General features: G+C 41.8%; 1 protein-coding gene across 16 annotated transcripts; it reads left to right on the plus strand.

Moving 5' to 3' along the window:
- The first annotated feature begins 438 nt into the window (after window positions 1-438).
- C2CD5 (C2 calcium dependent domain containing 5) lies at window positions 439-57,575 on the plus strand. 16 transcript variants are annotated; one of them, XM_038153537.1, is made up of 28 exons: window positions 439-617; window positions 3,868-3,954; window positions 5,360-5,531; window positions 7,550-7,645; window positions 8,149-8,304; window positions 11,504-11,702; window positions 14,197-14,348; window positions 17,209-17,403; window positions 20,376-20,461; window positions 23,026-23,134; window positions 25,370-25,435; window positions 35,741-35,855; window positions 37,556-37,744; window positions 39,345-39,536; window positions 40,216-40,402; window positions 41,384-41,548; window positions 41,873-42,013; window positions 43,711-43,774; window positions 46,125-46,186; window positions 46,643-46,741; window positions 47,175-47,264; window positions 47,487-47,574; window positions 48,651-48,737; window positions 50,369-50,419; window positions 51,426-51,527; window positions 52,334-52,524; window positions 55,322-55,468; window positions 56,146-57,575. In XM_038153537.1, exons 1-28 carry the CDS (start codon window positions 528-530, stop codon window positions 56,275-56,277), a joined length of 3,510 nt encoding a protein of 1,169 aa, XP_038009465.1. In that variant the 5' UTR covers window positions 439-527; the 3' UTR covers window positions 56,278-57,575. The 16 variants fall into 16 exon arrangements, with proteins under 16 accessions (XP_038009465.1, XP_038009466.1, XP_038009474.1 ...); XM_038153538.1 differs by having other exon boundaries at window positions 440-617; window positions 37,556-37,684; XM_038153541.1 differs by having other exon boundaries at window positions 441-617; window positions 37,556-37,651.
- Window positions 57,576-70,882: the final 13,307 nt, after the last annotated feature.

Here is a 70,882-nt window from a genome sequence, read left to right on the forward strand (position 1 = left end):
AGGAGCTCAGCAGTGGCCATGGAGTGAAGCCCAAGGAGCTCAGCAATGGCCATGAAGCGAGTGAAGCCCAAGGAGCTCAGCAATGGCCATGAAGCGAGTGAAGCCCAAGGAGCTCAGCAATGGCCATGAAGCGAGTGAAGCACAAGGAGCTCAGCAGTGGCCATGAGGTGAAGCACAAGGAGCTCAGCAATGGCCATGAAGCGAGTGAAGCACAAGGAGCTCAGCAGTGGCCATGAGGTGAAGCACAAGGAGCTCAGCAATGGCCATCAAGTGAAGCCCAAGGAGCTCAGCAGTGGCCATGAGGTGAATGAAGCACAAGGAGCTCAGCAATGGCCATAAAGTCTTGCAGCCCGGCAATCCTCTCTCTCTCTCTCCCGCTCCCTCAGGCGGGGCGGCGCGGCCGCGGTGCCCGCGCATGCGCAGCTGGCGGCGGCGCTGCATGGCACAGGCGCGGTCGCGCTGCCGCTGCGGCCGCGGGAGGAGGAGGAGGAGGAGGAGGAGGAGAGGGGGGGCACGGGAGGAGGAAGATGCCGGGGAAGCTGAAGGTCAAGATCGTGGCGGGGCGCCATTTGCCGGTGATGGACCGCGCCAGCGACCTGACCGACGCCTTCGTGGAGGTTGGTGGCGGGGCAGCGGGCCGGGCCCGCGCGGGGAGGCACCTGCCGGGCCCCGGCGCTCCGGGCAGCGGCCGCGGGGCTGCGGGGGCGCTGGGACAGCGGCGGGGGCTGCTCCGGGAACGGGGGGCCACGCACCGGGGCAGCGGCTGCTCGGGGAGCAGGGAGCCGGGTCCGGCCATCGGCGCGGGCTGCCCGGGGAAAGGGGAGCCGCCGTCCCCGGAGGTGCTCGGCACTCAGTGCCGTGGTGGTGGTGGTCGGTCACAGCTGGGGCTCGGTGGTCTCAGAGGGCATTTCCAGCCCAGCCGAGTCTCTGGTCCGACAGACGTGTTGCAAGGAGGATGGCGAAGTAATAAAACCCTCTTTGAATCAGTTGTATTGCTGAATGTATGAGTGTTTGTACAGGCTTGGCTTTTAAGGCCAATGTTCATCTTTCCTCTTAAAACATTGGAAATACTAAAATGTTTTCAAAGGGGGCCTTTAGTCAACAAATTCTTAATATTATTTGCGTGTTTAAATGGCTTTATTGCACCCAGAGTATCTAGCTTCAACCTTCTTTGCAGTCCCGTAGTTTGCAGGCAATTTGTAGGGTCTTTCTCAGGAAGGCATTGTAAAATAAGTTGGAGTGCACAATAAGTGGAATTATTTAAGGCCCAGGCTGGATGGGGCTCTGAGCAGTGTGATCCAATGGGTGACATCCCTGCCTGTGGCAGGGGGTTTGAACGGGATGGACTTCAGGGTCCCTTCCAATCCAAGCCTTTTTATGATTTCTGTTACGTGATCCTTATTTTTTTTGATTCATTTTTTCCGATATGAGTGACTTAGAACATTTCAGAAGCATTCCATAGGTTTGGGACTCATACTCTGGGAAAAACCAGAGCTGTTTAAAAATGATGTGCTCTGGAAATGCGTGTCTGGTACCACAAATACTGATTGAGGTGTACCACAAAGGAGTGGTTGAAGTTGGCACAATACTAGAATTAAGGTAGGAAGACAGAATGTCTTTCTAGACCTGTATGCACTGGAAAAGATGATGATATTAACATAAAAATAAATTTGGGGTATATAAGTTCTGATTTAATTTGGTGCTTAAAAATTTGGTAGATGTTAGACTCTAAGGACGTTGCTTAATGGGAGGGTAAGCTGTGGTAAGGTCAGCATGTGTTTCAGCCTTTCAGTGGAGCAGAAATAGTACATAATTTGATTTTATTACATGAAACTTAGCATTTCACTGTTTTGTCAGCTGTTTCACCGGTCAGGTTTTCATTTTTAAAAGCTCCTCTTGCAGGCTGCCTGTTAATCCAGTCTAAAATTACAACAACTCTGGTGCTTGCTACCAGGAGACAGGGACAGCAGGACTAGGAAATGCAGTTCACCAAATTACATTTGGCCTGGTTTTACTCTGCGTTGGGAAAAACAGCTCTCCTGTTCTGTGGGTCACTTGTCCCCAGCCCTACTGTTGGTGTAACAAAGTAGATTGTTGAAATTATGCAGTAAAATACTATCCTAGTAAAAAAGGCAAATAAACATTTTCATCAGTATCAGTTTGCTTAGCTGGGTTGGCATGCAGCTCCACGCATGTCTTGGCACAGATAAGGGTATGGAAATACACAGATGGGGGCTTTGCTTTGTTAATTAGGATTGTTAATTAGGAACAGTGTGAAGTAACTTCCCTTTCCATGTATGGAGTGGGCAATACAGCAGGTGAGATCTATTTCAAAATAAGTTGAGATTGAAACTATTGTTTCATTTCTCTGTGTGAGATTGCTGAAAAACTGCAAAGTGTTTTTCCTGAAATAAAAATGAAAAGCAGATGTTAAGGTTCTAGTTGTTTACTAACCTTAAATTTCCTTGTTAAATATTGCAATATAAACTTAGAACTAGAAAAGAGAATGACAAGAGACTTCAGAGGGCTTACTTGGCTCAGGTTGTGCAAAACTTGGGCTCCACTAGCGTGGGCACAATGATCCTTGTCCCAGCTCAGAATATTCTGTTACAATTTCTTCCATAACTGTGCTTCTAACTTGGCACAGGGGACACAGGTGTGGTGTTTTATGATCTCCACCAGCCTCAGTGACCTAGCTGGAGTACTGGGGAAATTCAGTTATGACTGCCTGCGGCTCTAAGGGAGCTGATTTACTCCCAAGATAAGGCCTTAAAATAGGCTGGGTGGAGCTCGGGACTGATGGATCCTGGCAGCTCCTGGAGCCAGAACTGGTATTTATTTAATTGGTAGCTCCCTTGCAGCCAGTGCTAACATCACCTTATTGTGCTTAAGTGAGTGCAAAATCCCTTCAGAGCTGGGACATGCACCTGTGCAAAATGATCTCTGTGGCACTGAAATGTACGAGGTGGTCACTGAACACTTGAGCAAAATTACTACAGTGTTCAAATCCGGGCCTGAACTTAGTTTCCAAAATGTGTTTAGCCTTTTAAAAGATAAAAGCTGTCAAAATCTACACACCTCTAACTCCAGCATTTCTTTTCTATCTGCCTGGTCATTATTTTCCTTAAGAATCTTGAATAAATTTTAAAATGTAACTTTGAGTATTTGTAAGTTCAGCGCTCAGAGAACTGTGTTTGGAAATGGTTTGAAATGGAAGCTGCAGTGAAATAAAGGCTCTTCCATGGTGCTGTGTGGCTTCCTGATGGATGGAGCATCACAGAAATTCTGTTTCACTTTAAAAATTGAGCAAGTAGCCCCCACAAAACCCAAATGGGCTTAGCCTGAAATAGATGCCTGTGGAGACCATATGGGTACTGCTGAAGTGGGTTATTATGTGGTTGAAGCTGCAGTAAGCAATAGAAGTTTGGAAAATATTAAATTTTTTTATAGTCCTCTCTGTATATCTCAAATCCAGTTTGTTTTTATATTTGTTTCATCAATTTTCTGTGAAGCTGGTTGAGAAATCCTAGAGAGAAGAGTAACAAACTATCAATGTTTAGAATAGTTTTCCTTATAGAAGGCAAGGAGAGTATGTAAAGTGACTTTGAATTGCCAATATAAGTGATATTTTTTGCCTCTCAAATGATTGAGGAGGAAAAGAAACAATTTCAGTAGTATGACAGGGATTGGAAATGTCACTGCCACATGGATACTGATATGTATGTAAATTGAATTTAAAAGCCACTCAGTGAAAAGAAAATTGTTTGTTGAAATATGTATTTGAAATTATTTGCATGTCACTTAAATGAGTTTCAAAGTCTCTTTATTAATATTTGTAATTGCTAATTGAATGTTTGTGGTTTTTAGGTGAAATTTGGAAATACAACATTTAAGACAGACGTGTATCCCAAATCGCTTAATCCGCAGTGGAATTCTGAGTGGTTCAAATTTGAAGTAAGTATGTTTTAAGAGCTGGCCTGTAACTGTGCAGACGCTCTGGTTCAGCTGCCTGAATAACTAACTGCATTTCCAGCAGAGTCTGAGCACTGAAGTGTGTTAGTGTTCACGTGCACAAAGCCCTTCCTGCAGACCCGGCTCCAGCCAGACCTTGTTTGCTGAGGGCGTCTCTTGGGCTTTTTAGGAGTGTTAGTGGAGATAAAACCTTGCCAGCTTGGGTCCAGCTTGAGCGCTGTTCTGTTAGAAAAGAGACTCCTGCAGTGAAGGTGGGCAAGGGCAGCAGGGTTGGGCTCTTTCAGTGCAAATATGTGTAAATAAATACATAAATATGAAAGTACAGGTGTTCTTGTGGGCTTATTTCAATTTTGAGCAAGGGGAGCTAATTGGTATTTGAAGTCTTAAACGTTTGGTTGCAAGGATAATGCAGAGGAGAAAACAGAACATTCCTGAGTGAAGATTACAGAATAAAGAGCTTGGACAGCAGTTGTTGGACACTTTCTCCTCTCGTTTCCCTATGCAATAATGAGGGCACGCTGCATTTTCCTCTAATTGCTTGTTGCTTTCCAGGATCTAATTTGTTGGTGTCCTTTGACATTATGCCCTGAACAAGTGTCTACATGTTTCTTTCATTTTTTTTTTACTACTTTAAAAACGAGGATTATGTTTAGAATGAATAATTATTGAAACACTTGAATGTGTAGTTCTGGTTCATTTACCATGCTCTAAGGCAATATCACAATTCTGCAAACACTTAGATGAGTCATCCCTTTGCACTTAGCAAACTTAGTTCTTGGTTTGTGATATTGAACACAAAAATTTGTTAAATGGCTGTCGTTGTCCTGAAAGAAAATAGTTGTTATCTGTAGATGGGTTATTGCATTTGTTTAGGAAGTTGCATGTGTAGAATTACTGAACTTTTACTGCAGGCTGTGTAAAATACCTGCTTTAAAGCCACTCACCAGTGATGAGAACACCATAAACTTCAGAGCATAATAGTCCTCTGAGGTATTTTATTTTAAATTTTCTTTCTCTCTTTTTTCCCTTTCTTCCTTATTTTATTTATTTCTTTATCTATCAGTATGGTTTGTGGAAATACATGGAGAGTCTATAGGTGGGCAGTATTTTAAGTGTGACTTAAAGTATTGTGGAATTTTAGAATGAATAATCTCTGTAATGGAGCTTTGCTGCTCCTCTCGCAGCGATACTCTGTTTGCAGGATCTCACCAGGCTCTGAAGGATAAACCAAAGTGAGTGAAGTGTTGTTTAGCTTCAGGAAGCTGACATTCCAGATCTATCTGTGTCAGGTCTCTCTTCAGTACTGACTCTCCTCTGCATTTGTTTTCCAGCAGTGTTTCCCTGCACATTTTGAATGCTCAGGTTTTTGTTGCTGTTTGCTCTCCAGGTGGATGATGAGGAGCTGCAGGATGAGCCTCTCCAGATCACAGTTCTGGATCACGATACGTACAGTGCCAACGATGCCATTGGCAAGGTGTACATAGACATCGATCCCCTGCTCTACAGCGAGGCAGCCACGGTTATTTCAGGGTGGTTTCCAATTTATGACACCATTCATGGTAAGCTTTGCTGATTTAAAACAGACTTGTGTGAAATCTAATCTGCTTCGTACAGTCTTGTAAGCTGTCCTCAGAAATTTGTAAAAACTTTAGCTTTGGAGCTGGAAAACTACTTTCCTGGCTTTTTTCCCCCCTTATTTTCTGACATGAGAAAATTTCTGGCAGGGGAGTAAAGACTGGTGCTTGGCAGAATGCCTTCCACAGGACTTGTGACAAGTGGGGAAAAATCTTCACTTGTTACTGCAAATTTCAGATTAAAAGAGACTCAGACATATTTGTCCAATTACCACGTGTTTGCTAAACAAATGGAATTTTGCTGGGGTTACTTGAAGTGTTCCTTCCTGGGATTTGGGATGAACTTCACTTGAGATGAAGGGACAAGGATCTGAGATACCTTCAACAGGATGAAATTCCCTTTCCCTGCAATAAGTGCTCTCAGTGCTAGGTGGATTTCATCAGAATATCTTGAAGGTATGTGAAAATAAAAGCAATTGTATTTTTGCTTTTGATTTTAATGGAACAGCTCTTGTCTCAGAGAGCCAATGTCAGTTTAGAGCAATTAGCTTGCTGCTGGATACCTTCATGTAGGACGTCTCTGTGGCTGCCATTGTCCCCCTCGTTCGTTATTCAGGGTGAATTAATTGACCTAATCATGTTCAAAGCTATATATAAATATTTATATATTTATTATAAATCATTGTTGGGAAATAATTAATGGTGTTCACCAACCAGATGCTCATCATAACTGATGCACAGTATTTTTTGCATTTAAACCAGTTATAGCGAGTGGAGAAATTAAGAAATATTGCAAAAATATTGGTTTTTTAATTAGCTTTTTATCCTATGCACATTTTCCTATCACACATTTTCTTCTGGAGCTAAATTATGCAAACACTTCTTTCAGGATGCGTACAGCTGGTAGGTTAGAGAGAGTTAGATTTCTCTATATTTTTCCAGATAAGTGGTATTTCATAGCTTTTTCTATGTAAGTAGAATTGGGATTCTTATATTTTCATGCTCATAGCACTAGATTCCCATTATCTTGATTCTTGGCAAACAGTAATTGATGCTTCCTTAAAAAAGAATAAATATAATGTTCGTAAGTTTGTATTAAATTTTTCTTTTCTTTTACCTCAACGTGATTGTTTGTGAAAATGTATAAACCTGAGGCATTTTCTGTTACAATAACTGAAGGCCTTTCCTGTTGGCATTTTGGCTGGGAGATGCAGCTGGTTTTAATGCAGTAATGTCTGAGTTTAACAACAAATCCACTGCTGCTGTTTCAGTGTCATGTGCTGATGTGATAAAGGCTTCTGAAGGCACTAGAGATCAGACTCATCAAGAAGTTTAGTCCTCAATATGTCAGAACCTATAATAAGTGAAATGATTTTGTTACTGGGTGGAGAAAAAGAAGAAAAAGCTCAGAACAGGAAAGTAGAGAAGTCAAAAAGGAATAGCTCTGTGTTAGAAAATATGGGATTTCTAGTAAGGTTTAATCATAATTGAAAATTAACCTTTGTCTAAAAGGACTATAATGCCTTATTTTTATGTATTTCTTGTCACAGTTGAAGTATTTCGCAAACACTTCCTGTGCTACTTTGTGGTTCTAGAAGGAGCCATGAATCTTTCTCATTGGGTTGAACTTCAGAGGGGAGCTTTACTGCAGTTTTGAGTCAGGGAGGAAACTGAGCAGAGAGAGCACCCTGCAGCAGAGGCCACTGCAGCATCAAGAGGCTGAGGGCTTCTCTTTCCCCAGTCCCACCTCTTTTACAAAGTTCTGTTTGGTGCAGATAGGCATTTGAGGAGTGTTGCTTTCATTCCTTCGGCCTCACAGGCTTGGCAGAACTAGAAACAACTTCTGAGCCAGTGTCCCTGCAGCAGACCTGAGAGGGAAGGCTGTGGCTTCCTGCTCCTCTGGCATTAATTACTAATAATAGGAAATAATTTATAGGTCTAGTTTTGTATTGATGCAGTTGTATTGTTATAACTTCTGGTATTTCATGTTTTTTTATTGATAGGTATACGTGGGGAGATCAACGTGGTGGTGAAAGTAGATCTCTTCAATGATTTAAACAGATTTAGGCAGTCATCCTGTGGAGTCAAGTTTTTTTGCAGTAAGTAGAGGAAAAAGGTTTATTTGGACAAAAACTTTTTCCCTCCTTTTCTTTCTTTGCCTCTTCTGACTCCCTTCTCTGACCAGCTCATTGCATGAACCTAGTGGAGATAACATTGACACAAATTGCTTTTCTTTTTCTCTTTTTTAACACATTTTTACTGTTCCCATTTCAAAACAATGTGAATAACTGATGGGATTTTTTAATGTCCAGAAGTTGCATTTCAGTGCCTGTGCACGCACATGTGGTGTTATTTTGGGTCGATATCCTATTAAAAAGGCCCAAAGTGAGAAGGTTTCATAATGGCACGTGCTGTAACTGGTACACTGGACAGTTATCTTTCCAGGGTTCCAGATTTCACGGGCAAACCTTCCTGGGTGTGTCCACGTTTTCACAGAAAGCGGTCTGGATGGAATCATTTCTTTGTGCAATTTGAGGTTTTTCTGGCTGTGCTTGGCTCGGAGGCCTGTCTCTCACCCCTTTGCTGTGTGTGTCTGTACCAGCCACGTCCATCCCCAAGTGCTACCGGGCTGTGGTGATCCACGGCTTCGTGGAGGAGCTGGTGGTGAACGAGGACCCCGAGTACCAGTGGATCGACCGCATCCGCACGCCCCGTGCCTCCAACGAGGCTCGCCAGCGGCTCATCTCGCTCATGTCAGGTACAGAACACCCGCACGCCTCAAAGGCCCTCATTGTGCTCATGTCAGGTACAGAACACCCGCACACCTCCAGCGAGGCCCTCATTGTGCTCATGTCAGGTACAGAACACCCGCACGCCTCAAAGGCCCTCATCTCGCTCATGTCAGGTACAGAACACCCGCACACCTCCAGCGAGGCCCTCATCCCCCTCATGTCAGGTACAGAACACCTGCACGCCTCAAAGGCCCTCATCTCGCTCATGTCAGGTACAGAACACCCGCACACCTCCAGCGAGGCCCTCATCCCCCTCATGTCAGGTACAGAACACCTGCACGCCTCAAAGGCCCTCATCTCGCTCATGTCAGGTACAGAACACCCGCACGCCTCAAAGGCCCTCATCTCGCTCATGTCAGGTACAGAACACCCGCACGCCTCAAAGGCCCTCATCTCGCTCATGTCAGGTACAGAACACCTGCACGCCTCCAGCAAGGCCCTCATCTCGCTCATGTCAGGTACAGAACACCCGCACGCCTCCAGCGAGGCCCTCATCTTGCTCATGTCAGGTACAGAGCACCCACACGCCTCAAAGGCCCTCATTGTGCTCATGTCAGGTACAGAACACCCGCACGCCTCAAAGGCCCTCATTGTGCTCATGTCAGGTACAGAACACCCGCACGCCTCAAAGGCCCTCATCTCGCTCATGTCAGGTACAGAACACCCGCATGCCTCAAAGGCCCTCATCTCGCTCATGTCAGGTACAGAACACCCGCACGCCTCAAAGGCCCTCATCCCCCTCATGTCAGGTACAGAACACCCGCACGCCTCAAAGGCCCTCATCCCCCTCATGTCAGGTACAGAACACCCGCACGCCTCAAAGGCCCTCATCCCCCTCATGTCAGGTACAGAACACCCGCACGCCTCAAAGGCCCTCATCCCCCTCATGTCAGGTACAGAACACCCGCACGCCTCAAAGGCCCTCATCCCCCTCATGTCAGGTACACAGCGCCCCTCAGCTGCTGCCTCTGCTGGCCTGGGCAGGCCTGCAGCCCTGCCTCGCTCCAGGCTGCACGGGAGCCTTGCTGGTAGTGCTGCTGTTCTGGTTCAGCTCACAGTCTCTTCTGTTTCTGACGATTCTGTATTTCACACTGATGGACAGTGTCACTGGTTTTTTGGGGTTTTTCCTCACTTCTTGGTGAGGCCATGCTGCTGCCTAATTTTTTGGTTGCTTTTAGCAAGGTCAGAGAAACCTGTGAAACTCTTTTGAAGATGTTCTTAATGCATATGAGGAGCCTCACTAGAATTTTGACTCAAACAATCAAAGTAATGAACTTCACCCTGTTTGAGCTTTTTGAAGTGTGTGAACAAACACGCGCTGTTTCAGATGCAGTGTGTATCAGTGCTTATGTCACTCATCCCATCTCTTGGCAGTCAGGCTTGGTTCATTGTTTGTCAGACATCTCCTGTGAGGAAAGAATTGGAGGACTGGGATTATTCAGCCTAGAGAAGAGAACTTTGGGGTCACCTTGGTGGCCCTGCAGAGCCTACAAGAAGGGAACCTACAGGAAAGGTGGGAGGGACTATTTGCAAGGGCCTGGAGAGACAGGACAAGGGGAATGGCTTCACACTGCTAGAGAGTGGGTTTGGATGGGATACTGGGATTAAATTCCTCCCTGTGAGGGTGGGCAGGCCCTGGCACAGGTGCCAGAGCAGCTGTGGCTGCCCCTGGACCCCTGGCAGTGCCTCAGGCCAGGCTGGATGGGCTCTGAGCAGCCTGGGGCAGTGAAGTGTCCTTGAGATCTTCAGTAAGTGGGCACCATAAAAGACAGTGGAGATGTACCTTCATTGGGAAGGCCAGCATGCTGTGAGGGGAAAAAAGTGAAGTAAACTGCTGTCATAAGTAACATGAGGACATTTTGGTTAATACAGCCCCCATATTAGTTTACAGAATCCATACTTGCATAATTCTTACCATGCATAAATAGTGCAGGTGGATAAAGTATTTTGCTAGATTTTATTTGTGGCATAGATAAGAGGATAAAAACCCAAAGAACCTCACAGGAATACTGTTTCATCTCATGTAATAAAATGTGTGCTATTGCAATATTGCTATTGGTGGTCACACAAAGAATCTTGAAGAAATCTGTAACTTCTGAGAGTGAAGTCTGTTTCACAGATCTTTGTCATTATGTGTTAAGTTAAAAAGAAACTTTCACACTTTTTCTCAACCTTAGAGTTTTTTCAAGACTGGTACAGGCATGGTTTCAGTTAAGAAGTTTACAAGAGTAACCTGTGCTGGTAATTTTAGAATCAAACTTCAAGAAAGCAGTAGAAACCAGAGCTGGGAGTTGGACTTAGATGGTCCCCGTGGGTCCCTTCCAGCTCAGGAAATTCTCTGATTCCCTGACCAATTCATTCCACTTGATTTCTCAGCAGCAGTGACATCAGGACTGTTGGGCCATCCTTTGTGACAGTGAGGTTTTTTCAGTTTGTTAACAGAGGATTTTGGAAGTCTTTCATTTTTGTAAGAAGAGAGATGATATTTTCTACCTTAGTTATTACCAAGGCAATCCAGCTACACAGAACCTTTAATTTTTTTATTATGTCCTCCTAAAAAAGCATCAATGACAGACCAGTTTCTCATAGTCACAGCCTTTCTGTCCTTGTGTGCAGTTAATAGGAGTGGCAGTGTTTGGTTTGCAGTAGAGAGGCAAAAAGTAGGAAATGAGTTGAAATATGCTTAAATAAATTGGTAAATGAAGAAATTATAGATCCTTGTTGATATAGATTTTAAAGATGTTGCATTGTTTTGAAGTATTATGTATGTATCATTATTACACTGAAGTATTAAATATGAAGTATTTAGAAACTTAGGTGAGTTCCACAACACATCTTGACCTCTCTCTCTCTGAATAAGTAGAAAAAAAGAAAAAAAAAACCTACTGAAAATAAAGTCTAGTGGGAAAAACCTCTGAAATGACATGTTGTTTTGGCAGTCAGAATGGGTTTGGAGGAAAAATAAAAAGCTGTGGAAGTGATTGGTGTCACACAGTGTTGTAGGAGACAGAAGTTGTGGCTGGCTCCTTGGCCCAGCTGTGCAGGATTGGATTGATGGATTACCTGCTCTGCTGACTTGGCTGGCACTCCAAAAGCAGAGTCAACGACCTCAAAAGAGGATGGAAGTTCACTGCAACTCTGAGCTCTTTACCTTTTGTTTTGTAGGTGAATTGCAAAGGAAGATTGGCTTGAAGGTGCTTGAAATGAGAGGAAATGCTGTTGTTGGTTATTTGCAGTGTTTTGATTTGGAGGGAGAGTCTGGACTCGTGGTGAGAGCCATAGGAACAGCCTGCACGTTGGATAAATTAAGTAACACATCAGCATTTTTACCTGCATGTAACTCCCCATCCAAAGAAATGAAGGAGTAAGTATGAATTAGTAGCTTGTAGGGAAACAAGTTTCACCTCTCTTCCTTTCATACTCATTCAGTTTTTCATAACCAGTGTGATTTCTTTTTTTCCCCAGAATTTTTCTTTTGTAGTTTTATCTGTCTGCAATAAGTTTCTATTCCACAATTCCGAAGTGTTTTAGGTTGGATGAGTTGTTAATTCAGTAGAAGCTGGAGTGGTAGCTCTTACTTAAGATGACTTTCTTTGTATTTATGTAGCAATAGTACTACATATCCCTGGCTTGTGAGGACCTCTCACAAATATACTTTTGTTTCAAGTTTAAATGTTTATAAGTGTATAACAGAAGATAAATTTTTAATTCTGGTCATTCTGTCAGTGATTTGGACAATGACTCCAAAGAGGTCTCATCTTTTATTGTGTGCTTTGCTTCTTACTGTTGTAAAGCAAGAAGGACTGTGGCAAAACAGGTAGACTGTGAACTTGCAGAGAAAAATCTTTTTATGATTGGAATTAGAATTTTGTGATTTTTGTCATATGTACTGAAGCACCAAACAGTTTGAATGCAATATTTTGATATGCATACCAATTAAGAGAAATATATTTGCAGTCTTCTTTCAACTGTTGCTACTTTTTTGCATGGATAAATTAGTTATTTTCTGTTTGGTAGAGCAATACAGGAAGCACTGTAAAAAAAACTGCACCAAGAAGTGTATTACATATCCTGTATTTCTAGATGTATTAATTGAAGTAGCCATTTTCATGAACTTGAGCTGTTCTGTCACTGCAAGAGAGATGAGGCATTTTTGTTGTGCAGGCATCAATTGCTCTGCAAAATGTTGCAAAATACGAGCTGACTTTTGAAATTACTGGTTTCTATTTCACGGCATAGCTTGTTTGACTTGTCTTGATTTTTAAAAATTGCCTTTAAAAGAACTTCAGGATACAGTGCAGCGTAGAACAACAGCACGGTGTTTAAAAACAAAAAAGGTAGACCTGGTAATTATCAACTTAAAAAGCACCCATAAGTAAACCAGTGACTTTCACCCTGCAGCAAAATGTGGAAATTCCACCTCCCAAATTATCCACATTCAACTCGGTGATGGATATTGTCTCAGTTCAAAAAATGGGAATGTTTCTCTAAGGCAGCAAAATCAACTAATTTGATTCTTCTTATTCTTGGCTTTACTAACTTGGTGGCCTGTTGCCAGAAATCAATGATGCAGTCACAAGCAAGTGCTTAAGCTGTTCCTTTCCCTCCTTTTATTTCATCTGGACTCTTGCATGCTAGGAATTGAAATTCTTAGAGTCTGCTTAGAGTAAGAGATCTCCTCTAGCTAAACTTCCCTGAAATCATTGGTAACATAACTTTGCAACCTGTTTGTATGTATTGTTTTCTTTTCTTCCACCTTGGCTGCAAACTGTCTCAGGTCTCCGCTGGTTCACGCGCCGAGCCATGGATGCCGCTCGACCCACAACAGCCCAATTCACACTGCTACTGGCTCACGGCTCACTCAGAACTTCTCTGTGTCTGTTCCCACTCTCATCTACACTGGTACGAGACTGCTCACACTCCACAGCTGGGGAGAGGCAGCCACAGGCACAGTGCTCCCAAAGGGCAGGCAGGCAGGCAGGGTAGGCAGGTACCGCCCGTCTTCCTTCCCTCTTTTCCTCATGGACACACCTGCTGCTGTCAGGGAAGATGCACCCAGGGTGCTGCAGCTCAAGCAAATGCAGGAGAGTTTCTTGGAGATGCCTCGGAGTCTCTTCCACAAAGCCACACTCTTCACCTTAACATGCTCTTGCTTCCTGTGAAATTAACTAAAAGAATAAGGTGATGTAACTGGGAAACACTGATTTGAGCTCACAATTGCTTTCAAACATAATTCACGTACTGTAGGTGTTAAAATGGTTCTAGGAAGGGTCTGTGCCATTTGTGGAAGAGATGGTTTTAGGGAGCAGGTAAGTCAAGCTGTACATAAATAAACTGTTTGTCGATAGAGTTGTTTCCATAAAGATTCTCCTCTTTGCTCTGTTTTTAGCTGTGGCATGCTGCTGATGCTATAGGATAAGGAAACATTTTTATTTTTATTTTTACCTTAAAATGCTTATGTGTATATACATAGTGTATAAATATGTATAAACACAGCTATAATTTGAAATCATTTTTTCTTTATTAAACTAACTCAAAGCATTGTGTATTTGACCAGATTTTTAAGCCATAAACTTTTCAATTTTTTTATTTTGCATATATATATAAAATATAATTTTTTGTCACATCTCATGCCTTTCATTTGGCTTAATTGTTTCATTGTAGATGACGAGCATCTGTCTGTAGGATGCTGAGAGGGTAAAACAGCATTTCTTTGCCTCTGGCCTCATTCCCAGCCTCGCTGCTCAGGAATAGCTGCTGGCCCTGCCCCAGTCCCATCCTGGTGTTTGGATCATGCTGCTGTCAGCCAGGTCCTTTGGCACAGGATTACTGAATATGTTTCCACCTTCTTCTGGCAGGATTCCTTTCAATGAAGATCCCAATCCCAATACATATTCATCAGGACCCTCCACCCCTCTGAAAAACCAAACCTATTCCTTTTCACCTTCCAAGTCCTACAGTCGACAGTCCTCTTCTTCTGACACAGATTTGAGTTTGACACCCAAAACTGGTAAGGCACTTCCACCCACTTTTTGTTTACGTTGTGTTTCTCCTTTTATATTTTCCTTCAACCCCTTTTGCTTTTTTGGCATTTAAGTTATCAAAATGATGTGCAAATTGGAGACCTCACACAGCACACCTCAAGCTCTAAAGGGTTTCTGCAGGGTCAAAATTTCAATCCTGCCTGTGTTTCCACTGTCCTGGATAACATGAAAATTACTTCTGTAACCCAACTATTGAAGTCTGAAGTATTGAAGTCAAAATAAAACATCTCAGAGCATTAAGGGAGTCCTAAGAAATTGCCTTTTCCTTATTTCCTCCATTTCATATCACAGATCATAGGAGTGTGTTTCTCACCACAATATGTTAAGGATGGTGTTACTAAAACCATGTAGCCTTCAAGCCTACTGTGCTGGGCCCTAAGTTTACTGCGTACATTTATCTAATTTTGAACTCCCTTTTGCAAACTCAGAACTAGAAGTGTAGCAGCCACTGGTTTTTTTATTCTCTTGGTATATGGAGATAGCTTTACATACACAGTATACACTTTCAAAGCAGTTTAAATTACATTAGAAGTAATCCAGCCATCTTCAAAAGGCATTTTTCTTTTTCCATTGCTTTATCATAATTTTTTGAACTTGTTTTTTTCTCCCTCCTTATTTTTTAGTCTGTGGTTAGAATCATGTCAGTTATAATGTCAGCAAAACTCAAAGAATTATTGTATGTTTATTTTTCATTATATGACCAATGCTGTGAATTTTGCTACCATAAGGCAAAGTATTTTGTAGAATTGCATGTAGAAGTGTGGTTAGTTTTTAAATCATGTTTTAAATTGTGGTATTTGAAGCCCAGAACATTCTTGGCTCCATATAATTAGACAAATTTTAAGCATATTAAGGTAGTTGATTCAGCTTTACTTGATAGCACTCCTTTCAAGAATTCTTCCTGGCAGAAAAATTGAATATTACATTCAAATGGAGTTGTATTAAATATTTCATGCAGTTTATTTCCTAGATGTGTTAAAAATATTCCCAATTAGCAAGCTGTCTTTCTGAGTGCTGTCTTCTCTGTCCCATTTTTAAAACAAACAAGCAAAAAAAAAGCACACTTCAGTTTTTGTCCTTTTTAAAGGATGTCTGTCCTCTGGATAACCTGTGGTGGTCGCTCATTTAAAGGACCTACAGATATAACTGGATGCTTATTACTTGGGAGCACCCCAAATTCAGGTGTTTGGCTTACTGAATATTTGAAAACCTGTTTTTTGATCAGATTTTCCATGGTAAAGATGATGTCATGTAAAGGATTTAAATGTAGCATAGGTGGTCATCTTTCAGATGTAAGTGTTGTGGATTTAGCATGTGCAACTCACTGTGAATGTGAAGGTTTTGAAGCAGCAGCCTTATGTATTTCCTGGCAATATTAGGTAGGTGGATAAATCCTGTTGTCTTTGGTCAGTTCCTTCAGAACTGACTAAACTGAAACAGATCATCACTGGTGCCTCTTATTTGGAGGGATTTTTCAAGTATGTAAAGATATTTTTTAGTTATCTTTCTAGTATTAAAGCAAATTGTGGGCATAGTTTTGCTTATTAGCACTGTCTTTTTGGCAACTTTTAACTCTGCTGCTGAAACTCGTCCGAAGAGGATTTTCTAGTTAAAATTAAACATGCTGTATCTTGCTATGACAAACTCAGTTTTGAGGCTTAATAGATTAAAAGGACGACACCTCATGAGTAATTTGCTTTACTTTTACCCAAAATTTGATGATATGCAGAAGACACTTCCATAGCCTGTTAAAGTCTGTTGTTCTTAACAATTCCTGTATATGTTTAGACCTCTGTTTTCACTTCCCAAGGCTGTTACCAAGTTCAGGTATCTCAGTGTGTAAGTTGGTGATGTTAGTAGTTAAAGTTAAAGAAATGCAGACTTCTTGTGTGACACATCCAACATTACTAGGTTCATTACTCAGGCTGGCTGATGTGAGAAAAGAACTATTTTCTGCTATTTCTGCAGTATATTACATTCTTCCTTATGTCTCAGTCAGGTGGTTAGTGTGCTGACATGTCTGAGATGGACATTAACCTGGAGACACAGTGCAGATACCACAATTTCCAGTATGAGTAACAAAACACTGGAGGTTGGAACTTGGATCTGCTTAAGCATCTAATTTTCAATAGCTCCAAATCTGGAGAATATTGCCTTGGTGTCTTCTGTGAAATACAACTGGGCTTGTGTTATCCATTCTGGTCTGTAAATACATTTGCTGAATTTGGGGTTGAAGTTAGAATTCTGGGAGTAGGGAGATATTTTGTGCCACTGCAAATGGACAGAATCAGGCTGACAAAAAGCATGATGTTTTTTAATCAGATAATATGTTCTGATGTTCCATAGCATATGTTTGGAGGAAATGGGTAAGGTGGGAACTCCTTTACTTGATGGGAACTTAGAATTCTACAAGATTTATTACTCTGGAAAATGATAAAATAGATCCACGGCCTCTTTGGAAAATGATCTTTTCTACCGAGATAATGCAAGTAATCAGATTAAGTGTGTGCAAAGACTCTGTTGTTTGGGTTTTACTCCATACTATTTGCTATCAAATTTTGATTGGCATTTAAAATGTTTAATTACCATGACTCTAAAAAATTAATTTCAAAAGGAAGTTAATCAAGTAATTATTTTTAAAGACACGCTTCTCATGTACGTTGTGGAGCTGTATTGTCATTCCATTTCTTTGTATGTCAAGAAATAATTTGCAGTAAGTGTTGATTCATTTGGAGAAAACAAAAATGCTTCATTTTGATTTCTTTTGTCCGTTTCTTTAGCCATCTTCTGAATCTACATCTTTGTCTCTATTACTTTCCTCCACAGCACCTTCCCCACAGGGACCTAGGATTTTCCTGTTTCCCAGCTCCCCTACACTCTCTTGTGGTTCCCCACATCTTAAAAAGTCCTGTCTCCTCCTCTCGGGGTCTAGCATTAAACCTCTGCACTCTAGCCATGTCAGCCCAGTTGTTCTGAGGAAAAGTGTTTCTTTCACTGAAGAGCTGCTTCTGGCTGCTTCTGGTAGGATCTATCTATTATGGCCTTTTAAACGAACTTTTAAGGAAATGTTGTTATTTGATTAACACACAGATGCTTCTATAACCCTCGGTTTGCTCAGTTAGCCTCTGAAAACTGCTGGCTACATGACTATGCATTCCATCTCTCACCTCTGCCCCAGAAGCTTGAAACACCTTCAGAACTTCTTAGAGGATTTGAAACAATGTCATTTATGCTACAGAATTACTTCTTTACCCTTGAAAAATATCCTTCGCTAATTGGACTGAAATAATTTGCTTTATTTCTAATCCCACACATTCTCTTCACTTTGTTGCTCCTGCATTTTGCATGGAGCAACTGCTCATTGCACTTGCTCATGAATTCATCCATAATTTGCTGAAATAATGGCTGTCAGATGCTACCAACTCTGCTTTTTAATTTAGCCTTTTAAACAAAGCTCATGCTTTTTATTTTTACTGCCCACTTTTTCATTTCACTGACATGGATTATTTTTATAGATTTCAATTAAATAGTTGTTGATATTACTTCGCTTTTTTGTAGAAACTCTTTTGGTTAGTTTGTATTTTTTGAGTTTGTTTCATGTGCAGTATTTATGCTGTGTTTGTCTGTATTTAGTCTTGTATAGTCCCTGACAGTGATGTTTAGAATCAACGCTAAATAGTAAAAGCAATTTAATCTTGTTTAATGGGACTATACAGATACTAATAGTTTTGTTTCCTTATCCAAGAACAGCTAAAAATACTCATTGAAAATTGTAGTGCTTTTTGTAATTTATATCTAATTACATGGTAATGGTAGCTTAGTAACTCTTGAAAATGAATGAATGAAGGTAGGAATGAATTTACATACATTATTAACTCTGGTATTATTTCTAGATCTCCCAGTCTTTGGTAAAAACAAATAACAGAATTCGATGTATATTTACACTCTTGTTCATCCGTACCAGATTCTTGATCAGAAGGAAAAGGAAACTAGCAAGGAATTATTATGTTGAATTAGTTAGAAATTCTGGAAAAGAAAATCTTGGCTTCATTTCTAACTGTTTGCACTGTGGTGTTTGTATTTCATCCTGCTCCTGACACCTTTTTGTTCTTTACGCTCTGCTTTCCTCTGCTGCTTAGGGGCCTCTTTTTGCTTTGTCATGTTAGCCCTGATGGCTTTAGGAATAGCAAGGATAACGTGTTTTAGGCAGGACATGTTACCAAGAAAGTCTGCCTCACTAGCACCGTGTTTGCTTCAGGAATAGCACGACCTTGGCATGTGTTTGCTGCAGTTCTGTGTGAGCACAGAGCCCCAGGTCACTGTCACACACATAACCTGCAGCTCAGCACACTCTGTTAGGGGACACGGCCCTGTGCAAGTAATGCCACAGCAAAGGTGGCACTGCACCTGTTAGGGGACACGGCCCTGTGCAAGTAATGCCACAGCAAAGGTGGCACTGCACCTGTTAGGGACACGGCCCTGTGCAAGTAATGCCACAGCAAATGTGCCACTGCACCTGTTAGGGGACACGGCCCTGTGCAAGTAATGCCACAGCAAAGGTGTCACTGCACCTGTTAGGGGACACGGCCCTGTGCAAGTAATGCCACAGCAAAGGTGTCACTGCACCTGTTAGGGGACACATCCCTGTGCAAGTAATGCCACAGCAAAGGTGGCACTGCACCTGTTAGGGACATGTTCCTGCTGCAAGTAATGCCACAGCAAAGGTGTCACTGCACCTGTTAGGGACATGGCCCTGTGCAAGTAATGCCACAGGAAAGGTGGCACTGCACCTGTTAGGGACATGGCCCTGTGCAAGTAATGCCACAGCAAAGGTGGCACTGCACCTGTTAGGGGACACGGCCCTGTGCAAGTAATGCCACAGCAAAGGTGTCACTGCACCTGTTAGGGGACACAGCCCTGTGCAAGTAATGCCACAGCAAAGGTGTCACTGCACCTGTTAGGGACACAGCCCTGTGCAAGTAATGCCACAGTAAAGGTGTCACTGCACCTGTTAGGGGACACAGCCCTGTGCAAGTAATGCCACAGCAAAGGTGGCACTGCACCTGTCAGCTTCCTCTGCACCAAACCTGCTGTGCCAGGGGAGGGCTGGAGGGGAAGCTCTGAAAGAAGACAGACAGAATTACCGTGTCCTGCAAAACTGGGCTTTGTCCCGTGTTCATTTACAGATAATCTGCAGGTTATGTGTGTGCAGATACAGTAATCAAATAAGTGTAGTTTTAAGTGCTGAGCAGTAGTGGCCCCTAGCTTATTTGGATGAATCGGATGAGTATTTCATAGTGTAAAATAATTTGTAATTTTTTTCAGAGTTTACATTCAAATCAAAGGATATGCATTGCCTTTGTACTTTCTTCTTGTTGCTAATCATGCATTATGTAACTGCTGCTGTAATTATGTGTACAGTCTCCTACTGGTAGTTAGGAAAGGTGGTTTAGTTCCCTGAAACTCTGTGAAAACCAGATTACTATTACTTCTATTAAATAAAAATATTATAATAATATTAGTGAGAGATACACAACTATGGAGTAGTCTGGCAGAGAGACTCTGGTAAGGGCAGATAATCTGGTTATATAAAAACTTAATGTGAAAATTAGATCTCTGTTTAAATCATAGGCAAAAAGTCATAACAAGAAAATAAAACAAAGTTATATGTTTTAGGAATGAATTTTAAATCCACATCTTTAAGTTTTTATATTTTAAAGTTGATTTAAATTCAGATTGACAGCAGGAGAAAATCTTAGATCGGGGGGTTTGTTCAAATACTATAAAATCACTGCTAGTTGTGTGAAAAGGAAAACCTAGACCAACCCTCAAACCAAAATTAAATTTTTGATGCTTTTTCCCCTTAAAAATTAAAATTATGGGGATAATTTGACTGTTTTCAATTACTCATTTTCATCTATTTTGAACTCACCCTTTGATTACAAATTATAATATATGTTTCTTTGAATGTCATTTGTACTGATATTCTTCAGGAATGGGCAGTGGGAGTGCTGGAAAAGAAGGGGGGCCATTTAAAACTCTTTTAAGACAACAGACTCAGTCAGCTCTGGAACAAAGGGTAAGGCATTTTCTACTTCCATTTCTGGTCTACTGAAGTGAAAATTTATCTTGTAGTAAGTTAATGTTTGCTGTACTTTTGCTTTGAAAACATGTAATTTTAGGTCTGAACTTAGAAGTGTTGACTGTTTATTAGTCCTTTTATTCACAAATTATTTAAATATTAATATATTACTAAAGCACTGGGGAAAGTGGAGCAGTTACCTGTGCACAGCACTCAAGTAATTCCAGTGGCATTAAGAAGTTATGGGAGAAATTCCCGTTGTGTGGTCTCTGAAAGGCACTGATGCATGTAAAGTTTAACACTTGAGTAAAGACGTGATGATAAAGTTCTTGCAGAAGCCAAATTCAAAAGCATTGGCGTACCTTTAAACAAGTTGAAAATGCCATTTGTGTTTGGGAAAAGTTTCAGGTTTTGGGAATGGAGTTGATACCTTGTGCCCCATGTCGTGGAGGAGAAGGTAGCCTTTAATTGGGAACTTGAGCCTGAGCTACTTGCCAAGCAGTAAAAGGCATTTACAGATTTAAACTTTTCCTCTGTTGGACTAAAAATGCCATCTGTCATTATACCGAGTAGACTACATGATGAAAATAGTGGTTTTTAATTAATTGTTTACATTTGATACGAGTAATTGCAACTTATTTTTGTAAACCATATACTGCTTTGATCACAATGTTGATAATGAGGTGTGTTGAAGGCAGAAATGGGAGTGTATTCGTAGTCAGAAAGGAACTTGCTGCACCTGGAGCAGTGCCCGGGGCCTGTGTGTTGGCTGGGAGCAGAGCAGGGCAGCCGCGGCTGTGAGTGGGGAGTGCTGGCAGCGTGGGTGGTGGGTGACTCTCGTGTCTCCTGTGTTGGTCAGGGAGGATCGCCCCGCCGCTTCTGTGCCAGGCGGGTACGTGCAGCGCTGCGGGCCCTCTGGCCCTCCCTCCTGCTGTGGGGCACTTCTCAAGCAGCAGCTCAAATACCGGGGTTTTCTGAGGCTGTGCAGATTGCTTTGTCATTTTGTTCATGCAGAATTTTTAAGATTTGTTGTTTTTAAGCGCATTTTTTAGATGGGTGTATTTTGCATGTGATATGTTTCAGTTAACATTTCAGTTTAGGGATGAATACAAATCCATGGCCTTTTGCTTTTAATTTTTTAATTTGGCTGAAGGAATGCTTTAAAACAAGCATCCCTCTCTAGAATCCATCTGTGCTCCTGGAGACCCATCAGTCAAGCAGGTTTGCAGAATCCTGGGGTGAAATATTCCTACTTTTTAATTGCATCATAGGGCAAACTGCAGGGTTTGGCTTCTGGGATTGTTTTTCTTCTGGTTATTGATACTATGGTTGCTGATTTCCAAGTTTGCATCTTAATTTTGAAAGTCTAGGCCAAATGAAAATCCAGAAAACTTGAAGTTTGTAGGACCTTTTAAAAGTTCAAAGAGTTCCTGTAAGAAGGGTGGCCAGAATCCTGAAGTATTAATTTTTAAACCTACGTTGGGCTTTAGTTTAAGATGAGTTTTCATGCCATGTATTGCTGGAAGAACCCGATCCTCGCTGAATCTGCAGCATGTGTGCTGTTCAGGTAGAAGCTCGGTTGGATTTTACTCTTTCCAAGTATGTGAGAAAGGAATCTATCCTGTACTTTCTCTCATATAAAAATATGGTGTTTATTTGTTCCATTTAATCAGGTCGATTATATAAAAAATGATTGCATGATTTTTTTTTTTTTTTTTTGCTTCCTGCATTTAGAATTGCTGAACACAAATTATTGCCTTTCCCCCATAAGTGTGCTATTATATATATATCAGACATATCACAGAACATCTCTGGAGCAATTAAAATCTAGGTTTGGGCTCAGCTTCTTTGAATATGAATTTTATTTCATCATATGTGTCTTGAAAAATTGCCATTACTACTTACTTTGCCCCTTTTATGAATTAAAAGCTGGAGTAGTTAAAGCAAGTTAACTCTTCATTTTACTTATGAACTGGAAGTGAACGATCTTAGTTTAAGAACTTACAGTTGTGTTTCAAGACCTGTGCTTTATTTTAAAAGATGTATATTTACTTGTTATATTTAGAGCTTATGAGCAGAACAGGCCTTTGATATTTTTAGGTATGTTTTCCTATAATAAGACAGTCCTCATTCTTGCAGGACTAGTTTGTTTCACCCTGTGCTGCAGAATCAAACTGCAGTCAGTTGTAACAAGAACACCTAAAAATGGAGAAAAGTTTTATTTTTTAATCAGCTAATGAGAGAAGAATTCTGGTGTTGATCAGCCACGGTAAAAGTGGATCAATAGAGATTTTGTTAATCCCTAAATAGCTCAAGTTTTGATTGTTTGCCACTGTTGTGCTGAGAAACAGCTCTGTGGGGGAAAAGCGTTCTTGGAGCTTGTGTGGAACGTGTGTGTGGAACGCGTGCTTTTCTGCTCCGCTGGGTCCGTGGGGACGCGTGGCTCTGGCGCGCCCCTGGCCCTGCTTTGCTTGTCCCCGGGGCAGCGGGGGCTCCGCGCGTGCTGCCTGCCCCGGCAGGGCTGCTCAGCAGCCTCTAACGCTTGTTTTTAATGCCCGCAGGAGTTCCCCTTTTTCACCCTGACCACCTTCCCGCCAGGCTTCCTGGTCCACGTCGGGGGCGTTGTCAGCGCGCGCTCCGTCAAGCTCCTGGACCGCATCCACAATCCCGGTAGGTCAGCACGGGAACACGGGCCTGGCACGGGAACACGGGAACACCTGCCCGGCATGGGAACATGGGAATACCGGGCCCCAGGGAATGTGGGCCTGTCTGGCACGGGAACACCTGCCTGGCACAGGCCTACCTGGCACAGGAACATGGGCCCTCCTGGCACAGGTCTGCCTTCCAGACTCGGTGACACCTTGAGGAGAGGCAGATCCATTCCAGCAGGCCACAGGTCTGCCTGGCACAGGTCTGCCTTCCAGACTCGGTGACACCTTGAGGAGAGGCAGATCCATTCCAGCAGGGCACACCTGCCTGGCACAGGTCTGCCTTCCAGCCTTGGTGACACCTTGAGGAGGGACAGATCCATTCCAGCAGGGCACAGGTCTGCCTGGCACGGGCCTGCCTTCCAGACTCGGTGACACCTTGAGGAGAGGCAGATCCATTCCAGCAGGGCACAGGTCTGCCTGGCACAGGTCTGCCTTCCAGACTCGGTGACACCTTGAGGAGAGGCAGATCCATTCCAGCAGGGCACACCTGCCTGGCACAGGTCTGCCTTCCAGTCTTGGTGACACCTTGAGGAGAGGCAGATCCATTCCAGCAGGGCACAGCCAAAGCAGTGCATTGCAGAGCCATTGAGGCTTGGAAATGAGTTACTCAAAGGTTGTGGTTTTAGTGAGAAACCTTTCAGCAAATTAAAGTAGTAATAAAAATGCTTTGAATCAGTAACTCTGCACTGAAAACTAGCTTTGAATTATTGAGGGGTTAATTAATTTTTTGCCACTTTTTTGTGATTAAAACTTGATGCAAGTTTTTCCATTCAAACAAAAATGAGATTAAATGCTTGATCTTAACTCTGAATGTTTTCCCATTTTCAGCTCCTTGAAATCTTTAAGGACTAATGGCTACAGCTCACAACATGGTTTTTAACCTTTACAGTTTTGTTTCTGATCTTGTTTACTGAACAGTAGTACTTCAAGATTTTTATGTATTCTTTTCCTGGGAACCCCAGCATGAGGACATGTGTGGTTTGCATGTCCTAGTTCTAATGTTAGAATGAAGTAACTTTTGACTCTGAACACTTGGTTAGTTTAGTCACTGAGACCAGATGAGGAATGCTTTGCAAAAAGTTGGAGTTGACAGTGCACTTAGAAATGCAGAGGAGAGTAAAAATAGCACCTGTAGTGGTTTTGCATGCACTAGTCAGGAGTAATAAAAGGAGGTTTATGCAAATACATCCTTAGAAACAAGTACAAAAACCAAATCTTTTCCTTTTCTTGTATGGCCCAAGGCAAGCAGTTCCCCAGGCAGGTAGATCAGATAGTTGCTGATCTAAAGGTTCAGTAAACTGGCAACATGAAATTAAATCCAAGACTTAATTTGAATTAGATCCTCCTACTTTATCAAGTATATTAGTACACAATGTTGCTCTTTTGTTTTCCTATTCCAAGATCTATTTACACAGTGAAGAAAAGATTAAAAGAAATGTCAGAATGTAATTGATATGTGAGTCTTTCTTTGCCACAATGTTATTTTATGATTCTGTGCTTTCAGCAGATTTCTGATAGAGGTCTCTTATGTGCAAAACTTACTGTGTGGTAGGTGTAAGACAGAATATAAAAAAAATCAATTTTGCCCAGAAGTTTTAAAAACTAATTTCTTGCATTATGCACTCCAGTTTTACTAGCTGACTGGAAGCAATGTAAGCCGTGAGGCAAGAAGAGATGTGTGTTTGCAGAGCTGCAGTGTTTCTGTGAGACTTGCACATTGCTCCTGACAAGTGAATGTAAAATGCATGATCCTTGGAGCTCACGTTGCAAAATAGCAGGAACAAGAGGGGGAATGAAGGCACATGGCTGGGGGAGGGAAGGGGGAGGAGTAGAAAACAATTCTGCTATAGTTATTATTGTGAACCATTTGAGTCAAATAAGTCTGTAAAATATTAAAGGAAGCAAATAAACTGGCAGAATAATGAATCAGGAAAAGATGGAAGAGGAGAGAACATTTGCAGTGGATTAAGAACTTGCCAGTAGGACAAAACTGCCATAAACTGTCACTTTGGTCACCTAGTGCAGATTGCTATAGCATGCTCCTTTCTCCCTTTCTATTTCAGCCTCTGATTAACTCTGCTGTCTGTGTCTTTCCAGTTCCTGTGGAGTGGTGTTGTCAATTGTGTTCTTGTTGGTAGTTTTTTCACTATTCTGCTTCTATAACTGATCTACTAATTTGCTGTTTTGAACTCAGCCTTTGTCGGAATTATGGGTAACACAAGATCATACAAACTGCTAGACTGGAATAGTTTCAATTCAGGTATTTTATTAGTCATTCAGTACTACATATGCTGACAGAAATTATGGCAGCTCAGTGAAGTTATTAGAAATACTCTAGGATATTTAGGTTAATGCTTCAAATTTAAATCTGTTTAATCATCAAATGCCTAAATGTCACGTTTTCATGCTGTTAAAGACTTTCTTTAAAACTGCAAAACATTGGTTTAGTATAAAATAGTATTGCTAAGAATAATTTAATATCAATCTGGAGAGCTGAATGTTCAGATGTTTATTTAGTAGTCACTTTCAGCTCAGCATCCATGAAGGAAGTAATTTAGGATAAGAGAATGTGTTCTTCCCTACACAGTTGGGATCATGTCAGGTGTGATTTCTTTTTTGTTTGTTTGGTTTGAGGTTTTTTTTTGTGTAATGGGGTTTTGGGTGTTTATTTTGACCTATTGGTTTGATTTTGGGGGACTGTTGGTTAGTTTTGTTCTTTTGCATGGGCTTGCACTTTCTTCAACAAAGGCTTTCCTCCTGTTAATTTCAGGGAATCAGTGAATGTGTTTATTCTTAATACAAGCTCTAAAGTGATAGTTGTATTATAGATAAGAATAGATCTAAAAAATATCCAGGAAAAATAGAGAACTACCAGTTTAAAGAGAAGGGTAGTGTGTAGCCCAGGATTTGTTGGTTCATAAATCTTGTATTGTAAAATGCAGCCAGTTACAGGACTTAAAACATAATTATTTGAACTTTTTAATCTCTTCATTACTCAGCTTGGAAAAAGCCCCAATATTCGTATTTTTTATGCAGTTTTAGTGATCAAAGTGTGTAACTTCCTTGTACAGCTGTAGAAGGAAGGGATGAGTTGGTGCAGTCTAGAAGCAGCAAAGACTTCTCTGTGTCATGCTTTCCCGTGGGAGGATAACATGCTGTGGAAGAGAGGCAGGCATAACTTCCCTGCACGGAACACCCCAGCCAGCAGGCCTTGTCAGACTGATGCTTATAAAGCTGGCACCATGAAAAGGTACAAAGCTGACCTCTGAGGGCTTGCTTTCCCCAGAAACTTTCCTTCTGGATCATTCACTCTTGCCATGCAGCTCTGTGTCATGCTCTACAGTCCAGTTTAAATATGCAGTTACTAGAAGCCAGACATTTTTCATTCTGCAAATTGTTCAAAAGTAGGGAGAGCTTAAAACTATTGGCTCATTTTTATTGTTCCTTTTACAGTAAGCATCCTTTAATATTATGATTATGAGCTTTTCTGATTTTGTTGGTTCTCTTTGCTTGTTCTAAAGTGACAATCTTTTAAAATTAACTTTCAGTGTGAAAAGAATGTTGTAAAATTCTCAGGTCTGTGACTGGTACGGCATAGTCTGATCCAAGGTGTTAAAAATGTGTCAAAATTCTTGTGTATTGTGTACCACCTTGAAAAGTTGGAATTCATTGTTGCTTCTTCCAGATTGTTTAGTAGGATGCTTTTATTGAAAGAATTTTATTGGAATAATGGAGTAAATGAGTTTATGTGCCCTAAACATGCCTTAAACTAGCCTAGAAAGTGATCCACAGTGTAAGATTAGAAGTGAAGTGCAAGTCAGGAATTCACTTCTTGACAGAATATCCAAACTGTTGCCTAATTTTTTTTATAGGTTATAGGAAATGAATATGCATTTATATGTATATAAAACATTTTCCCCAGAGGTGCTTGTTAGCTAAAGGTGTTGGTTGGAGTAGAGAGGTCTAAACCAAAGAGTAACTGTGGAGTTAATGAATCCCTCGTGGAGCTGGCAGTGTTTCTGTAGCCTTGGTGTGTCAGCAGGTCTGTAGCAGAGCTGGGTGACCCTGCTGCTTTGGGACTGAGCAGGTTACACTCCTGTTCCCGGAAGGGTGGATGGGGCTTTTGCAGTGCTGGGTGTGCTGCTGGACAGAGAATGTAATCACAACCATAAGTGGGCTGAAATTATTTTCCTTTTGGAGAACATTCAGGCTTCATTTCAGCTTGCTTAGAAACTGTAGTGCAGAAGGATATTTCTTTTTTTTAAATTTTAATTTGTCTTGCCAATGATTTAATTGTGTGGCAGATACAACACAAGCATCCAGTGGTAGGGGAACGTCAGAGATTTGAAGGTGCTTGAAAATCAAACGTGGAAGTAAAGACTGACTATTTCATTAATGGAAAAGAAGCTGCTTAAATATCTGGGAATTGCATATAGTTCAATGAAGAATTGTTTAAATGTTTGTAATATACAAAAAGGTGGATATGAAGATGAATTTGCAAAGTAAAAGTAGGGAGTTGAGCAAAAATTCATAGAAAAGAGGGCACTTAATACAGTGGAAGATAGCCTCTGGGCTGTCTGTGGGAAAGAATGAACTCCAAGGATGAAAACATGCAAGGAATCCTCAGTCCAGGAGGCTGGATCTTGGTTAGACGTTGGCCACTGAGGTTAAACACAGAGCACAAAGGGAGGCAGTGCAAGAACTTGCTGAGTAGAGGCTGCTTTTCCATGTGGCTGTTTCATAGCACCAATATATCGTTCCTCACATAATTAAATTTTAAACTCCTCATTCAGGCAGGTGCTCCAGCAGTGCATCTTCAGCTCCAGTAGTCAGAAATAGGGAAAGATAAAAGATGGTTAAAACCTTCCTCAGCATCTCCTGAGCTCCTTGTGCGATGTCCAGTCTCGCTGTTGGAGTGTGAAATTCTCCAGAGATAGTTTTGCGTATGAGGAAACACAAGAGGAAAGCTTGGCTATGATTTGTTTCTGTAACTGAATGTTTTTTTCCACAGAAATACAGAGAACATGCAAATTACATTTCAAGCTGCTTTCTGGGGTGTAAGTGTGGCCCAGTTGTGGGAACACAGTAGGAAATGTCAGAATCTTCCTGTTGGTGTCTGGTGTGGTTATCCTTCAGACCAACTAGGAAAAGCCCCAACATTTTAAGGTTGACCTTGCCTTTTCTTGGAGAATTTCCAGGTTGGCTCCTTGCCCATCAGTGTGTGTTGAATGAAAATGGGAGGTTAAAGCAGTTGTCAGAGGCTTTTTCTGTAAGAGTGAGGGGTGTGATGTTCTCCAGTAATAATTGTCTCCAGCTTTCTGCAGCCTTTCCAGAGGAGTGAACGTTCCCAAGTCATTTCTGTGGTCAATGTGAATGGTGTTTGAGTATTATTTCTGGAAGCGGAGAGTTCTAAGGAGATATTTATGTAACTGAAGAAAGGGTGATTGCTGTCACTGAGCACAGAACAGTATTCACGTGTTCTGTTAGAGATTCACAAATAAACTTAGCATTTCAAATCCTTGTTCAGAATTCTTTGCCTACCTAAGTTATGCTATTTTATAGTGCTTTAAAACTCTCCCTAAATTCTGGCTAATGGTGTGAAAGCCAATAGAAACTTTTCTTTGCACAAGTGCTCCAAAAAAGCCATTGCTTATTGCACAACTACACTTTGGTTTTGAATTGATAGTACACAAGAGAGAGAACCTTGGTCTGGCAAAAATTGTATTTTTGCACATAACTCGTCCTAGTTTCAAAATACAGAGCTTGACTGAAAAGATTGTCTTCATGAAATTTCCTCCATGGATTGCATTGAGGTTTTTCAGCCTTCTGATATTTGCTTCTGTGGTTGCAAACATACAGTTGTAGAACTGTCTGCCTGGCTCACAATGTATTATTGTTAGAAGAGAACCAGAATCATTCTGCTTGAACCAGCCCCTTCCTAACTGCTACATAATTATAGCTAAACATGGCCTTGTGAAATGTCTGCTGAGGTTTTGTAGCAAGATCTACAGGCAGAGAGCACAAGCTCCAACTGACTGTAACAGGATTACAGGAATGACTGATAAATGTCAATGGATAATAATATGAGGCACAAAGGATTTTCCTTTTAAGTCTCCTTGCATCCAGAAGTTCAAAGAGGCGTCCCTGCCTAGGTTGTCTTAAAACAGAATAAACAGTTGTGAGTGCACAGAAATAATGAATGCAGAGTTCTGCCTTCCTGAGGAGTGCAGACAAGGAATAGAAAACTCAGAGAGTGTCATTGCATACCAACCAATGCCATCCCCTCCCTGCAGCAATAAAATAGATAAAATGGGCTTTAGGAAGCCCTGTCTTGTTACAGCATTGAGTCCCCAGCTCTGGTAACAGCCCCTTTGTTGCAGTCATTTGAAGCTTTTCTTTGAAGATTGCTCATGTTTTAAAATAGGTTGTACTTATTGTGCCAAGGTGACAAAGCAACAGAGACACAAAATAGAATAAGTAGTTTCTTTATTACCTGCTGAGTCACCATTCTAGCATGAGTGACTGAAATAGTCACTAAAAGCTGCAGTAACAAAGGCACATATTTATGCATGGAAATTATTTTCCAGAGGCAGATTTATTTCCTATATTTAATTTTTTTCTAATTTCTGAACAATATTTTTGAGCTTTTATAATCCAATTTAAACCTTTGTTTTAAAGTATTTTAATTTTTAATATGTTTGTTTAATTTTTAACATATTCTTAATATTCAAATGCCTTATATTTTGACATTATATTTTGACATTATATTTTCATTTTATTTAAGTTGTATCACATGGTGGTTTCTTTTCCTTTAGCTCTGCACTAAATTATTATTGCTGCTTTCACATTATTACAAGATTTTTTTTTAAACAATACTTTTTTCAGCTTGTGGTCTTCCTATCAGACTTTCATCTACAATTAAAAGAGAAAGTTACAGCCACTGTTGTGGCTGTATTAAGCCATAAGGGGAACAACCCTTCTGCCTATCCATCTTGGAGTATATTTTGGGATTAAAGCTGTCGCTCCTCAGCGTGAGCTGCCACTGAAAGGAATGGTACATGGAGTTTCCTGTATGGTTTCTCTCGGAGTCTTGGTGCCCATGTAGTGATGTGGCCTGACCAGCCCAGTAGAAAACTGCCCTGCACATGAAAGGGTTTGTGTTTAATCAGCCAGCCAACATCTCATCTGTAAATGCAGTTTTAATCTAAGTGTTCTTAAAATTGTCTCCTGAGTAATTGAAGAATTCATCCTTCCAAGTTTTGTTTTGCTCATTCAGAAGCCTGGGCTTAAGAAGTGAGGTGTGTGCTGCTCTCTGACTTCATCTGGCAGAAGAGCCCTGGTTATCAGTAACATTTTGCAAGCTGGATGTTTTATGTGGAGTTTACCTTTGTAAGAGTGAGTCCCTGTTCCCTTTGGGTGTGGTTACACTATTTCCTGCTAGTTTAGTGTATCCTAGTTTTCCTTCCATGTATCCCTACAATCTGCTTCCTCTGTAACAAAGTTTTCCTTTGTACATCTTTCAGTCTTAAGGATGAATATAGGGAGTAGTATTTCTAAACAAGGATGGAGTGGCTTGGAAACTGTTTTGAAAGTTTTAGGTTAATCTGCTGTAGGTTTAATTATTTGCCACCTGAATTTTGTGTTAATCTTTACAGACCAGAGGATTTGTGTTTCTGTACAGTTACTTAGTTGTGAAATGTTTTAGAAAATTGATAATGTCAATGTTAATGGGATAACCAGAAAGGATTAAATAAAACTTCAAGGTCCAGGGAAGATTGCTTATAAGCCTAACAAAGGTGTCTGTTAAAAAAGCCCGACCAGCCAAACCTACAGAAAAATACCACACATCTTTCTGTATAAGCTGTTAGTAGGTTTTTAATTAAGAAGATGTCCACACCTTCAATATTCCCTTATTTTTATAATGGCTTTGCCTAATGAAAGATTCAAAGATTGAACTTGAAAGAATACTGACCTCCATTGCCATTTTTGAAACAACAGAACAAGTCATTATAGATCATGAAAATTTTCCTTGGATGGTTGTCCTCCTGTCAGAGTATTGTGTTCTACATGTAAATATTTACTAAATTATGAAATGTAAAAATGGTTTAAATTAATCAGACAGTCCCTTCTTTGGATCAATTTCCTCAGGTTTTCTAAGGATTCAGCTTTAAGGATACAGCAACTCTTGGGTATGAACTGAGTCATCAAGAGGCCATTCTTCTTAATCTGTCTTCAGTTTCAAAAAATCTGTATGGACTAGCAAAATGCAGCTTCTGCCTAAATCGTGAAAGAACCTGTACAAGTGAACCTCTAGCAAATAACTTGGGAAAGGTGTTGCTTCTTATGAAGCAGAAAGTGATAGTGTCTAGGTGAAAGATTTATACAGGGTGTTGTCCCCTGGATAGTGCAGCTCAACCTTGTATTGTAAAGGAGATGGGTGACCTGGTGGATAGAGCTAGCTCAAAGAACATTCCAGGTACAGAAGCGCTGATTGTGTCTTACAGAGCTGCTGAATAAAATCAGTTTGGAAGGTTCCAGTTGGAGGAGGTTTGAGTTGGCACGATTTGTATAGAACACTGCTTTTGACAGCATTGTTTCTCAAGTCCTCAACCATAGAAACAGTGTGCTTTGCTTCCACTTGGTTAGAAATAGCCTGCCAATTTGGAAACATTAATACAGTAAGTTCAGTATTCAGGCTTTGGTTTCCCACAAAGGGGACATAATTAGCAGTGGAATTTCCTGCAAACCTTTCTGCTTAAAGTTGTAGAGAACCCTTGGTCCAAACTACTCGGTACATTTGCTAGAAAAGCTTGTGACTGAGTGCTCTGTATGCTTGCCTTTTTGCTTCCACCTAGAATCCAGGGCCATTACTTTCTGTAACCATTTCAGTGAGCTGCCATAGTTTTCAGTCTGTACTGTCACCTGATCCAAGCATGCGCCAAAATACCCACCGTTTCTGGCTCCTGTCTGCTGAATCTGCTTTGCAAACCCTTAGTTCTTAAGCTTTTGCCTTAGCAAAACAACCAACAGGCACTCTCATGGAGTGTGCTGGACACATGCCATCCTGCTTCCCTAACTCCTCTAACTGTTTATGTAAATCCTTAGCTTTACTAAACTTGTAAATGCTATGACAGCATCCCCATGTGAAATTGTGTGGCTCATGTGTCAAACAAGGTTGCTTGTGAAAATATTTGTCAGAAGAATATGAATGCTACACATTGCACTGCATTCAGTGTTTTGTATCAACCTATTATTGCAATGTCATGGTGTTTGATTTTAATTGTAGACAATTATTTTATGTTTTAATATGCAAAGGTAAGTTCATGTAAACTCTGAATGTACAGTATTTATATATAAAGGTAATAATTGTTATTTTTGGCCTCTTTCTGGAACAAAAAATAGTCAAATATCTTAAGCAGAGGTGACAGTCTTCTTTACAATTCTTCAAAACAATTGTTTCTGCATGACTCTTATAGAAATATTTGTTCTTGTGCGATAATAAATTGTTGAATTCTTTGAAAGATATTGGGCCTGATCCTGTTAACACTGAAGACCATGGCTGGAAAATGCTTCTTACCTCTCAAAAGAATTAAAATGATCCATTACATTTCTGTAGTTAATAGTTTTGTTAGTGAGGTTATTGAATAGATTCTTAGAATAAAGGGTTAAATGTTGTTTTAGCAAGACACAGTGTTGAGCAACTTCACGAGAGTATGTGTTTGCCATAATGGTAAGGTGTCCTTGTAGATTTTAGGTAAGAAAATTGTTAAGTCTCTTAAGTTCAATAATTTAAACTGTAAATTTATGTGGAGGAAAGCTAAATGTTTGCATAGAATTTGGGACCCGTCACTATTTCTACCTTTTATGTTCACTTTAAGGACCCCTGTTTCCTTTCAACATCTCATTCCATTTCAGTTTTCACTGTGGCTACATTCTTTTTCAATGTCATTCTTGTCTTTATCAATCTTACCTTTATTTCACAGCACTTTTTGTGTTCATCCTCAGTCACTTCACCTGTTTCTAACTCTCAAATCCTCATCATGACTTCACGTTTTCTTGCACTTTGACATTGAAGTGTCACTGGTGATAAGTAGAAGCAGTTTTTGCCAGATGGAGCCAAAAGGTGTAAAAAGTTGTAGTTTTGAAAATTGGTGCTTTTTTTTGTCTAGAAAAAAGGGTATTTCTTCTTTGCAGGTGTTTTTCTGTGAAGTACATGAATTTGTGTGGCTGTTAAGTCAATGTTCATAGCCACCTGCCTGTGATCCAGTCTCATTGAGCAGGTGTTTTTCTGCATGGTCAGAGAACCACTTTTGCTGCTACTTAGACTTTTAATGTATAAGGAGAAACACATTGCTTATCAAAGCAATCTCTGGCCCATGACTGGAGGGGAAAGGAGGAATTGCTCCCAAGATCCGTGTCCAAGTCACCAAAAAGAGTTAAAAAGAACTTTGACAGAATGTGCTTGTGGTCTCACATCTTCCATACAGTCTGAATTTGTCAGATGCTGTGGCCTGGCCTTACAGTCCATTTCCAGAGATTCTCCCTCGGTTCAGCCAGCCGTGCTGCTGTTACCTGCTGGCAGCAGAGGCAGCCTCTGTCCAGAGGGCTCCTGCAAGGAGAAGGCATTTCCCACGTTTTGTACCACAGGTGGTTCTGAGTGCTGAGCTGGGGCGTTCCAGCCCTGTGTGTGATGGATTATTTCTGTAGGAATCTCAGGAATTGCAAAGCTGAGAAGGGCAGGTGCTCCAGGAATCTGAGTCAGGATTGCTGGGTATCATTAAGCATTTATTGCCCCAGTCACTGAGAGGATTTAAGCAGTGTTTTCACACTGAGAGTGAAATGCAGCACCTCAAGAGTCTGCCAGTAGTGCACTGAAACCTGCTAAAGTCAACTTGGATTACAGAACATGATTGATAGAGTGCATAAAAATCCCTTGCTTTGTGTCCTGGCCTGTATATTTTTGTTGATTGCAGAGAACGTGCCTAAGAACTCTCACTGTAAGGTGTTTTCTGTTCACTGTTCATTTCTTACAGCAAAGGTTGAATAAACTTTAGTCTGAGCATCCAGGCTGCTGCTGGTCAGTGTAACGCTGTGAGTTACACAAGCATTGCCATCTAAAGTTAGGCACAATTGAATATACAGACCTCTGTGCTCTTCCTTTGAATTAGAAAATAATCAGTAGTTCAGTTTAGAAAAATCAGAGCCTAGTTCTAAATGCAAAGTTGAGGTCAAGTCATGAATGAATACATCTTGCTTTACAGTATTTCTGTTTCAGTAACTTTTAAATATGTGTATATCTGCATCTTGCATTTTTGTTTGTCATGTTGTCAGAGAACCAAGTGTATGATAATGCGGTTATCATACACTGTGTCGGCAAGTATTCCTGGTAGTACAAAATTGGTTCCAAATAAATTCCAGGTTTTGACGTTGATATTTAAATTGTGATTCAGCAAGGAGAGCTCAGTAGCCAGAAGTTTGTATCTGTGCTAAGTTTGGTTAATTTCAGGGAAATTCCATCAGAATCTCTGTGCTCAGAACCCTTGGTAGTGATTGTTTGTTACTGGTTTTCCCTTTTTGTATCAACAATTAACACAGTTGCTAACTGCATTCATTGAAACAGGTAAGTTTTGGGAGAAGAAACAGCTGACAAATTCTAGTTGTAAATTCAGTATTTGTTGGCTCCATATGTAAAAAGCTTGTAAGACAAGAGCTGTAGTTGTGGGAACTAATTGCTGAGCAGTTAAAAAGTAAATAGACTGCATGAACTTGTTCTAGCAGCACACTCTTTTTGTATTTTTGTATCTTGTAGTTTTCAAGAAAAGCAGGCAGGATATATTTAACATGTAACCTTGAGGACAATAAAGGTAATTCGAATCCATTCATGGGCATGGAGGGAAGGTGCAGTTTCCAGGATACTGACTCAAAAAAGCACTGACAGCGTACATCCTGCATTTCTTCACATCGTAAATGTGGAAGTAGTTTCAAATCCATATGGCTTCTCACAGCTAGAAGTGCCACAGAACTGTCTGCTTGTTTAGTGATACAGTTTGGAACAAATATTTTCAAAATCTGGTCAACAGAGAGAACTGCTTCCAGTAGGAAAACTTACTGAGATTATTTCTGAGATACCAAGTGTACAGCAATGTAAAATACTAGTTTACTGCTAGAAATACTGTTTCATTCCTGTTAGTTTTTCAGCATTACAGAGTATCTGTGATGCCTTGTTGCAAGTTACACACTGCTCTTGTGTTGGAAGCTGAGTGTGGTTTGGGACTAAAAACGGGTAGAGATTGGAACAGTATCTACAGTATTTTAGTGTTGCCTGTCATAGGGACAACAAGAAGAATGCAGTAATTTGTGAGAACCTGCTCACATGGGGGAGAAACCAGATTATTAGTGAAAAAGTCCTGTTAGTGTTTTCTTGAAGTGTGATAAACAGGAAGGAAAGAAAGTGTCCACATTCAAAGCGCTTGACTATGAAAACCTCAGCTTTTCAGGTTAATTGCATGAAGCTTTGTGTCAGCATAGTCCAGAAGAGTGAACTGATTTATACTTTGTCTTTCAGATGAACCAGAGACACGAGATGCCTGGTGGGCAGAAATCAGACAAGAAATAAAATCCCATGCCAAGGCATTGGGTTGTCATGCTGTAGTGGGCTACAGTGAATCAACCAGCATTTGGTAAATCATGATGATGATTTGATTTTCAAAATGCCACAGAAAATGTATTTCATCATCAGTGGATTAAAAATTAACTATCCCAGTACAGGTGTTGGTACTGTCTATTCTATAACTACTTCACAGAGTTTAAGTGAGATTATGAAACTTCAGTATTAGGCATTTTTATACATGTTTAGCTCTGGGTTTTAAGTTTTTTCTAATGAATGTTATAATTTTTTCTTTTAAACTAAAGCCTACAATTTGTTTTGCAGTAACAATATTAATTTATCCATGAAGGTTTCTAAATCTAATCTACCTAAATAATTAAGACTGTTCCTGAAAGTATCTGTATTGAAGTTTCATTATTAGATAACAGCTGGCAGACCAGAACTTAAATGGAAAATTTCACATTTCAGGCCCAAAAAAGGCTTGTCCTGGAGCCAGGTGTGTCTGCTGATATTAAACAGAAAATTACTCTGATTCACTCTTTTGAATGGCATTTGGGAAGTAGCAAGCAAATTCAAACATCTGAATTTATTTTCTTTCAAATTGATTTTGCCTAAATATTTTAAGGTAAAAGCACTAAAAATTTGCTTTTTTAAGGAGAGAAGTTGGAAAAGTTTTGATTTACCCTATTTACTCAATTACTCCATCACTGAGGGATGAACACACCCACATGAAGCATTTATTCCTTTGCTTGTCGGTCTCCTTGTAAAAATCATGAATAGTTTTTATTAATTTTCCTACCCTAACTATGGGGAAAGAGTGTTTAGAGCATAGACAGGCAGTCAGGTATTGGGTTGTTTGATGCTTGCCTTTCTCTAAAGGAATTTAATGTGGTAGTGTTTGATTATTGATAAAATATTTATTGGAATTCCCATATTTATTGCCAGTTCAGCTTTATTCCATGCTCAAAGCACAAGCTGTGTGTGTAAGTACTGGTCTGCCAGACATGTTACATATGAAAAATTATTTTGGAAGGAGAAACGACAAATAAAAAAAAGGCACGTGTATCATTCTAGAAAATGTGGGAAAGATTTTATCTTTTTTTTTCTCAATATAGTATTTTATACTGGATGCTAGATGTTAGTTTCTTATTTAACAACTTGAAAATTATTAAAGCTCTGTGGTCATTCTGAGAGCTTTAACTCTGCTAAATCCTAAGTATGGTTGATTACTTCACTTGCAAAATGTACCATTTTTGTAATTCTTCCTAGTAAAATTGTACTGTTTTGCAACTTTTTATCCTTCAAGAAGCACCCTTGTCAGTGTTGAGCTGTAACTTCATTTTGAAAATTGAATGTTAATAAGATGCTGGGGCTCTCAACTTCCCTTTTACTTTGGTAAAAAATCATGCCTTGCTTTTTTTAATGTTTAGCTGGTTTGCTGTATATCTTTGCATTGTTATTAACCATAGAACTGAAAACCACACTTAAACCTGGTTAGCCTTTCTGTTGCTCTATTATTTGTAACATGAGGCTGAGCTCTATGGTCTTTCTGTTCAATCCTTCTTCACCTTGTACTTAAGCAGTGGTTGTGGTTTAAACACCAGAAGAGGATTGTTTGTGAGTTGTAATGGATAAAATTGCACAAGTGCCCAGAATTAGTGGTGATGTTGAAGTTCATTGAGACTTGTAGTAGCCTTTTGATCTGCTAATTTGATGTAGAAGCAAGCACTAAGTAGTAGGAATTCACTGTGTTGTTGTTCTTTTCTCTTATAGTGAAGAGGTCTGTATTTTGTCCGCATCTGGCACAGCAGCTGTACTGAACCCTAGGTTCCTTCAGGATGGCACCATGGAAGGCTGTTTGGAACAAAGGTTGTCATGGCAGCCTGGCTTCTTTTCCATAGGGTCAGAGAAGGGAGAGGTTGATTTTTTTCCTCAGAGCCAAGATAGTTCTTCTCTATTAGGGTAGGTTACAGTGATACAGTGCAGGATGCGGGACCAACCACTTTACTGCTTTTCACTAACAACAACCACCACAGGAGTAATGGAGCTCTGCACCCACTTAGATACTCTGTTTTTATTTCTAACAGTCTCAATAAGGTAACATGTTTGACTACTAACACAGACCGTAACTCGGGTTTTTCCTTCGCTGCTCTTCAGGTCTCTTTTCTCAATTTTGTATCACACCATAAAAAATGACAGATGTTTGGTAACTTACATAAGCCAGAAGTGGCTGTGTCTGTAATGCGTGTATATCTGCTCCATTAAATACTATTTATGTGTGGGAGATAAAGTAGCTTGGTTATTAAACAAATATGATGCCAGGTTTTTCCAAAATAGATAACGTGTTTGTTGGAGTTGATGAACAAAAGCATGAAACTGAAGGCCAAACATGAAGTTTCCCTTTGTTTCTGCTCTTGCAAATAAAATTTGAAGAATGAGTATTGCCACAAAGTTATTTTGGGGGAAAAAAGATTAATGAATGCTTATTGGTAATTTATCATGTACTCATCAGGATAGTAATCAAATATTTCAAGGGATAATTATAGTTGTAAGCAAGGCTATTCATTACACTTTAGCACTTGCATTGCTTTTTCCATAATAAACCAGTCAACATGGTTTATTTAGAATTTATTATTCTTTTACTTTGTTAGCAGAAGACCATTGTCTTCTGGTGTAGATAGAGTTTTAAAAACTGTAGCCAGAACTACTTGGCTTTGTAGTCACTATATGATGGAGAGAAAGAAATATCATGTCTGTAATATAAAGAAAATACCACTTTTGTCAAAACGTGTATTTTGGTGCTGTTAAGAGTCTTGCCATGGATTAGAAATGCCAGAGGGAGGTAAAACAGGTCAACAGACAAAGCTCATGCTCAACACAGAGTCTAATGATAACTAATGTTCCAAGTCTGACAGACTTGCTTAAGCCCCTCTTCACAACCACTGAGAAGAATTGTTGATGTGAACCAGAATCCATTTGCAGTGATGCAGTTGGCCTGTGCTTTCCCTGTTCATATCTCTATAGTGGTCATTCCTGGGTGTTCCTCATGGGGGGAGAGACTGTGTTATAAGGAAATAATTCATTTTACCTGATACCTTATTGTGCTGCTTCTCAGAAGGATGATTGGTTTGTTGTTTGTATTCTGCTCTTATGGGGTTTTGGACACAATGAAAAAAAGAGAATTTTTGGTGTGTTTGGTACAGCAAATTCTGTGTACAACTGTTGTATCATGGATTATATTTGGAAGTTACACTGCTTAAAGCCAGTTCAGTGATGTTGCAGGTTTTTATGAATTGTTGGTCACTGAACGTCCTTTTTCTCAATCCCTGCATAAGAAGTTTCAATGCAAGTTTTATTGATAGCATTTTAGCAAGCAGTGTGCAACCTTTTGTTCTTGTAGTCGGTGTATTGTAATACTCGTCACACTGGTGTAATGAGCAGAGTTCAGCTGTGGTGTATGATTTGAGAAGGTCTCTGTAGGTGTTTATACACATGTGCACTTACTGAGCATGGCTAACGAGATGCAGATGTTTTAAGTATTCTCTCCATAATGTATTTTTAGGATTGAAGAAGCTTCACCACCAGGTTGTGGATTTTGCCATATCCCATATGATGAATTGAACATGCCTTTTCCTGCTCACCTCACTTACTGTTACAACTGCAGGAAGCAAAAAGTTCCTGATGTCCTTTTCACCACAATTGACCTTCCTGTAGAGGCAATAGTTGTTGGGAAGGGATGTCTTATTCAAGCCAGGTATCTGTCAAAATACTTCCTTGGTCTAGTAAAGCTTTGGAAACCTTTGAAAGAATTCCTGCTGCTAAAATCCACTGTGTCATCAAACAAATACAATTGGCATGTGTTCTTGAATAACATTTCTCTCTCAAGGTATCACTGCACTGCTGTGGGCTTTAAATTTCAGCTTGTAGGAAACTTGACTAAGCCCAAAGAGTGGAAGATGACTAACATATAGTAGATATGGGATTGCTATGTTGTTTTATTCTTTTCAGATAAATATGGCTAATGCTTTAGCTGTGAGGGCACTTGGGTTCGGTTTGGTTTTGGGATTTTTTTCTTCCTTGCAATGTGTGTCTTGAATAACTGTATTAATAGGAATTTTGAAAATTTTACCACTAGAAATTACAGTAGTAATTCTCTGTACTTGTTCCTGAAATGTGTGAGGCTTGCAGCAAGAAGCAGATGTTTGCATTGGGGCTCTTACTAGAAGAAAAGCTGAAAACAGAAGTTTTCAGATGGCACTGTCCCAGGGAGTTCTTGTAAAGAAGTGGCATTTTATTTTACTGTTGCAGCAGTGTAGAAGAATTGAAAGGAAGCTGCCTTAGGTTACACAATGAGGGAAGAATTGCAGATAGCCTGTGGTCCCTTGAGCCTTCCCAGACCTGTCAGAGCTCTGTCTGTGCTGTTCGTTTGCCAGGTTGTGCCGTCTGAAGAAGAAAGCTCAGGCTGAAGCAAATGCAACCTCCATCAGTAACCTCCTGCCCTTCATGGAGTATGAAGTGCACACACAGCTGATGAACAAACTCAAGCTGAGGGGAATGAATGCCCTCTTTGGGCTGAGAATTCAGATCACTGTGGGGGAAAATATGCTGATGGGCTTGGCAGTAAGTACTGTTGGGATCCTGGGGTGGTTCTGCTTTCCCACAGTATTTTTTCAGGAAGACGTTCAAGTGGTGTGGGATTCAGAGTAATCAGAAGTATTAAAACATCATTTTAAGAGCAAGTATCTTAATTACTGTGAAATCAGGACAGGTTGTCTTTCATAACCAGCAGAAGAAGATTCATATCTCTTGGAAGTGGTAAAAGACAAGATGAATAAAAAGGGACGAGAGGAAAAGAAACTTCAAACAGTTAATTGGCACAAATTGTAGAAAAAGGAAGGTATTCTTTAAAGGTCCTGTCAAAGAGATCTCTGTTCTTCAAATTGAATTGCAGTTCCATGACAAATAAGGTCAATTAGGCCTGTCAGTAAACCTTTTGGTTATTTGGCAACAAGGGGAAGTTCTGTTGCCTCTTCTTTGATGGAACTGAAAAAATAAATTATAGATTTGAGAAAGTCAGGAGATGTTCATTAACAATATTTTCTAACCCCATTCTTTCATGCTAGATTAGAATAATGAAATATACTGCTTCTTCCTGCATCAGGGGATGCTTGGGTAATTCTGGCTGCCATCTTCTTTTGTCTTTCATGATCTGTTTTCTGTAAATAGAAATAGGCTTGTCACAGCTTCACTGATGCTGTAAATGGTTTGGCCAAATTTTATATCTTCAAAAACTCGAGAAAACTATTTGCTTATGCAAAACATACTGGGGCAGAGGCTTTAATTTTTAGTTTGTTTGGAATTTTTAGGCAAGTTTTGGAGTTCCACTGTGAAAAATGGAAAAGAGGGAGTTTTCTAGAAGAATAGTGAAGGTTTTTCTTAAGTAAACAGAAGAGAAGGATCCATATGTTTATTTGCAAGAGATACTGCTGTAATTTGCATGTTACAGTGCTGTTCTAGCATAAGCATTATGGAAAGCTTTATATGAAAATACTAGGAATTCTTGCTTATATACTTGTCTTTTTCTTTGTGACTTTTAAAAAGTCTGCAACAGGTGTGTATTTAGCAGCTTTGCCAACACCCGGAGGTATTCAGATTGCTGGGAAGACTCCAAATGATGGCACCTATGAGCAGCACATATCCCATATGCAAAAGAAAATAAATGACACAATAGCAAAGAACAAGGAACTTTATGAGATTAATCCTCCAGTAAGTAAATCTTTGATTCTTAAAAAATAAAGCATTCTGATTCAAATATATGCACTGTATATATATTTTTTTCCTACTGAGTCATTCAGAACAGAAGTTCATTTACAAATGGAGATACAGACTTCTTTCACTGGATTTTGGAAAGCTGCTGGAATTTTCAGATCACTTTGCCACAAAGCCAAATCAGTTTGGTATTATTTAGATATATGTCTCAGTAGAATGATGTTCAGAATGATCTGATTCTTAGAATTGTTAACAACTTGTGGAGAGCTGAAATTTTTTTAAGCTGGGCAGAACATCTCCTAATTCTTGCATTCTTTTTAGGAGTTACCTGAAGAAATTATTGGGTCTCCCATTCCAGAGCCAAGACAACGATCCAGGCTACTGAGATCTCAGTCAGAAAGCTCTGATGAAGTTACAGAGCTTGACCTTTCACATGGGAAGAAGGATGCTTTTGTCTTGGAGGTGATAAACGTTTTCACTACTCATGTTCACACTTTTCTTCTCCTGAAATAGATACTAAAACAACTTATCTTACTCATTTCCACGGGCAGTTCCTAAGTTGTGTATGATTTTTTCCCTTTTGTATCAATAGAAACAGTGAAGTATTAGATTTTGTTTTGTCTCTCTTTTCCTTACTCTATTTGCTTAAAGCACAGCTCTGTCTACAGACTATCTGAAAAAAGATTGCCCTGCTGTTCATGAATATGTAGCAGTCTCTAGATTAATAATTAAGAGCTGTTAAGAAATGTCCTTCTGCTTGCTTCAAGCAGCAGATCAGACTAATCAAAAACTCAAGATCTATTTTTATAAACACTGAGGTTCTGTTTTGCCACACTTTATATCTAGCAAATAAAAAGATTGTATTTTCTTCCTGTTTCAAAGCTCTTACTGTGGTACATAAACACTCAGAATTACTAGTTTCCAGAATGGGTTGTATTCAAAGCATTCAAAAAAACTGCATGTGCCAAGAGAGCACATAAAAGAAGATTTTCTGAATTTCAGCTATTGCTTTTCACCATTTAAGAATTCACAACTTGTGACAATACCTTCCTGTTCTTTCTGCAGCTGCAACCAGAAGGAGCAGCACCTGCAGATAAATAAAGGGTGTAGATTTCTGTTGCCTCTCTGTTCACTAAAATTCAAAGACACGATTGAACAGTGTCTGTTTTGAAGTCTTTAATATCCAGCAAGTGTTAAAAAAGGGCTGGAGTTCTGCTCATCCTGTAGAGACAGACAGTACAAATACCTATCACTGACTAAAAACCACTTCAAAATACAGCCTGCAATCACAGCCTCTAAGGTACATCTAAGGCTTTGTTAATCTTCACAAATCACCATCTTCATAGACAATAAATTGGAAGAAAGGTTGTAGATAGGAGGAATGAGGGAGCACTATAACAGGACTTTGTTTGAAAACAGAAGTATGAAAGGAGAGTCAAAAATAACAGGTTGGGAGAGTTTGGGATAATAAATTTGGATTGGTTGGTGCTTTTGCAAAAAGGGTCGAATGCCTTTGTGAAAAACTGAGGATTTTTGTAAGGTATTTATAGAAAAAAATTACTTTTTATCTGTGGAATCATTTACTACTGTCTTATTTGAGAAGTTGGGTTTATGATTAATTGGATATCAGAAACAATATTCCAGAAGATTTAGTTGAACTCCTGACGAAGTTTTCAAGAGTAAAATCATTGTTCACTGGAGCTATATAAGAAAGAGCAGTAAAAATTTCATTATGATGAGGATGTGCTGAAAAAGGCTGAGAAGGCAGTTATGAGAGGTAAAGATATCTGGGTTGGTTTTGTTTAGTTTTTGGGTTGTTTTTTGAAGGAAAAAAAAAGACAATCCCTTTTACATGGAGAGGGAGAAGGAAACACATTACTTGACAGAAAACCCTTATACTGGAGTTAAATTATAAACCATTTCTAAAATACTTGATAAGAAAATGTTGGGAGTTAGAGGTAAATGTGGATCTCTTGCAGGTCAGTAAGACAGGATGAATGTAAAGACACACCAGAAATATTTACAGCAGGTAGCATGGCTCTCAGTCTGATCTGAAGTAAGAGTGTTAAAGGTTGAATGGAATGGAGGTTATTTGATTCCTTTTGGAAACTTCTTACTGGCACAGCAACACAATTTTCTCAATTATTCCCTTTTTGCAGATTGATGACACAGATGCAATGGAAGATGTACATTCTTTACTGACAGATGTTCCACCACCTTCTGGTATAGTTACAACCATATTTTTATAATTTATGCTTTAGGCTGCAAAATTACAAAATATGGCTAGTGTTCTTAAAAATTACTTTGAAAGCTCCAAGAGAACTGACAATATTACTGTTTCTCAAGATTTCTCAAGTTTTTAGACTGAATTACGGATTTGTAGGCTTCAGGATAATGCAAGTAGAATGGAGAACTAATTATTGCTTGGCATCAGTTGTCTTTATGCTATTTATTGTTGTATAGATACGTCATACCTTTCCCAGCAGAACTGCTGGATGTGGATAAGAGGCAAATATAGGTGTCCATTATGTAGAAATTGCTCTGGACATTTGATTTGCCCTTGTCCTTCCTCTTGTCATTGTGAATTTCCCTGTGTTTCTTCTGAGAAAGTCTTGGTTTCTTTCCTAAAAACTGATACCAGTGTTAATCTTGTCGTGTTGAGCTGAGAACTGTCCTTGTATTATCTATTACTATCTCCAAGTCTTTTATTCCTCTCTGATTATCCAGTCCTGCTGCAGCTGATTTTACTGCCCTAAATTAAGGCCATCAGCCATCATCTTGTTTTATCTTCTTGTGCATGTAAGTTATGAATGTGTTTGAAGCACCAAATCCCAAATTACAGATGGCTTCACTGTGAAAATGAAGCATTTTTGTCCCTTTTCCTAATCTTATATTTACATTTCATTAGATGATGCTTCACTGTTTTAGTTTGTTAGGAGACCTTGGTGAGGAATCTTCCCAAATGCTTGCTGATGCCCAGGGTGGGGAGCACAAGTGAGGTGCCTTTCGTGTGTGCTTGCTGAGAGCTGTGAGCAGTGCCTGCTGCTGGGGAGGTGACAGTGCTCTGCAGAGCTGTGCTCCCTGCTGAGCAGTGACACTCACACAGTGACACTCACACTGAGAGGAGCAGTGCCTGCTCCTGGGGAGGTGACAGTGCTCTGCAGAGCTGTGCTCCCTGCTGAGCAGTGACACTCACACAGTGACACTCACACTGAGAGGAGCAGTGCCTGCTCCTGGGAAGGTGACAGAGCTCTGCAGAGCTGTGCTCCCTGCTGAGCAGTGACACTCACACAGTGACACTCACACTGAGAGGAGCAGTGCCTGCTCCTGGGGAGGTGACAGTGCTCTGCAGAGCTGTGCTCCCTGCTGAGCAGTGACACTCACACAGTGACACTCACACTGAGAGGAGCAGTGCCTGCTCCTGGGAAGGTGACAGAGCTCTGCAGAGCTGTGCTCCCTGCTGAGCAGTGACACTCACACAGTGACACTCACACTGAGAGGAGCAGTGCCTGCTCCTGGGGAGGTGACAGTGCTCTGCAGAGCTGTGCTCCCTGCTGAGCAGTGACACTCACACAGTGACACTCACACTGAGAGGAGCAGTGAGCAGTGCCTGCTCCTGGGGAGGTGACAGAGATCTGCAGAGCTGTGCTCCCTGCTGAGCAGTGACACACACACCTGCACTCAGGAGAGCAGGAGGACCAGTCACTCTAGCACCTCATTACTTGGAGATTAAACAATGTTCTCTGGTAGTGGAGTAAGTTGACACTTCAGTGTCAATGAGCTGTTTGATCTTTTGCCTATTCTGTGGTTTATAGGAACCTTTCTTTTTCATTTGCCTTTTTGTTCAGTATCTCCTTCAGACACTTGTTCAAGACAAACAGGGGACTGGTTTTCTGCTGTTGTGGAAAGCTCTATACACTGCTGTAAAGAGAAATGCATGTTTTCTGCTCTCATGTTATTGTTTCTGCATATCCTTTCTAAATCTTACTTGTTTCTTCAACAGAATTTCTGCTTTTGATGTTCTGAAAGACAGTCCATTAATATTTATACCCTCTGCAAGCTGCTACACAATTTCTTTTCTAGCTCAGTTTGTGCTTTTATACAGGCCCTACCACATTGCCCTCTTTGGTGCTTATTTAACTGTATCTTCAGGATTTCAGAATCACTGACTTGCTGTTAATAACTTATTTTACTCTGCTGTTTACTCATTATAATTCTGGTTTTCATTTGCAATCAGTCACTACAGTAGTTCCTTTACAGCCTTTTCTATGCTCTCTATTAAAGGTTGCCTTTTTAGCTTTTCATATCACACCTTTTAAAAAAATTTCCTCATTTTTGCATAGTTTATCTAATAGAAATAGGTGGAGCAGTTGTGGATTTGGGGTGTTGGCCCCTCCTACAGGATTCTGTATTTGTTTTTTTGAATGTCGATCTCATTTCTGGTGTATTATTCAATATTCAAAACCACATGAGGAAAAATACTTGCAAAGCCTTGTCACACATCTTTCCTTTATAAGTATTTTTATATTGCAGTGTATAAAATACATTTTTTTCACAAATATTTTCTTTACAGGTTTCTACAGTTGCAACACAGAAATTATGCCTGGTATAAATAACTGGACACCAGAAATTCAAGTAAGGTTATTCAAAATTGAAACTTTTTGCTAAATTCTGTTGAAATATGCTGTAGTAATTTAAATATATATTTTGAAAGCTAAATTCAAAGGACACCCTTGTGACAGAAATAAAAGTAGTATTTTGGTAAGAACAATAAGGTATGAGAACCTGGGCTTTTGTTGGTTTTTTAATGCTGTCATGTAACAAATAACCTCATACAGACATATGAAAGTAATTACAGTAAATTTGAACTTCAAGGTTTTGGCTTTTTGAAAGGTTTGGCTAGGTTTGAAGCCCCTTAAAGGGAACAGATTGTTGACTGTGTTGCTTAGCTAGCTTATTTTGTTACTTATTGAACAGAAATGTTAACATATTTTACATTATTTCCCTTTTTTATGTATTTGGGTTTAAGACAGTGGATGAAATATATTTGCATATGTTGGCAAAAAATCCCCATGTTTGTTTCTAATTCAGATGTTCACAGCAGTTAGAGTGTCCAGATTAAGCAACATTAACCCAACAAATCAAACTCTCAATAAGAACTTTAATGATCTCTGTGAGAATCTGTTGAAGGTAAGAATCTTATTTCATATACTTTTTTACATGTTCAAATGGGAGCCAAGGAAAATTCAGCTCTACTGAAATTAACATGTGCCTCATAATTTTGAAAATAGACTGCACAGTGCCTGTAATGAGCTCGTCAGTTTCTGTAAAGATAGGTTCAGTCTGTTTCAGTATATTAGGGAATTCCAGAGCTTGTGGAACCTGAAGGAGTCCTTTGACTAGCAGGATACTCTGGAAACAGAAAGACAGCTCCACAGTAAATTGCATTCTGTCCTGGCTTTTCACACATGTAATTCTTCTTCAAGAAAAAATTATGAAAAATTATGAAAAAATTCAAACTTCTACTATGAAAAGAGTTTTGATCCCTGATTTCTCCGAAATAAGCCATCCTTTTGGCATCCTTTTCCCTGAGTAACACAGAATGGTATCCTGTCTCCAACAGAGTTTGTATTTCAAACTGCGGTCCATGGTTCCCTGCTGTCTTTGCCATGTGAACTTCACAGTGGCTCTGCCAGAGGATGAACTGGTTCAGGTAAGGGAATCGCTGCCTTCAGCACACAGGCACAGCCCCAGGTAGTGTCTGCTGCTCAGGGTAAGCTGGGCTAGGATTTGATTTGCTGCTTTGCCTGGTGAATTCTTAGGTGTTTTTTTCCCTGTTATATTTCTATGCAAAGAACTGCTTGTTTGCAAAATTATTTTTCAGATTGCACAAGAGATCGACTTGCCTAATATGCCAAATATTTCTGATTTGCAGATTGCAGTCACAGCTGTTGCCATTACATATGACAAAAACCAAGCACTACAAGCCAACAAAGCACCTACAGAAAAAACACAGCAAAGAGGTAAATATTGTGAGGCATCTTTCCTTTTTTATCCCCAGTGCCTAATGAGTCTGGATTTTAATCTCAGTTACATGTACAGATCACAGACCACAGAATTTTCTGAGCTGAAAGGGACCCACAAGGATCCACAAGGATCATCAAGTTCAAATATACATATTTTTCAGGGAGGATCTGTCAACACATAGAGGTTTTTTAGGGTTCATGTACTTGACCTCCAGCAGGATGACTTACTTATACTAATAAGTAAGTACGTACTAATAATTATACATAATACTTACCAAGTATTATGTATTTATTTTACATAGTCAACAAATTTATTGTACTTTCTTCTTCTATGATACTACTTTGATTAAAAGGTTGATGTAGCAGATAATGACATTTCTGTTGTATTTTGGAACATGTGTAAATCATCAAGGAATACTTGTTCTTATGAGTAGAAATTTTGTCTATACTTGAAGAAGGTGGAAAATAAATTATTCGTACTACTTTCAAAACAGCCCAACCTTCTGCAAACCCTTAAGCAGGTCAGTAATAGTTTTGGAGCTCCGTGAGGCACGTGGAGGGAATGGAAGAGACTGCACATGTCACCTTGCTAATCAAGTACCATCTCATGCTAGAAATGCAAGTGTGCAGTGGGAATTCAGACAGAGCTCTGAGCATCCTCAATCCTTCAGATTTTGGTAGTAGAATTAGATAGTAGAGCAGAGCCACATGTTTCTAAAACATTAGTTATAGCTGACTTCTTCACTACAGTGAAGTGTTTCCTTTCATGTGAAATAAGTGCTAACTTTTATAATAATAGCTGATGTAGATCCAGCTGCAGAATCAAAATAAAAATGCACGAACTTCATTTTTCTCCTAATAACTTCAAATCCTCTTCAGTGGAACACAGGCTCTGTTCAATGTTGCAGCTGGATTTGTTGTCACACACCTGTTTCTGCAGAACTGCATCACTTTATGCACATGCTGAAAATACCTGTTCAAGTCAGACCTGACTAAACTGACTTTGCTTGTAATTACTGGCAAATCTTATTTTGGGGGTTAATTATCAGCTGGCCATGTTTTCTTTGTTGAAGCATCTACAGACAATGAGGAACAGCTCCAATTTCCCTTGGAACTTTGCTCTGATGCCCTTTCTTCTCAACCATTCTCTCCAGCTAAAGGTCAGTTAAGGGGAAGAATATTAAACTGCTGTTTTTTATGGATTTTGAGTTCTGCTCTTTCATAGTTGTAGAGGCTTTAAAGTATCTGTACTTTCACAGGCTTAAATGTGCTTTGCTGCCTAAGCATAATGGGTATATTTCCTCCTGTTGAGAAATCTTTTGAGAGTCACAGAAGATGGCTTGGCTGATCATTCTGTCTATATTTCCTGTCCTTGCAGTTTGAATATTGAAGATGCTGCAAGCCACTGGGTGTTGGGTGTCATCTGACATAATTAGCAATTTCCTAATAATTAGGCTTGTCCCATACTGTAAATGGCCCATATAAAGTACCTCCATGTTTTCTCAGCCTCACAGAATTAATCTCATTGTTTTCATGGTGGGAAATACTTTATCTACCAGATACTGATTGCATGCAAATTTCCTTTAAGTGAAAGGAGCCTAAACTTGTATAGTAAATAATCTGTCCAGTGCAGCTCACTGTAGCTGTTAAACAGCTGCTTTATTTCACCTGAGACAGAGCTGCATCTCAAGAATGGCTGTCACAGTTCTTCTGTGACTGCAATAAAAATTCAGTTCATTGAAATCAGCTGTCTTTAATTCCTTCTCCCTTGTTGGATTATCTACCAAAATGGTTACTGAGAGGAAATTAAATATCTGGGAATTACTGTAAATGTTTGAGCTCCCTTTTTTGCCTGTTACATCAGTTGTGTAAAGATGGGTGCCCTCCACACTTACTTGTATTTTCAGAGGCCAGATTAATTTCAGCAAAAAGATTCTTATTGATTTTTTAAAAATGCTTAAATTTTAATTTGCTACATTTTTTATTTTCAAAAAGAGGAACTGTGCAGCAATTTCTGCTGGTATCTCTCTAGCCATTCCTGGACTGTGCTCCGTGTGTGCTGGGCACTGACCAGAGGAGGGCAGCCTGTTCCCATGTGCCCCTTTTCCTGCTGTTCTCCACATCCCAAATCGTGCTGTAGGCAGAGCAGTTCAGCCTGAAAACTATTCCAGCTGTCCTTTCTTCACAACCTCCTTGTAGTTACATTTACTTAACAGGTTATTTAATATATTTCTGCTTTTCTATAGGATTGTTGTTTTAAAAATGCTGGTTTACAGTCTTATACAGTAGTGAGCTTTGATGAATAAACATACTGAAATTGCAAGGTAGATCCAGTAAAGTGAATCCTCTGTTATCAAAGTACACAGTATACTATATAGAGGGTGGGTTCTTTTCATACTTGACTCTCAAATCTTTTATAAGGGTCACAGAATCGTGGAGTAGTTTGGGTTGGAAGGGATCTTAAAGCCCATCTCATTCCATCCCTGCCATGGCAGGGACACCTTCCACTGTCCCAGGCTGCTGTGAGCTCCATCCAACCTCACCTAAACCCTTCCAGGGATCCAGGGGCAGCCACAGCTGCTCTGGCACCTGTGCCAGGGCCTGCCCACCCTGCCAGGGAGGAATTCCTTCCCAGTATCCCATCCAAACCCATTCTCTGGCAGTGTGAAGCCATTCCCCTGTGCTGTCACCCCAGGCCCTTGTGAACAGTCCCTCCCGCCTTTCTTGGAAGCTGTTGTCCTGTAACTCTGCTTAATAGATTATCTGAATGCAATTAATTTTGTTTTGTTAGAAGTCCTGGAGGGTGCAAGTTCCCACACAGGTATTCCTGCTGCTCAGAGAGGTGAGTTTCCTTAATTTAGCCATCTGCCAGAACAGAATGAGCATTCTTGGGATATTGGTATACTCTTTTTGGATGTGTTTTACTCCAGGAAGTGTTTACTACTTGACTGAGAGTGCATGCTCTGGTGTGGCTTAATGAGATCTTAATGTTTTGATGTGATCTTTCATTATAAAAGTTAGATTTGTAATAATAACAGCCTCTCTGTCAGGTGCATTGATGTAACTTTGTGTGACAGGAAATGAGTCCCTGGGAAGAGAGCTGTTTTGCCTGTGTTAATTTGAAGTTAGCATGTGTTCCTCCCGTTTCTTCAGGACAATGAAGAAACGGTGTTTGCAACCCCCCCTTTATTTTAAAGATATGCAAACACCCCTGCAACTAATACCAAAAGTCATGGCAGAAACAACTCTCACTTCTTACTGTAATGATAGTGGGAGGGGTGTTGGAGGGAGGATGTTGGGGCAAGGAAGACTGTTCTGTAAGGTTCATTTGTGTTTAAAACAGAGGTGTTGTTTCAGTTTGTGACTCTTATCCTCATCACCAAAGGTTGGGTTTTTTTCACTCTATAGGTTAGTTATTGATAAAGGCATTTGGGAAATTTAAATCCTGATCAGCAGCTTTTTGTAAGGAAAAAAAAAAGCAATGAAAATTAAAAAAGGCTTAAATAAAGTTTAAAAAGCCATAACTTACAGCCTAAATTGAGATTATAAAAAAGCCTAATCTAGCATAAGTCCTTAATGACTGTATTTGCATGTTTTTTCAGTGCTGAAGTCCCACTCAGGCAGTTGGTTCAGAGCTGGGCCATCACCAGAAATCGGTACTTTGGTTTGGACAAGTCCAAGCCTGTCCTGTAACTTTTCCTCTTAGCCAGACCTGCAAACGGATGGTTGTTCTCTCTCAGACAGGAATCATTGCCTCCTCAAAAAGGAGCACTGAGATGAGCAAGAGACATCATCCATATATTTTTTTTCTGTTTTTTTTTCTTTTGTTTTTCTGTCTGTGTTTCCAGCAACGTCAGTTGATTACAGTTCCTTTGCAGACAGATGCAACAGCTGGATAGAGCTGATTAAACTGAAAGCTCAGACCATAAGGCGCGGATCAATTAAGACAAGTAGGCGGCTGTTTCTACCACGTTCTGATAATCTGAGACACATCTCTGATTTCCCAGTGGTGACTTACTGCCCAGCAGTAGCATTGCAGATCACGTGTGGAATCAATTCCCGAGGGTGAAAACTGCTGGCATTGTTCTGTAACCTCACGTAGGGTTGACGAACCGTAGCATAAAAAGCAAAATAAAGTCTTGCTGTAATTAGTTCTCCATACATGTGTACTCCTACTAATTGTATAACATCCACTGCATGGATGTAGGTGTATGTATGATCTTGGAAAATTGGGGGTGAGAAACAGGAAGCAATCACCAAGGGGACAGTCAAGGCAATGGTCACTAAATTAGCAAGTGGTGAGTTGGTTTTCAGTAGTTCTTTGGCCACAGGTCTGACTATCTTGCTTAAATTAGCGGAGATTAATTCGTGTTTTAATGGAAAATGCTGCACTGGGGAAACACAACAACTTTCACACTTCCTATAATTTGTTCTTCCAGCAGAATACATGTTCCAAAATGTTGGCACTTTTTCCTTTACCGTCACATTATAACTGATGGTTGTACGTGCAGCTGCTCGCCTCGATGTTTTCCTTTCGCAGGAATGCCACTCTTTCAAGTAAATGCCATTTCAGCTTCTTGTCTCCTTTTGCATGCTTTGCATGATGATTTCCTTTCTCACGTATATGGCTGAGCATCACAGGCAGCTGAATGTTGTCACCAAGCTATTTGGAAAACCATAAAGAAGAGTTTTTGTGTTTTGAGGAGCACTGATGGATCTTGATAGTTATTTTCTCCTGTTTGTTCCCGTTTTTCAGCTACTTCCCTTGAAAAAGCAAGTCCGTTGGCTGAGGGATACCTGCGGCACCGTTCTGCCCCGTCGTGCGCCAACTCCACCGTCTCAGTTGTTAAGATGACACCTCTTTCCTTTCTCCCTGGGGCGAAAATAACCAAATACCTTGGGATAATCAACATGTTTTTTATACGAGAAACCACTTCTTTGCGTGAGGTGAGCGGCGTGGCAGGGATTCCTTTTATGGCAGGGAACAATTTTTTGTTAATTGTAAGAATCAGAGGTTTGAGTTGAGGTGTGGCACAGCCAGGGATAGAATTTGTGTCACTTGTGGGAAGCTGCTGAGTGCAGAGCAAGTTCCTTTGTGCTGCTCTTGTCACAGAGCACATGAATGTGTTTGGCACTGTTAGGAAGGGGTTAATGAACAATTGCCACTGCTGTTGCACTGGACAGAACACTAAACCAGTGAGTTCTTCAACAGAACTATATGGCAAAAATGTTTCTGTGACCAGCAGGGGTAGAAGTTGGCATCATTTGAACCCAAATTAAATGCTCAAGGAAAGAATTAGTCATCTATTCTTCTCTCATTTAGCAAGCTCAGTGAGGAACTTTGACAGTGTATTTGGTTAATTCTTTGGTTGATACAACATTGCCCATATCACAGATAATGTTATGCTGATTTTTAACATTACATTCTCTGCGTTCTCTGTAACTAAACTTTGTGTGTTGAGCATCAAAAATGACACCATGAGTCTGTGACCACACAACCAGCTTAGAGGTGAGGTTCAGACCCTGATCTCTGTTCTGCATTGGGAAAACAGATAATCCTCTGAGCATGTCAGAATGCAAGCCATGTTTCTTATAATTTTCCTGTCCTTTTGGGAAGTAGCTGTATCTTTGCTTTTGGCTACAGAAAGAGAGTGTACCTCTTGCCTGGTTTGTCAGTGCTGAAGTTTGCTGGTTTCTCCTAATTACACATTGCTGAAATTACAGAGCAGATGTTAATAAACATGATCAGTCTTCCTGAAAACAGGCTGTGAACTCTGTGGAGAAACTTTGAACAGGCAAACATTTCGTTTAGATCTTGAAAGTTACTTTAACTTCCCCTGTTAACTTGAGAAAGCCATGTGTGAAAAGGACAGTGTTTTCAAAAGGATGTCAGAGCAGGGAGATGGCCACAGGACAGTCCTGGACTAAGTGCAGATTCTGTAGGTACAAATTCAATGGCTGATGAGCTTTGCTACCTGTGGCAGCAGAGCCCAACGAGGATAGGTCACTCAAGTGTGTGATTCAGCTCCTGCCTCGAGCTGGCATGTTGCACAGTCCCTGGGATGCTGTCACTGTGCTCTTTCCAGCACCTAGGGGGGCTAATTTAAATTATTTCAGCTCCACAGGCTAAGCCACAAACTACTCTTACTGCAGGATTGCCTTGAGTTCCAATGGAGCCAGAGCAGAGCAGTCATTATATCCGAGTCCAGCAGTGTGGTTCAGGTCCTACAGGAAAGTGATGACCAGCATTTTTCTCTGCATTGCTTTATGTTTTGCTTGTGGTAGTGCTGGAGTATATACCAGAATAAAACATTAGTGATGGAGTGAAACGTTAATGATAATTTCAGGTCAGATTAATCCATTGTTCTCAGGCTTTGCTGTCTGCAGTTAGGTGTTTACAATCATTTTGTTACCTCTTGTGGTGGAATGTTGCATTAGGTTTGTAATTCATATTTTTTTCCCCATCAGTTGCTGTACCTTTAAAAGACTTGGACAAAATCAAAATTCCATGAGAATTATGAACTTGTATTGCATTTTGATTTCTTGCTGCAGCTTGATTCCAGCTTTATGCTGGGTTTGATAAAATTAGACCTGTCCTTTTTGTTTGTAAATTTTCATCCAAGATATGTTTTTTTTATGTCTTTATGAGTCTGTTCAGGGCACGTGATACTTCTATTAATGAGCACAACCCTTGGAAATTCAGCTCAGTTCAATCTCTTCTTCTGCCTGCTTCTTCCATTTTCTCCAGTGGCACACACACACAGAGTCATGTGGGAAGCCTGCTGGTCTGGCCCTTCACCTGAAATTTGAAATTTTATATGTATTTTGAACCAACAGTGGGCTCTGCTTGGATCATTTTCTTTTCTCAGCATTTTTGTGGATTTTTATTTCTTTGGTTGGTTGCCTGTTTTGTGTGCAATAGATTTTTCCCCACAATGCAGTTGCTCACATTCTTTCATAGGGATTTTCTAGGAAAATCCATGTTTGGTGGTTTTCCTTCTCCTTTGACATCAATTTAAATTCTTCAGTTTTGCACCAAAGAAGTAAAAATGCCCCACAAGCAACATCAAGTCAAAAAAAATTAATGAAATGAGATAGCTAGAAGGTCCTTTGCACTTCAAGGGAAAAAAAGAATGGACAGCTTGAATAGCTCAAGTCTCTGCTCTATCCCTTGCTTGCTTCTTGCTTTGAGGGATCATTTCTTTAGTGGGTGTTGAGAACCAATGACAGTCATTAACACACATGAAGTTGCAGTGATCAGAGGTAATGGTCACCCCTTACTGGGAATTTCCAAGAACTCCATAGAACCATAGAATGGTTTGGGTTGGAAGGGACCCCAAAACCCCCTTGCTGCACCCCTGCCATGGCAGGGACACCTCCCAGCGTCCCAGGTGCTCCCAGCCCCATCCAGCCTGGCCTGGGCACTGCCAGGGGTCCAGGGGCAGCCCCAGCTGCTCTGGGCACCTGTGCCAGGGCCTGCCCACCCCCAGGGAACAATTCCTGATTCCCAGTATCCATCCAGCCCTGCCAGTTTGAGGCTATGCCATCCTGTCCTGTCCCTCCAGGCCCCTGTGGATGCTCTCCCTCCATCTGATTTGGAACTGTGGCCCTTCAAGCACTGAGTGGCTTTGAAGTTCTCCACCCCATGTAGGACTCACTGAATTTTTCAGCTGATAAATATGTAAGAGAAGTACTCAGGCTCTAGACCCAATATCATATGTAATGTGTCTGCTTTCCTTTCTAGGAGGGTGGTGTCAGTGGTTTCCTGCACGCCTTCATTGCTGAAGTGTTTGCCATGGTGAGAGCCCACGTTGCAGCTCTGGGAGGGAATGCAGTTGTGTCGTACATAATGAAGCAGTGTGTTTTCATGGAGAACCCAAACAAAAACCAGGTACCTTGGGCTGTGAAATGACAAGTGCTGTTGTGGTTAGTATGATACAAATGTGCATTTCAGGTCTTAAAAAACCAGCAGTGCTGTAAAGCCAGAGCTGCGCAACATTCCTTGGTATCTTGGATTATGTTTGAAGAACCAAGAGTGTTCTTGTAGTAACACAAAATTATGAGGGTGGTTCATAAATACCCAGATGGATAAAAGAACCGAGCTTGCTAGAGTAAGTAAATTGCAGGAGACAGCTGCACAGCAGTGCAGAACTCACTGGGTATTTCTGGTGTTGCAGTGTAGGATTTCCATTCTTACTCCATGGAAGAGTACCTGGAGTTGCTGATATAAAATGCTCCATTTTGTACATAAAGGAACAAACCTTGATTTGTGAAGACAATAGCAGAATATTCAGTAAATTAAGTATGTTCAAAACAGTAGGGAAAGCAGGCACAGATATCCAGATGTTTCACTGTGGTGGTCTCCCAGGAATCCATCTGCATGCTTGGTAGCACACAAGTGAGCATACAGAAAAGAAACTGGCCCAGGTTGCCTCACCAATAAATGGTAATAATTTGTCCTTCTCCGGATCCCTGTTGTTTTCCAGTGTAGTTACATTTAGCAGCCATAAGTAACCATGAGGTCTGTGCTTGTTCAGTGTTTGGTGACCGGGCAGTGTGGTTTTGCAGGCGCAGTGTCTGATCAATGTCAGTGGGGATGCTGTCATCTTCGTCCGCGAGTCGGAGCTGGAGGTGCTGCCGGCGCAGCCCCCGGCAGCCGCTGCTCAGCCCACGGGCTCTGCTGGGGACGTCACGACGTGAAGGCTCGGCACCTGGAGTGGTCTCTGCTCAATATCAAGGTTATTTAAAACGTGGGAATGTTTAGGTTTGCATCTTCAAAGTCACTGTCTCTCCATGGCATTCACAGCCCAACTCCAGGACAATCGCTCTTTTTTGTTGCCACATGGCTTAGGTAGGTCAGAGCAGTGAGCTGGCAGCTGTGCTCTGGTTCTCTGTTCCTGTTCCTGGCCTCTGTGAAGGCAGGCAGCAGGTGAAGCACTCACAGGAGAACTTGGATTACAATAGCAGGCATCTCATGGAACTGTGGAAGGAAGGAAAAATTCTGTTCCATTTCTGAGCTGTTCAGGGGGACCCTGATCAGTTGTCATTCAGAACCATTTCTGAGCTGGAGTGTTGTCTGGCTCAGCTCAGCTCAGGGTGGGAGGGAGGTGCCTGAGAAGTCTGGGTTGGAAATCTTTGAAGAAGGGAGAGATTTGTGTGCAGGCCAGGGAAACATGGGCTGGACTCTGAAATTCCTTTACATCACAGAGTGTGGAGAGAAAAAAGCAGTACCAAAAAGTTACAGTTTTAATTTCTGCTCAGTGAAAGTATTTTTTCTTATTTTGTTGTTGTTTTTGTATTTGGGAGCTGAGGGGTGTTGTTTGTTTTTTTTATTGTTTTTTAAAAGCTGCCAGACCACAATGCTGAGATCCTGGGCATCCCAGTGGTGGGACAAAAAACCCCAGAACACAACAAAAAGTTCCAGGGTGTGTCTGGTGCTGGTACCAGATGTTCACTTCTGCATTGACAAAGCAGGTCTTTTTGTTATTTAAGACTTTGTGAAAGAATCGTCCTGAGGTTCATTTTCCTAAGGCAGGATCTGTTTCAAGGATGACATAAACAATCCCCCAAAAATGAGTTGTGCAGAGGTTATCCTGCAGCCTCCTTCCTGCTCGAATGCCTGGCTAATTGGAGACTGATTTATGCGTGTGACACTGGTTCCACTGGGGTTTTTTGTTCTTTTCCAGTGCTGTAGCTGGGAAATAAGGGTACTGCAAAGACAGGAAATTTGTCATTTCCAGTAAAAGTCTGAAAGGTGATGATACTCTATTGTAAAGAAAAACAAAACAAAATAAAACAAAAAAACCTTTGATTTGAAGATGCATTCTTGCTTAATTCTGACAACACTGTACATGGAACTTGAACAAAGATGTAAACTTGAATGTAAATATTCTGTTTAGTGTTGAAATTAAGCAATGGCATGATTATTTGTTAAAAGTAATTATTTCATTGTAAATGAGCATGAAAATCATTCTTGCACAATAAATATCTTTATAAAATTCACTGTCTTAATGTATGTGCATTAGGTCAGTGTGTAAGCTGGATGTACTAAAGACGTCCCAGCCCATTCTCCCCAGAGGAAACTTTCCTGTACAGCATGTCACAGCCTCCCCTGTGTCCTGGGCTGAAAATTGTGTCCTGGGCTGCATCCAAGGGCCCGTGGGCAGCAGGGCAGGGGTTCTGCCCCTCGGTGAGCCCCCCTGCCGGGCTGGGCCAGCACTGGAGCGGCTGGGGGAGCCCAGAGGAGGCTCCAGGATGATGCCAGGGATGGAGCAGCTCTGCTGGGAGGAAAGGCTGGCACAGCTGGGGGTGCTCACCTGGGCAGGAGAAGCTTTGGGGTGACCTTGGTGGCCCTGCAGGGCCTGAGGGGAGCCTACAAGGTGGCTCTGTTCACAAGGGCCTGGGGTGACAGCACAGGGGAATGGCTTCACACTGCCAGAGAGTGGGTTTGGGATGGGAGAGTATGGGATATTGGGAAGGAATTCCTCCCTGTGAGGGTGGGCAGGCCCTGGCACAGGTGCCAGAGCAGCTGTGGCTGCCCCTGGATCCCTGGCAGGGTTTCAGGTGCTGTTGGATGGAGCCTGGGGCAGTGGAAGGTGTCCACTCCCAACATGCACCCAACAACCTCCTCAACACCTCCCCTCTCCTCCCAACAGGTGAGCTTTTAAAGCTGTTCCAACCCAAACCATTCTGTGATCCTGTAATTCTGATGTTTTGGGGGTTGATTATCCTTTGTATTTGACGTGTGTGAATTTGGCCCTTACCAGAGCACATCACTAACACAGTTGAATCATCTTGCTAAATTCTGTAGCTGTTCCAACCAAAGCTTCGTGAATTAATTTGCCTGTGAATACCTGCAGCTCTTGATGGTTTTGCAAGACAAATCTTGTTTCCCTTTGAAGTTAATGGCAAAATGTGAATAACTTCAAAAGGCCTTGGACTGGCACAAAAGTTGCATGCAGCGTGAGTATTCAGCATGAAATACCTGAAGTAGCACACTACAGCAGCTGCTTTTGATTGTTTTCCCTTTGGAGGGGTGGTGCTGCTTCTGTGGAAGCATTAATGCCATCTTTTCATTTCTAGCTGTTCATATGTCACAGCTTCCTCTAGTGGGTTTCTGCACACACAGAGGAGCTTTCTTACCTAGAAATTTTAATTCCTCTCCAATTGCTATTCCAGAAGTGACAGACCCAGTTTCTAACTGCAAACAGTCACAAAATTGTCACTTCTGCTTTATGTTTGTCAGTTGTGCAACTGGCAAAGGAAAAATCCTTACCTCCACCACATGGACATTGCTTTTTACAGTCACCTGTCCCACAAATAAACTGGCATTACTTTAATGATGTAATTAGAGAGGCATCAAATTCAACGAAGTTGTTATTGACTTCCTTGGAAGAAAGGTTTGTAATGATTTGTCTGAGCTCACCACAGACTTTCAACTTTGAAAAATGCACGCAGGCCCCTCTGGAATGAAGGGGGTTTGTACTCCAGCAATTAAAGTCCAAACCAAATGGGAATGTGAAAATAGCCCGCACAGAAATCTGCTCAGGTCCCAGTGCAAGCAATAATTCAGATTTAACCTGGCTGATTTTAGCTGATATTCTGCAATAAAACAACGACACTGTCTCATTGGATTTAACGAAGCACAAAGTCCTGAGTCTGTGCAATTCAAAAGGCGTGCGGCACGAGCAGCTGAGCTCTCAAGCACCCTGGCTGTACTTTGGAGACAAATCTGACAGGAAATGATGTGAGACTTCTCAAAGCAGTTGCCCAAGCCATTAGGAAGTCTGACATGAGAGGCTGGGAGTGATTAATGGCTTGGGTGGGTTAAGCATGGATTTGTTTGATAACAAACAGCTGCTCTGGGGAGCATTCCAACAGTGCTCCAATAATTTCTTTGCAGCTCATTCTATTTGAAAGTTGCCCAGCCAGCTGGCTCCAAATGCCTTCTGCCAAGCGGGTGAGTGTGTGGATGCTGCCAGGGAGCTCTCCGGGCTCCTTGGCAGCCCCAGCGAGGCTTTGGGGCAGATTCAGAGCACGGTGCGAGCCCAGCCCACGAAACGCCAGCGCAGAAGCCACAGCACCACGGAGACCTTCTGAGGAAACAGGAGCTGCCTTCCTGTGCTGCTGGCACAGGAACCTTCGGGCGCAGGTGAAAAGGGTGCTGCAGCTGGGCAAACACAGGTGGGTTTGGTGCCTTGTTTGGTTAGAAGCTTGTTAGGATGAACGGTGCCACAGTTCTGTGAGAGCTTTCAGGAAATCGGAAGAAATATTTTGTGAGAAAGTTTAAAGATGGTGCTTAAAAGGAAAAGAGTTTGGGTTTTGTTCTTCCTTTATGGAGTCCCTGCCCATGGAATAACACAGGGAGCAGCTTTTTCCTCTGTCTGCCCAGGGATTGGGTTGCCAGAGCGATGGGGCACTCTGGTACTCCGCTGCTGCCACAACACTGTCTTATGATGCTGCTGGAGAAGGAAAAAAACACACTCCAATGACAACCACAGATATTTTTGGCTGGCTATACACAGATTTAATTCATATGATTTGCTTGAATGGTATAATTATGATATTAATTTTCATCATGTTTCCTAAATACAAATGCAAGTGCAGAAACAGAAAACTGAACTGGCAGCCAATGAAATGCAGTTAACACACAGGAAATAGACTAAAGTAATTTGCAGATTATGAGAATAGGTGGGAGTGAAGCAGCAAGAGAAAAGGAAGATATGATATATGGAGATGACAAGAAATCAAATTAAATTAAATTTTACTTCAATGCATTTTACCAGCTATGCTTACTTTTCCTGTAAGAAAATCTCATATTATATTAGCCCTGACTACCTTAATGACAGGGAATTCAAATATTTTTTGACTGTTCTCTGCCATCATGTCCAAAATAATTCTTCAGTTGCTAAAATGAGGGGACTGAAGGCACCTGAAGCCTCAGAACAGTCAGAATTAGTGAAAAAAAATGCAGTCATGCAAAGAATAGAAGAATGCATGGCTGGAATGAGGAGGGGAAACACCCTTGTGCTGAAACAACTTCTGAGTAGTGACATCTGAGCTGCAAGCCTTCAACCATCTAGAACAGACTGGAAAATTATGATTTCTGGGATTAAGGAAACGTCTGAAAATTAACTCTTGGTCTTAGATGGATGAGGCAGTAAAATATTCACAAAGTTTATTTTCTTCCTTAGCTTTCCAGTTTATCAAGGGAGGGGGTTCTGCCCCTCGGTGAGCCCCCCTGCAGGGCTGGGTCAGCACTGGAGGAGCCCAGAGGAGGCTCCAGGATGATGCCAGGGATGGAGCAGCTCTGCTGGGAGGAAAGGCTGGCACAGCTGGGGGTGCTCACCTGGGCAGGAGAAGCTTTGGGGTGACCTTGGTGGCCCTGCAGGGCCTGGGGGGAGCCTACAGGATGGGAGGGATTCTGTTCACAAGGGCCTGGGGTGACAGCACAGGGGAATGGCTTCACACTGCCAGAGAGTGGGTTTGGATGGGATACTGGGAAGGAATTCCTCCCTGTGAGGGTGGGCAGGCCCTGGCACAGGTGCCAGAGCAGCTGTGGCTGCCCCTGGATCCCTGGCAGTGCCCCAGGCCAGGCTGGATGGGCTCTGAGCAGCCTGGGGCAGTGGAAGGTGTCCCTGCCATGGCAGGGGTGGAGCAGGATGATGGTAAAGGTCTCTTCCAGCCCAAGCCATTGTGTGATTCTATCAAATCAATTTGTGCTATTTCTGGATGTACATAATCACAAACATAAATGAGCAGCGCAAACATATTTGTGCTGTGGGGATTCCTACCTAAAGATGCAAACATGGGTATCTGATTTCATGGGGTTTTAACTGTTGGAAAATTCTAGTTGATGCTCGGAGGTGACCCAGCAAAAAGTCAAGAGGCACAACTGGGCAGCTTGCAGAGAAACAAGGACAAAACCTGCTGCTCCTGGAAACCAGGGCACAGAGTTGGAGACATTGGAAATCAAACTCTGGACAGACAGAGGTAACACAGGAGCCAATAAAACAGTGAGTGGCTGATATCTTGGTAATTATGTTATTTTTGGAATATTGAAAGTTATGTTTGGGTTAATTTCTATCCTATGAGAAAGTGCATTTAAGTGGATAAGGACACTCCTGTACAGTGCTCAAGTGCTCTTTAGTTAACAATCAGGGGAAAGAAAATCTTAGCAGACACACTGAAAATCAACTTAACCTCTAAATGCTCCCCATTTTGTTTCCCACATTGTGACAAATGTTTTAGTTTCCTGTGAAATTTGGTAATACACTTGGTTGAAGTTGGTCTAAAAGATCCTTCCTTTATTAGAAGGGATGATGGGTAGTTAGCTCAGAAATGTCTTGCTGAATTCCTCTAGGTTTAATATGATCTTCCTATGGGTTTATAACAGTATTTTAGAGCTACTGAATCATTTGAGTTGTGAGTGTTTAACCCTTCTGGAAATCTGACACCTGAGGGCATTTCATGTTGAATAACCACAAAATGAATCACTAGAATTAGGCCTGGAATATTTTGAACTCATCACCCAAAAATTTGGAGACACTGTTTGGACATAGACTGACTGAAAACCCAAGGGAATCTGCTCCTGTGTCATGCAGGAAAAAAACCAGCTTTTGAATTAATCTCGATGGCACCCAAGGCAGAGCAGCAAAGGCTATAGCTAAATCCCAGGGCTGAAATTTTCCTGACTGTAGCCCTCACCCATGCTCCAAACCCAGCAATCATAAAGCCTCTGACCCCAGTGACAGAACACCCTTTGTTCCATCAGTTCTGAGCTGATGAAAAGCATCACTTGCAGATTGACCTGGCTGTCCTTCCACATTCACCTCCTCCTCAGCCCCCATAAACAAACTTATCCTTGTAAAGCTTCAAACAGATGCCAACAGAGCTCCCAGGTTTCCATCCCAGGAGTTATCTGCTTATTCAACATTTACAGTTTGGAAAATCTGTGGAAGGAAAAGAAATGCAAGATGTTAGCAAGATGTTTGCTGTTTGTGACTATTGTGAGTGCAGAGCACAGCACGTTATTTGTTCCATAATGGCTCTCGGCAGCAGCAGTGTTTGCCTGTCCTCCAGGTCTCAGCTGTGGGAAGTATTTTGACAGCTCCATCCACAGTGTGGAACTCCATGTGGGCAGAGCTGTGTTTTCTTTTTGCTGCTGAAGAGAGACTTTCCAGTGTGCCTCAGATCCCGGGCATGTGAGCACTGAAACACCTCCTTACCCTCCCTGGCTTCCAGGGGAGAGGAGCTGATCCACACTGGTGCTTGGCAGTATCACCCTCTGGAAATGCTCCCTCTGCTCCTGGTGGGACACCCCAATGCCAGCGACAAAGCTGTGGCAGCTGGCACGTGGGACCAAACTGGGCTCTGATTCTCCCTCACACCTTGCACTGCCCCTGGATGTGGGCACCGAGCTTCCCTGGGCCTTTCCAGGGGCACCTGCCCCCCACACCTGGCACCAGCTGCTGCAGACCCTGCCCCTGGCCTGGGCAGGGCAGCCTGGCAGCCCCTCAGCGGCAGCCCCAGCTCCTGGCAGCCTTTCCCCTCCTGTTGGGAGGAGAAGGAGGTGGTGGTGGTGTGGGCTGAGGTCCCAGCAGCCAGCCCCCAGCAGCACACGCGGGACACCTCCTGGTTGCACTCTCCACAGGAACAGGACCAAACCCAAACCTGGATCTGGAGAAGGCAGGGTCAGCTCAGAGAAACCCACCCTGCATCCTGCAAACCACGGCCCTCTCCTCCCACAGGGACAGGCTCCTTCCCTTTCGTGCTCTGCCGGGTCCAGGCAGCTCCAGTCGGGGGATCCACAGGTCATGTTTTCATTTCCATTTCCTCTCTGAAGACAGCTCCAGAAGGAGATATCCATGTATTTCCTTTTCCCTCAATTTGTGATTGCAGTGACTAAAATAATAGCTTTTACCACAATTTACAGCTCCCTCACGTCCTGACATGAAGGAGCTTGGTGGTTTCATGTAGTTTGGTGAAGTGGCCCACATTCCAAAGCTGTTTCAAAGCACTGCATGACGCTTCACTAGGCTTTTTTCCCAACATTTTTTTCATGTCTGTTTGAATCTTCAAGTCTGCAAAAGTCATCATGCCATGCAAGTAAGGGCTTTATTTTAATAACTGATTTTTGAATGGCACTCAATAATGTGTTATCTCAATTCAGACTGGTTATTTTACACAGCAATGTATATTTTGATCCTTCCAGTTCAGCAGAAATCATGTTAACGATGGTAGAATTACACCTGCTACCAGGTGACTGATTATTTGCACATCAAAGATTTTGTTCTTTGCTCAATTTCAATACACCGGCAATTTTCTGTTACCCTCTCAAAAGGTTATTCTTTGTGCAACACTGCTAAAAGACTGTGAACTTATGATGTCATATTTCCCACAAAGTGAATAGGCAGTTTGAAAAGTATGTTGAGTCTCCAAATAAAAGGGCTTTGTTGATATTTATTTTCCCAACCAGTTTATGTTATCTCCCAGACTCTCCCCCACCAGCTGGCTGAATTAATGGCCTGCGAAACCTCCCTGCCTGACACACAAGGCAGTGTCACATTTTGTGAGACAAAGCCATCCATCTCCTGGGTCTCTTCTCAAGAGAGAAAACCATTATTTCCCTGCCTTTCAAACAGTTAATAGGACTAATCTCAAAACACAGGGAAAGCACAGCCCCTCAAATCTTTTCAAAGGGATTCACATTTGAGGAAGTACCTTGAGAAAAATAAGAATGACGAAGCTCCACGGCTGAAGATGTCTGTGTGTCTGCAATCCATGCTGGGATCATGTTATTTGACAGCTGTGAAAGAGCTGCTGTGGTCTGGGATGCAAAGCATGGCTGAGGTCCAGAGGAATGTGCAGGTTGGTCCCTGGGCCTGCATTTCTGGAGTTTTTAGCCCTGGTGTTGATGCTGTCTCTGTGCAATAACTGCAAATTCCTGTGGGAGGCTGCTTTCCCTTGGAAACCACACTCGGCTCAGGGTACTTCCCTCCTCCTTCACTTGCAGTTTGTATTGTCACCCAGCATGAAAAATAATACTCCAGCTGTTTTCAGTTTCATCCTTTGGTGGGCAATTTCTGTGTCGAGCCTTGCTTCCATTTTAATTGTATTTGTGAACAGACAGAATAAATTTTCACTATTGTTTGCCCATTAACCAAACTTTAAATTTTCTTCCTGGGTCTCAATGAAGTGATGCTGCTTAAATTTGGAGGCCATAAAAAAATCATGATGATCTTGAAGCACTTTACTAATATTAGCTGTTGGTGCATCCAGCAATCTGAATCACAGCTGAATTTCTCTGAAATGTGTGTCCCACAGCACTGCACTAGCCTTGGAGAAGTCTCTGTTACAAATCTACCTTGGTCATGAGTCAAATATTTTCAAGTCTCTGTCTCTGTTTTCTCTGTTAAATGGAGATAAGGGTAATAACAACTTATTTCCAGAAGTTATAAATCACTTCTGAGGCCTGCTTAAAAATGCAAGGAGGTCGTGGTTCTGGTTCCAGTACACCAGAGCTGCTGTCTGCATGTTGCTGTGTGCCAGTCAATGTATTTGGGAAGAGCATTATGAGGCCAGTAACTCTGCCTTTGATGAGTGGGTTCATGGACAGCCTGGCCAGTGCAAACCTGCCAGTCTCTGCTCAGAGCTCAGCTCTGCACTGGTTCTGTGCCTGCAGCCTCCACCTGGCCAGGCTGTTTCACTTCCATCACCAAAGCCTTGGCTTTTTGCTCAACTTGAAGTCAGATTTCCATTTTCCCTGTGGGTGCTGATCTGGTTTTGCCCGTGATCCTGCACCCTTCAGAGCAGTAGCTGTGCTCAGGGTCTGAGTGTTGGCCAGAGGAGGCCACTGACAGCCAGGGTGCTTGTGAGGTTCTTTCTGGACACTTCTCTGTCCAGGCTGCGAGGGTTTCAGCCACCCTTGGTGAAAGTTGTCATTAAACACATTTCTGCATCCTCTTTTTTTGCTTCATGCTTTTCTCTTGCCACCTTTTCCAGGGTGGACAGCTGAACAAATCCCATCACCTAGATCTGCTGTTAATTCTCAGCAGAGGAGGTGTCTCCTGATGCCTCACACCAATTCAAGTTTCTCCCTAGCCAGAACTAGGGATCATTTGTGATAAGAAGAGAAGATACAGCAACAACATTAACAAGCTTTCTCCTCTCTTCTGCTTTCCTTCTACCTATCCACTTCATCCTGGTCCAGAGGGATTACTTACTGTGCAACCAAATTTATTGTGTCCCCCTCTATATCAGACACAACCTTCTCACAAACAGGATTCTCAACCAACGCTGAGTTATGAATGATGGCTTCCTGACAGCAACTGCTCATACTGAAACTTCTGCAAATGTCAGACGTGAGGTCAGAATCTGTTTGAGATCCCGAAGGAAAAGGAACTGCACGTACAAGGGAAGAGCCTGTTTGCTTCAGAGACGTGCTTGTAGTCTCTGTGCATGTGGGTGTGCACGTTCTATTGTGCCTTTTATATGCATTTTATTGCCCTCACAAATTGGGCATTATACAACACGACCTTCCAGCCATAATATCTTTGCCATGTCAGTTCTAATACACAAAGTCGTAGAATAGTTTGGGCTGGAAGAGCCTAAAGGATCACCCAGTTCCAACCCCCTGCCATGGGCAGGGACACTTTGCACCATCCCAGGCTGCTCAGAGCCGCATCCAGCCTGGCCTTGAACCCTTCCAGGGGTCCAGGGGCAGCCACAGCTGCTCTGGGCACCCTGTGCCAGGGCCTGCCCACCCTCACAGGGAGGAATTTCTTCTGTAAATCTAACCTAATTCTCCCCCCATTTGAGTCTGAACCCATTCCCCCTCTTCCCACCACTGCAGTTCCTGATGAAACTCCCTCTTCAGCTTCCTTTTCAGCCTTCTCAGATACAGGAAGGCTGCCATGAGGTCTTCATGCAACCTTCTCTTCTCTAGGCTAAACAGAACTGAATTGATACTACCCCAGCAAGTCCCTTACCCTTCTGAGTAGCTGTTTCTGGGCATAAGCCCATTAACTGCAGCCCAGCTCGCTCCTGTTAACAGTGAGCACAAACCCACTGAGCTGCACAGGTAGGAATTTCACCCAGAATTTCCCTGTACTTGCTTGTCTTCTCCTTACTGGTGCTCCTGCCCACCCACATCTGACATGGGCATTTTTTCAGGAAACTGACTGAAGAGGCATCCTGAAGCCAGTGCTGTGGAACAGAAGTCTGGGCTTTGTGCCTTCCCTAGAGATACCTCAATAATGTAAGCAGCAATGGTAAGGTTTCAAAAATTGCCCTTGTAGGAACACATAAAATTCCATTTTATGAGAAAACCTCCTTTCCATGCAGAACCAAAAAGCAAAGTACCTGTGGCTAATGCCTTGACACATTCCTGGTCATTACTCCTGCATGTTTTCACTCATTCTTGCTCCACCTTTTTACCAGCCAACATCACTGTTGGCATAAAAATATGTTTTGAAAGCCCTTGCAACACTGCTCATAGAAGAGGTTCTCAGTTTTAGAGAATGAGCTCTGTCTTTCATCAGTAAGTCATTTCCCCCATTTTGTGCTTCACTTTTGTGCATTCTGAGTCCTCTGTGCAGCTGGAAGGATGACTGCAGATGTTGTCACAGTAATGGTACTATCGCAGCATGACAGCTGAGGGGAAAGCATGACGCAAAACTGGTAATGTTTTTTCAGAGAACAGGCACAACGGGTGCAAGCCAGGTAAAAACTGATTAGCTTTTGGACACCAGGACTTCGCAGGAATTAATTTGATATTGTAGCTACAATTGTCCCCTTTAATAGGATTATATAAAAACTGTCTGTCAAATTAGGGGCTTAAAATGAGAACATACATTTGTGGGTGGTTTCAACAGAGCTGCAGAGTAAATTCTGATAGGGAGAGGCATAATGGGAATTTGCCAACAGGGCAACTGTGCATCCATTCATACAGTTCAGTGTCTGTGCTGTTCTTACCAGGGAGATTCAGAGGCCAGTTTTAGATCTGTGTGAACAGAAGGAATTCAGAGAAATCAGCCTGTTCACAGGTGACACCACACAAAAGCTGGCCTACAATGATAGTTCAGGCAGATGATGATTTCTGAATATTTTTATGTTGTACATTGTCAAAAAAATCCCATACCAAAGGAGCACTGGTTATTTGTGGCAGTGGGGAATAAGGGCTGGGGTTCCACACAGAGGGCTTGCTTTTCTTTCAGCTTTGTTTTCCCTTGAAAAATAACATCCAACTTTCATATAGACTCTACTAACACAACATGAAATACTTGCAGAACAGAGGGTACAGCACAGAGCAAGGAATTTCAGTCAGGTGGTAACTGAGTGCACTGGGAAGGTACTGGATCTGCCAGGAATAAGCCACGGTGACATTTTCATCGACTAAAAGGATGCCATACCCTGAAAACTGATTCCAGTGCAACTCCTCTGCTAAATTCTGCAGAGCAGAAAGTGTGTGGGATGCTGAAGTGGAAGGAAATTCCCTGTTATTTTGGAAGTGAGAGAGCTGAGAGAGTGCAAAGACGAGGTACAGGGGATGCCTGTAGGAGTACACGATGCTTCAAATGAAAGCAGACAAAAGCTGATCTTACAGAGGATGTAGTTCTAACCTTCGCCGGTGGTCTGGGCAGGGAAAGAAGGAAACCTGGGTTCTGTGTTGGGAAAGGTGCTGACTGAGCAGAGTGTCAGCTCCACCCGCAGGGGCAGCGGAGGGATGCAGCAGGAACGCAGGGGATCCTGCTGCTGCATTTCGGGGGAAACCGGGAAACCTCAGCACGGCGCCTTCCTCCCGATCCGTGAACAGCCACGCTGTGTCACCGGAGAGTTCAAAAGGCGTTTTATTCCATGCTGCCACTCGTTGCTTTTCTCTGTGCTGCTTTTTAAAGGCACCTCTCAGAAAAAACCTTTTTTTTGTTTTTTTTGCTGTAGTAGACAGACCCTGCCCAGGATTACCTGGCCCTTCTGGCTGGGATCTTACTTGGAACCAAGTAACGGAGGTGAGCTTAAACTCACCATCAGTTCTCACTGAAATGGAGTTCAAAAGAGTGGAATCATGCCTGAATATCAATTTTCCCCTTCAGTTTAAAGATATGGATTGTTGATCACGACATCTCTGTGTCTTCTCATCACTTGCAAAGTGTCACTCAAGTATTTCAGGCTATTTGCTTGTAAGCAAGGTTCATTTCTGGCAGTTTATTCTTACCTCCTGTGTACTGTCCCCCCTCAGCTGTTACTGCCAGCAGAAAGGAGTGGTGAGCTGCTCCCCAGGGCTCACTGCCCGAGGGAAAGGACAGCGAGTGGGACTCTGCACACAGCACCAGACCTGGCTTTGGGCTTCTCCTGGTGTGTCTGCAACCCCACCTGGGCAGGAGCAGAGATGCCAGGCACCCCCACTCCCCGCGGCAAGTCAGGGGAGCACAGGCAGCTCTGCCCCAGGTGTGTGCTGGCCCTGCAGGCAGGACAGGGCCAGGGAGCTCCTGCCCCCACCAGACAGACCTGGGGCAGCCTGCCAGGGGCTTCATGCTGAAATGGACTTACAAAACAGGGCAGGGAATGCTTAGGAATATCTCACAGGATCACAAATAAAAGATACCCCAAAATCTTGTGTATATTGGGTGTACTTTAACTTAATTCATTGCAAGCACTTGCACATTGAAAGAATAAGTCATTCCTGCTTTCTCTTGCTCTTTTCCACTTTCTGGTTTCCAAAGCAGAACAGAGCCTCCAGTCTGTCCCTTCTCAACCAAAGGTGAGCAAACAGTCAGGATCTAATTTGGGATACAGTTCTGTTCATCTTTTTTTCAATCACTTTTTTTGTTTTACTTTTAACGGCCCTAGCTAACTATGTTTTGAATTAATCTCCAGAGACTGAATGGTTCTGTTTGTTTTCAATAGACATGACTAAACAGATTCTGGTTTATTCTGCTGTTGGTAAATAATTTCCTCACCAAAATGAAAATATTTACCTGGTTCTAAATATTTTTTTCTCTAGAGGTTAACCAAAATGCCTTGCTCAGTTTCTTTTCCCATTTTTGTCATTAGAGAACACATATAACACTCCAGACAACTGTAGCATATCAAATATGAAAGAAAATAATATTTCTTCTGCAATTACATGTTTCTGGCATTTTGATGTTCATTAGACATCTCGAAGTAAATGTTCTGTTTGTCAGTGTATATTTCTACACAGCAACACACTGTGAATGAGAATGTTATTCCTTCTCTCAAGCACTGAAAGTGCATTGAGATTTCCAGGTTTACTTTTTCACTGCGAGCTAAGCATGTTGGGATCTTTAGCTGAAAACGCTGTTGAAACACCCAGCTAGTATTTATGGTATTGTATAGCTGCCTTAGGGCCAGGAGATACCAAACTAACTGTCCCAAACTTTCTTCGCGATTTCCTTCCTTCACCCCATTACCCCTTAATTCCCCTAATTACTACTCAACCCTGAAAGGTGCCCAAAATAGCCAAGACTGTGTGCTGGAAGTCTGGGAAGCAGCTGGCTGTCACTCAGGTTCTGTGGCAGTCTGCAGTGCTTCCCAGGGGGTCTGAGAGGGGTGGCTGGAGATGGAGAGCACAAAAGGATGGGACCAGCCTGGGCTGAATCTGCCTTTTGAGCCAGGGACTGGAGAGTGGGCTCTGAAAAGAGGATCTGCCAGAGATGCTGAGAGGAGCTGAGCGTGCCTCCCGTGTTTCAGCCTGATTATCAGAGAGGGGCTTTCTGCTGCTGGGGTCACTCTGCTGCCATGAAGCGATGGCACTGGGGATTTAGGAGGGCTGAAGCTGTGCATGTGGCACCCTCACCCTGGTGTGCAGATGGGAAGCCTGAGCTGGGCACTGCCACAGGTGCGCAAGGGTCATGCTGCTGCTCCTTGCTTTGTGGGTGGCTTCTCTGCCAGCTCTCCCTCACTCTGAGCACTGCAGCAGCAGCCCCAGGGGCTGGCGCACCATCAGCCCCTCACTGTGCTCTCCTCACAGACCCAACCACCCCAGTGGGCACAGAAAATCAGAATATCCTGAACTGGAAGAAACCCAAAAGGATCATCGAAACCCAACTCCTGCTCCTGCACAGGACAACCCCAAGAAGCCACCGTGTGCCTGAGAGTGCTGTCCAAATGCTTCTTGAACTGCGTCAGGGTTGATACCATGAGCACTTCTCCAGCGAGCCTCTTACAGTGCCCACCACCATCTGGGTGAAGAACCTTTTCCTAATGTCCAGCCCAAACTTCCCCTGACACAGCTTTGTGTCATTCCCTCGGGTCCTTCTGGGGTCACCACGGGGACGGGAGCAGC

Source organism: Motacilla alba, chromosome 1A (genome assembly GCF_015832195.1).
Source record: "Motacilla alba alba isolate MOTALB_02 chromosome 1A, Motacilla_alba_V1.0_pri, whole genome shotgun sequence".
Taxonomy (NCBI): Eukaryota; Metazoa; Chordata; class Aves; order Passeriformes; family Motacillidae; genus Motacilla; species Motacilla alba.

What these genes read in the sequence shown, in the direction of transcription:
- C2CD5 (XM_038153537.1), top strand. Translation starts at nt 528, where the DNA reads ATGCCGGGGAAGCTGAAGGTCAAGATCGTGGCGGGGCGCCATTTGCCG. An exon ending in TTTATGAGATTAATCCTCCA is followed by an intron (nt 41,549 to 41,872) that starts GTAAGTAAATCT and finishes CATTCTTTTTAG; the next exon opens with GAGTTACCTGAAGAAATTAT. An exon ending in AAACCACTTCTTTGCGTGAG is followed by an intron (nt 52,525 to 55,321) that starts GTGAGCGGCGTG and finishes TTTCCTTTCTAG; the next exon opens with GAGGGTGGTGTCAGTGGTTT.